The sequence below is a fragment of the Argentina silus genome (genome assembly GCF_951799395.1).
Source record: "Argentina silus genome assembly, chromosome: 7".
Lineage (NCBI taxonomy): Eukaryota > Metazoa > Chordata > Actinopteri > Argentiniformes > Argentinidae > Argentina > Argentina silus.
Genome location: NC_139661.1, coordinates 5,764,845 through 5,825,792, shown reverse-complemented (window position 1 = coordinate 5,825,792; position 60,948 = coordinate 5,764,845). Strand labels below are relative to the sequence as shown.

General features: G+C 40.5%; 3 protein-coding genes across 3 annotated transcripts in view; 1 reads left to right on the top strand and 2 right to left on the bottom strand.

Annotated features, from left to right (window-relative positions):
- Nucleotides 1-219: 219 nt before the first annotated feature.
- Nucleotides 220-14,227, bottom strand: mccc2 (methylcrotonyl-CoA carboxylase subunit 2). Its single transcript, XM_083673690.1, has 17 exons — nucleotides 13,996-14,227; nucleotides 13,115-13,181; nucleotides 11,847-11,931; nucleotides 10,818-10,919; nucleotides 10,136-10,263; nucleotides 8,710-8,822; nucleotides 7,440-7,553; nucleotides 7,081-7,145; nucleotides 6,714-6,813; nucleotides 6,127-6,222; nucleotides 4,495-4,567; nucleotides 4,330-4,406; nucleotides 3,894-3,960; nucleotides 3,235-3,391; nucleotides 2,712-2,826; nucleotides 1,414-1,499; nucleotides 220-805 (listed from the first exon to the last, which is right to left on the bottom strand). Exons 1-17 carry the CDS (start codon nucleotides 14,131-14,133, stop codon nucleotides 688-690), a joined length of 1,701 nt encoding a protein of 566 aa, XP_083529816.1. The 5' UTR covers nucleotides 14,134-14,227; the 3' UTR covers nucleotides 220-687.
- Nucleotides 14,228-14,774: 547 nt separating this feature from the next.
- Nucleotides 14,775-34,986, top strand: ppil2 (peptidylprolyl isomerase (cyclophilin)-like 2). Its single transcript, XM_083673689.1, has 20 exons — nucleotides 14,775-14,892; nucleotides 15,354-15,403; nucleotides 16,412-16,457; nucleotides 16,668-16,730; nucleotides 17,378-17,429; nucleotides 19,178-19,229; nucleotides 19,325-19,416; nucleotides 20,427-20,516; nucleotides 20,794-20,869; nucleotides 21,169-21,329; nucleotides 22,837-22,912; nucleotides 23,202-23,308; nucleotides 25,459-25,548; nucleotides 26,921-26,954; nucleotides 28,548-28,665; nucleotides 29,707-29,763; nucleotides 33,071-33,143; nucleotides 33,511-33,573; nucleotides 33,773-33,912; nucleotides 34,850-34,986. Exons 1-20 carry the CDS (start codon nucleotides 14,861-14,863, stop codon nucleotides 34,950-34,952), a joined length of 1,575 nt encoding a protein of 524 aa, XP_083529815.1. The 5' UTR covers nucleotides 14,775-14,860; the 3' UTR covers nucleotides 34,953-34,986.
- A 19,396-nt stretch (nucleotides 34,987-54,382) lies between these two features.
- Nucleotides 54,383-60,948, bottom strand: part of LOC310806673 (protein yippee-like 1) — a 19,212-nt gene continuing 12,646 nt past the window's right edge. The window contains exons 3-5 of the mRNA XM_083672863.1: nucleotides 59,431-59,474; nucleotides 58,768-58,876; nucleotides 54,383-57,936 (exon numbers count right to left, since the gene is read on the bottom strand). Coding sequence (XP_083528989.1) covers nucleotides 57,847-57,936; nucleotides 58,768-58,876; nucleotides 59,431-59,474 — 243 coding nt within the window. The 3' untranslated portion in view covers nucleotides 54,383-57,846. The remainder of the gene's footprint in view (nucleotides 57,937-58,767; nucleotides 58,877-59,430; nucleotides 59,475-60,948) is intronic.

Below are 60,948 nucleotides of genomic sequence, written 5' to 3'. Positions count from 1 at the left end.
TGTTACATACTGGACCTTTAATGTAATGTGTTTTAATGTAAGCAGGGTTCCCCCGAAAGAGAGACATTGGTCTCAGTGGGACACCCCTGTTAAAATAAAGGTTTAATAATAATTTAAAAAAAATACTGTAGCAGTAAAGCAACACCTAGCAGACACAATAAGTTATTTCCAATAAATAACATACAGTCACCAATACATTTACTTAATGTGGAATGAAGTACATTATTAGTACATAAATCATTTTGACAGTGCTGAAACATTCGCCTAAAACATCACCAAAATAAACTTGATAGCATCCCATACTTGATTTCCATGTCATTTTTATTAAACAAGTCTCATGGCAGGTTGCTGCAAATACAGACCTACTAGGTTTTGGAAATTATTAAATTCAAAGAGTGCATTTAAGTTGAGTAAATTCACTATGTATGTAACAGAAAGTTAATACAAAACAGGGATAAAACAGTACATGATGTAAAAGGTAATCTACAATAGAACATCTCTACACCAATAGAATCAATAGAAATGTATTTATTTATTTATTAATTAATAAGTGTTAGAGTTGTGTGTGAAATTATCATTAACAGCCACCAAGCTCAAGAAGGACACTTGATTAAACAGGTTGAAAGACAATATTGTTAATCCTAATGCAATACATCTCTTGGTAAACATGTCTCTGGGATTGGACCATCACATCCGGAAGACACCGAAGCGCGTCCTCTGCTTTGGGGCGTTGAGCGTGGCACTGAGGCTCAGTCCCAAAACCAAACGTGTATCAGCAGGGTCAATAATCCCGTCATCCCATAGCCTGCAGTGTCAGGGAACAAAAATGTCTTGCTTAATTAAAGATTTATTTATTGATATAGTTTCATAAAAATGTTGTCTAATGCCTAAATAATAGCTGTCGAAATGCTGTCTGCGTTGGCGTATTGAGAGTGGTGCAGAAACTCGTTTACAGAAGCACCTCACCAATGGCCTGTGCGCTTTTGGTGTGCGCCCACCCACTCAGAGGCTAACAGGGCTTGTGAATTACACCTGGAACAAACAGTGTGCCTGTGTGACAGGATGTCCCCTGGCTGGGGTCGGGGGAGCCGACCGGCTACCTGGGCCCCCATCATCCCCTGGCTAGGTGTTTGGCATGACATGAGTGATGTGGAGTCAGTGGGCTGGAACTCCCTCCAGAAGAGACCTTGACTGAGTACCTTGATCCCAAGGCGACAGAGCCCTATATATATATATATATATATATATATATATATATATAGCCAGCCCATCATTTATATGGTCTCAAAATATAATTACTTTGCGCAACAGCCTAGATATTTTAACAGAAAGCTTAGATTTACTTCCTGGAATAGTTGTGACATTTCGTGTCAAAACAACCCTCCTTTTCAAAGCATGACACTAATCATTTACCTGGCACTGGAGAAGTATGGGCTCCCCTCCTCTTCAAACCGTCTCACAATGGGCTCCTTCATGGCTGCCTCTTGCTCAGCCGTAAACTGAAAATTAAACAATGGATTTAGAGCAGGGATGGAATTCAAGTATTTATAGTGTCAAGATACAATCTAGGATTTGTGCATTTGTTTGATAGTCATTTCAATTAATAAAAATCTCCTTGATTCTAGAAGAATGACTAATACATGCTGTATATTCTTAGTACAACTGTCTTACCTTGTCATAACCCAAAATATAAGGTTGATTTACTCCATTGTTTGTAATCAATGTATTTGTAAACAGGTATATCTAGGTATATCTACCTAGACCTGATGAGTTTATGACCTCAGGCATGAGTCTATGGATCATATCATACCTCGTGATATCATATAGTTCATCAATATGATCTAGTTCATCACTGCCTGAGTTTTTCCTAGGTAACCATTCTGCTTTAAAGAAAGAGGCCTGTTATTGTACAGTATGGTACATTATGTGGCCAAGAGTCCCCTAGACAACAATCACCTCTAAATGAACTTTCAGCACCGGCAAGATATGATGGGGACTATAGAAACACCAGTCTTTTTTGTTTCAAAGAGACATGGTTGACAGACCACACCTTCTGATATAAATCTGGAGGGATATACAATCATACGTTGATAGGCATCCCCAATTAACCCAGAAAAAAAATTGAGGGACTTTGTATTGCAGTCAATGACAGATTGGAGATCAACTTGACTATCCACAAGACTGCGAGTACTAAGCACTACGAAGTCATGACAGTAACGTTCTAGCCATCCTACTCTATGTACCTGGTCCGGATTTTAATAGTGCATCAGAGCGCATCATAGAAACAACAAAGTATTAAACAGGGCAGCCGACCAACCCATGTTCCTACTTAATGACTTTAGTAAATGCGATGTCACAAGCCTGCTGCCATATAGAGCAGTATGTTTCCTGTCCCACCAGGCTGAATAGAACATTGGGCGTGTGTGGTGAGATTTTGCCTGACACGTTTATCTCGAGGTGCCGCCCACCTTTCGGGCACTATATATGGACTTGCTTACTGATTCTATCACCTGCTATGGGCAATTCTGTACAGCCTCTGTCATTCCCTCAAAAACTGTAAAACTATATCCTAACAACAAAGCATGGATCATAAAGGATGTGAAGCTGTGTCTGGTACAAAATAAATATGCCTTCCTACAAGGTGACAAACAAAGTCAACACTCCGAATAAAGAAATTCGAACTTGAACTCGAGATGGAAATACATTTTTACCTCCTTTCCCTCTCGTGCTCTCTTATCTTTTGTGACGGTGGCTAGAACAGTGGCTGCCTGCTCGCCACCCATTACAGAGATGCGGGAATTTGGCCACATGTACAGGAATCTTGGGCTGTGAAAGGTAAAAGAAAGTAATATTGTTTACTATGCCAGCACAACCAACAGTACAGTACCAGTTCCCTCCCCAATGTGAAAAGAAGAATGGATAGAATCACCGACAAACCATCCCACACAGACAGAGTAAGACGAGTATTGCATCATTTTTGTTCAGGTTAAACACACATGCAACATTTCATATGGTGACTTCTGTTTAACTTGCCGTAACAACGACACTAGCTAGACATAGATTTCTGAATACCTGAGAGTAGATCGGTCTTACCATACCCAAAACAATTGTTTTGTTGTCATAGTATACAAATGATGTATAGCAGACAGAATATACAAAGACATACAAGATGGATAATAGACAGTAAGAAGCAGATAGTCGTTACGATTTATTTCACACATCTCTGGCTGTTACCTGTAAGCTCTACCACACATGCCATAGTTCCCTGCACCATACGAGCCTCCAATAAGTACAGTGATCTTGGGTACATTGGCACAGGCAACAGCTGTCACCATTTTGGCTCCATCCTTGGCAATTCCACCTGCTTCATATTCCTTACCCACCATGAAGCCTTTGTAAACATGGGGCAGGGTAGAGCAGAATAAAAAATGACATTTAGGAAGATGGACAACATCTTATAGCTAGAACAAGATTTTAAAGTTCATGTGGATAATGAGGCAACTTGCAAGGCCATGAAGTGTATGAACCTTTGACACTATTGATTTTATCCATGAGTTTGTAGCGAGGGGCATGATGTTGGTGCTTTGGATGTTTACTCTGGGAGGGCAGGAGTGCCATCTTCCCTTTTGGACAGTATTTGACCATGCTTGTCATGTAGACAATATAATCCCTTTTGAGGAACTGTTTATATTCACTTTAAACTTTCAATAGATCATGTGCTAAACGGTAAGTTCTGGTAAAAAAAAAAAAATCGTATCCTTTAATAATGTGTTAACGTGTCAATTATTATAACTATATTTACAAATATCAGTAAGCCGTGTAAATAGCCAAATTATAGCAGTAAGATACCATACGAATAGTAATTACGTAAAAAGCATTGCTTTCGTACTTACCAGTTATGTTTTGGAGAAAAATAAGTGGAATGTTTCTTTGACAGCATAATTCAATAAAATGAGTCGCCTGTAATAAAACGAGAGAAAAGTTAATACAAATTGGGAAGTTAGCAGCTTAGCACATTTTCTGTGCTAAATTAATCAACTGAGGATCAACTATAGTACCAATAATTTCTTGTTGGCAGACACATTTTGATTTGGAGAGAACATTGCATTTTCAGTCAGTCTGCCTCAGGCTATTTTCAACGTATCAACAGGCTATGGCAGAGCCATGTAGAGACTAGGTTGACATATGGACTTCATTAAAAGAGTTTTGATCATCGGGCGTTCAAATTAATTTGATTGTGCTGAGAACATTTCCTGACTTTAGAACCAGGGAAGAAAATGACAATACATGCAAAACATAAATAGAAAATATAGTCAATTTAATACTTACTTTTTTTGCAGATTCTGAAAACAGGACTCCATTGTTGCCAATGATTCCAACAGGGTACCCAAATATTCTTGAGAATCCTGCAGAAAAACAACAACAACTTGTTTGAAACTGAAATATTGGAAGAAATTTGGGGACGCAAACCGCTACTGTATTGTTACTACACACCTGTGACAAGAGTGTCTCCGTAGAGTGCCTTGAACTCGTCAAATCTACTTCCATCAACAATCCTGGCAATGACCTGCAATCAAGCATGTACAGATAATAGGTAAACAAACACACTAACACACACACACACACACACACACACACACACACACACACACACACACACACACGTCTCTGTCACACCATAGCCATGAAGTCTGGTAGCCAATCACAATCCTAAGCCTATGACTTTAATGTCAGTATCACAACAGATAGATTAAATGTTGGTCTATTCACCTAGGACCATTCGATAACTTTTATTTACGTTATTATTTTTTGCTTTTTCCTTTGCTGGGGAGGGTTGTATGTTTTTTTGTATTGGGCACAGGGGAGGGTTGTGTGTTCTTTTCCCCAGTTTACATTTGCAGTTTTTTCGAAATAATTTATTTAATCCTCGCCAACTTTCCCCATAGTGTGTAGAAAGAGATGCAGGTCTCTGCAAAACTCCAAAGAGAACCAACTTTTTTCATTTTGTTGAGATAAATGTTCGCTGATTTGCAAAAGAGTTGCTGTTAATGTACAATCGGAAGATAAATGTTTAGTTTTACGATGATAGCCACCACTGCAAGCAGGGTGTAATGAGGCTGGTGAGGTGCACTTATTTTATGGATGATGAACGGAGCTCATATCTTTGCACAATTCCCATTAATAGTTTTTAAATGACAGACCATAATGTACAGATCAAATACAATTAATGATGCATCTCCGTCATCTCAGACACAGCCACATCCACCCTGAGAGCGTCTCTCCCTACCCTTGATTCGGGGAAAACGGGATCAGCAGCCTGGGCCAAAAGGCTCAACCATCCGTGCACTCCCGCAATAAACGTGTTCAGAGATTGAATGACACTGGTGGGAAACACATTCCATGTGAGCCGAGACCCTTGACGAACTGCACCCAAGGTACCTATACGCTCAATGAGGCACATTGAAACAATTTATCACTTGCTCTGTGGGTGTGACACTGACTCTCTGCTCTCTCAAAGGGAAATATTTATATATAGCCTACTAAATTGACACAGGATAGCAGGGGTTTTCCCAGTGTTATAGTTTGGTAGAAAGCAAGCTGTAAACCATGTAGAATTGCATTAAATGTGCTTACAGAAGACTGTAAGCAAATTTTTTTACAGAAAGCTCCCAGACCCCCTGTCCAAATTATGATTATGAATTTTAGCGCCAATATTTCTGCCAGCTGAAAGTCACCACTGAGTGACATCCCTGTGCTGTTCCCCTGATCGTAATGAGATAGGCCACTTTGTCACTGTTACTGTGGTCATAATCATATATTTGAGTTAATTCAATGAAGGGGGAGGGTAATGTTTATTTTTTTTTATTTTTTTTTCAAGAACAAGGCGAGGGTCATGCAAAATTATGTAACATTGGGGAGGGGGGAATTTTTTTCATTTTCTTTTCATGACACCTCAAGGTTTTTATTCTAACAATTTTATTGGTCGGCTCAGATTATTTTTATCTACAAAAAACACAGACAAACAGAAACCCTGTTGATAACAATAAATGTACTGAAAAACAAATCCAGGCTTTTGTTAAGTCATGGACAAGTGTGATCAAAGTGCATGAGTAATGGGAGAAATACCTCTCTGACATCAAAATTACGTTTCAAGTTCGCTCCAACAATGCCATATAGTTCATCTGCTGGGAAGAGGGGGGCCTCTGGAGGTTCCGTGGTGACCTGTCCAAAAAAAACAAACAGTTTCAATAATACCAGGTCAAAAGAGAAATGGGAACCATATTACTGCCCCCTATCGTTTCCACTAGGATTGCTAACCGAGAGTACTTTGCTTAACTACCTCCCAGTGGATTGCAAAACTGTCTGGATGAACACTTTAGGTAAGTCACCAACAAGGTACATTTTCAAATAGAGTGACAGTCTTCAATGTCATGTGGGTAGTGTGCTTATTATTGAGTTCATGAATAGTGACATGTCACACCGCTACTGCAGAACTGATCATTTGCAAACCTTTAAAAGCATTTGTAAACATTAACAAAGTATAGACGGTCCTCACTTTACAATAAGTACTGCAAAATACTTCAATACTGATTTGTAAAAGGTATTACTGACCATGAATGTATCATGTTGAACAAATATTCTGTGGAGGTCATTATTCATCTTGTAATAAATACTTTAAGAACGGTGTTAGGAATGTTTTTCATTTGTTTTACCTCAATTTTCTTGGTGTAGTTCAGGTTGCGAACTGCCTTTCGTGCCAAATGGAGGGCGTGGTGATCATCGAGAGCATAGTGGTCTGTTACACCAGACTTCCTGTGGAACAGGTCACACACATTTCTCAATATTGAATGAAATAGTGCTGTCTCACTCTAAATTATATTTACAGACTGCATCCTAACACACAACTGTAAATAAAACACTCCCATTGTAGAGCCCTGTGCACTGTAATAACAAAGTATCTACATACAGAATGTAATTAGGATGTAAAGACCAATAGTACAAACAATTCAAGAATCTCTCAAACCCAATCTCATGTTAATATTGTACAGAAAAACCCAACAGTGAGACTTCAGGTCATACCTGCAGTGAAGATCGGCACCTCCGAGGTCCTCAGCAGACACCTCCTCACCAGTTGCCGCTTTTACCTATAAAACACAAACATATACAGTGCCTTGCAGAAGTATTCACTCCCCCTACACAATTATCATATTTTGTTGCCTCAGAGTCTGAAATGGAAATACATTAAATTCATATTTTCCCCCCTCTGATCATTCTGAATTCAGAAATGTATGTTTTCTTCTCTGTTTTTACTGAGAAGACCTCAATCAACATTTCACATGTTAACCGGATGAGAGTTTTTGGAGTTACAAAAATCTTAACAGTTTGATCATCTAATAATAAGTATGTTGAAGAAGAATAGCAAGCCCACTAATTCTCACCAGAGGGGGTCCACCAAGGAAAATGGTTCCTTGCTTCTGCACAATGATGCTCTCATCTGCCATGGCAGGTACATATGCTCCCCCTGCTGTACAGGAGCCCATGACAACAGCAATCTGGGAAAAACATTTTAAAAAACATTTCAGTCTAGTGGCAAGATGCCCCCCCTTCTTTTTATCCCTTCCTTTTTTCTTCATGTGTGGGTCCAGCTGTGGTCTGTGAGTATGCTAGCCATGTGTTCTGATTGTTCTCCCTCTCTGCTCTTTCTCTCATTGAGGAGATAGTAGCATGTAACATTTCTTTGATGTATTTGCCTTGTAATAGATGTATTTGTTTATTTTTATTATATATGTTATTAAAGCTTCATTTGATTTATTCTCACTTGTTGACAGCAGTTCTCACTGTTGACAGCAGCAGAAGAATGTATTCTGAAGTGTACAGAAACATCTTGTCTGCTCGAGTACAAGCAAATGCCTCCAAATTCATTGGAAGGCGCTTCATCATACAGTAAGACAATGATATTATCACATACTGCCATAGCAACTAAAGTTTTTCAGGGCCAAAAAGTGTAAAGTTATTGACTGCCAAGTCAATCTTCAGATTTAAATCCAATTGAACATGCATTGAATTTCCTAGTAATTTCCAGCCAAAAAGACCTCAAAACAAACAACAACTGAAAATGGCTGGAGTACAGGCCTGGCAGAGCATGTTTAAAAAATGTTGTACTTTCTAAATGGTGAACCCAATCTGAGAAAAAAAAAACCATTGAATTAAAGCTGAGAATCTCTGCTTTGACCCCATAGTAATTGTTTGACTCCAAACGGAGGGCACTAATTGAATGCACACTGCTTGCCTGTGAAATTATGGCTTTGAAAACCTCTTCAGCTAACTCCATGTTTTAATTTTTTGCAATGCGTGCAAATCAAGCACAGGCAGAAGAGGGTCACCGCAAGAGAGGGAGGTGTGGACTTGCTGATAACTTCCATCCCCACTTTTGACTTCCTTCGCCCCCAGAATCTCAGTCGAGAGAGATGAGATTCTGGAATCCGAGATAATGATTTCCCAAGAAATTCCTCTTTGAGCGGGTATAATATTGCAAGTGAACAACAGTACTGAGGAGAGTCCTACTTTTTTGTTTTAATGTTCCTTTTCAGTTCGAAATGTAAATGCTATTCCAATTTTTCATCCAAACCCAACAGCATCAAAAGACCTGTATGAGGTCTATGGTAAAGCATACAATTCAGTATTACAGTATTAATACAAACGTTTCACCTGTGATATTCCATCAGAAGACAGCCGTGCCTGGTTGAAGAAAATGCGTCCAAAGTGTTCCCTATCAGGGAATACATCCGCCTGTCTGGGAAGATTGGCCCCTCCAGAATCCACTATAGGACTCAAAAGCAGGGATAGATTCAATATGTCTGTAGATCACACTGAAAGATGTTCTTGAATTTTCACTCAGCAAGATTCTCATCATTTTCTTTGACTTTCTTAGCAGACAACACAAGCTGCAAGACATTATACAGGATTCTCCTGAAGATAGTGACTTACTACTTATTACTAACTAAATTTTCCCTCACTTTAATAGATTGCAATTGGCTTACAACGGTTTACTTGTATAATACAATATGAAAGTGTCACACCCTCCACTTCTATCTAGCCTGCAGTACCCCTCCTCTCCTGCTCTCGCTCTGTCACCCTCTCCCTGATGGTCAGAAGTGGAGTCAGGTGTGCGGGAGTCAGGTTACCAGCTGTCTGTCATCTTCCCATCATTAGCCCTGCCATAAAGACCCAGTCCAGACTTCACCACATTGCCAGATGTTTCAGTTTCTGTTAAGTCGCGCTTCCAGCCTTTCTAAATACTGTCCCGCCAGTATTCTGATATATTGATTAATACCTGTTTTCCTGTTCCTGCAGTCCCCCAGCCTGACTCCTGCCTCCTGTTACCTGCCCTGTCTATCTGCCTGTCTACCTGCCCTGTCTACCTGCCTGTCTACCTACCTGTCTACCTGCCCTGTCAGCTCTGCCTGCCTGCCCTGCCCACCTCTTCCCTGCTTGCCATTCCTCCCTGCTACTCCGTTCTCCCCAACTCCCTCATCCTCCCTCCTTGCTATTTGTTTTTTATGCCCATGCACCAACCTCACCAAGTCAATTTCCTGTATGTGCAAATATACTTGGCCAAATAAAAGAATTCTGATTCTGATTCAAGCACACCCCTGCCTCTACAATAAACACACCCATCTATTGGGTTCAACCATCATTTGCCTGTGTTCTGCATTTGGGCTCATTAGCCTGACCTTCACAGAAAGTTAATGCATCACAAACTGCTGAATGTTTACAAAACCACAAAAAGACACTCATCATTTTTGGAGCCAGGGGTCAGCGTTATGATTCCTAGCAAAACAGAGTCAGCACGGTACCTAATCAACAGTAAATTATTCCCTGCAAACTGAGTACATTGGGCCAAATCCGAACATTTAACCTTCCTTAGCTACCGCCCAGATTAACTTTTGCCAGCAATCATAACGGTGTCTCCAAATCTGTCTCCAAAAAAAGACAAGTTATGTTTACATTATGCTTTACAAAAAGTCAAGCTTTCAGTTATGTTTACAAAAGGTTTTTGACGTACAGACATTCATGGTGTATTGGTCTGGTTTTCAAAACAAACTGTGGTTTGAAACTCAAACAAGTCACTCACCAAGGTAGACACATGGCAGGTTGTTTTGCTGGGCTATTTCTTGTGCGCGGAGGTGCTTCTTCACTGTAACTGGGTAGTAAGTGCCCCCTTTGACTGTGGCATCATTTGCAACAATGACACACTCCACCCTACAGGGAATGGCAAAAGTTTATTCAGATCAAAAATGCGTGAGGTCACACGTCCACAAGAAATGGCCGCACCCTGGCAAAGTTCCTCAGGTGGTTGAAAGCTGTTTTGGTCAGATTCCTAACGTGAAATAAATTTAAAGGGGCAATCTAGGATTCAATGAATTACTCACTTTGATCACATTATGTACATATACTTTTGTTATATAATAATCTCACACAGTATGCTGAGAACTTCTAAAACAATGTTAAATACTTCAATGCGCGGGTGTAGTGGTACTGTAGAGAGTAAGCCTATCCATTCGAATTGCACAAAGACAGCCCCTGGTGGTTGTTTTACTGAGGTGTAATACTCCCCACCAAGAAAAAGGCAAATAGACTCATAGTCGTGGTTAAAGCTCTCATGTCAACAGACTGTTAGTCCTTGCATCCAGAGTTTGAAGAGTGGTAACATTTCTCCAACCCCCTCCCTCTGGTTTATGCGGCGGGGCTGAAGTTTTTTAGCTGTAACTGGAGAAGGTTTAGATATAACAGGATGCAGTACCCATTGCACTCACCCTGAAACCCGCCCAATTCCAGTGATTATGCCTCCTGCTGGAACTTCCTCCTTTCCATACAACTGATATGCAGCAAACTGGGAGAATTCCAAGAACGGGGATCTACAAGAAAAAAAAAAAGGTCATTCGTGCTGCTAGTGTGTGCCAAGGTTTACCAGCGACCAGCTACTGCTGGGCGAATTCCAAACACAAGCCTGTTTGATATTTCCACAGTTGAGGTTTCTAGTCCAGAGATATTATTGTATAATAATAATAATTATTATTATTATTATTGAATAATGTGTTTGTTTGATAAGTTGAAGTAATGACTGATATGTATATTATGTTTTACACAAAAAAAAATAATAATAATCAACCATTGGCAATTTGGGATGCTGTAAACTGGCAATGTGCAAGTTGTGTTTGGGAACAAACTTAAAATAATAGCTACATAATACATTGTTATTCTCAGTTTAGAACCATACAATTAAAGAATAACTTGTAGAGTTCTGGCAGGACCAAAGCTGCCTTTTTATTTCTAAAGAATAGCCAGCCCCTGTTGTCCACGCCCGGTTATCGTGTCCAAATTCTCCTTGTGTTTTTGGGGTTTTCTCGATGCATAAGAAGACTAACGTTACAGCCAAAGAGGGTACTTTGCTGCAGCTGAAATGTCTTCATATTTTGTGCCATTTCTGCCATTGTCCTGGCAATGAACAAACACTGAAGGGGAGGGTGAGAGGGGGCTCGGTGGTATCGCCCAGTGTGAAAGCTACCATCAGGTCTGCATCAAGACAGTGTGACACAGAGAATTTGTCTTGCAGTATGAGACGCTCTCATCGGTTGGAATCATCTGCGTTTTTGAAAACGTCAAGTGTCTGCCTGGCTTAAGTTGAATTGAGTCTGAGTGCATTCATAATAGTTCAGTAAGTTCACTTGATTTCAGAACACTCTTGTCTTGGTCCCTCAGTTGAACAAAAATCAATGACACACTGTGTTGATCGGGCTGTCACGAGGAGTTGGGCCTGGCAATAGAGAGAAATGGATGTTTACCCTGGATCCAGAAGTTTGTCAATGCGTTCTCGTGGCAAGAGCTTCCCTCTGGATGTGTGCAATTTTCTGGCCTTTTCTCCTCCCCCTGTGTCAACACATTATGAAACAGTATGTTAAAAAACAAATGAAGTTTGTTTAATAGTGACTTATTCCATGAAAAGCTATGATTACAATTTTAGAATAGTAAATGCGCTTAAAGATGTCATGCCTACAATTTGACGTCATACAGCACATGCAGCCTTACTTTTCATTTAGATGAAATGTGCAAGAAAGGGTAACATGATTAAAAGAAAATGGAGAAACGGAAAGCAACCTATGCTGCACATACACTACTGCTCAATCGGCAATCGATGCACTGTGGTAGGAGCGTGAAGGAATCATGGAAGCGTTCATATCACTGAATTATTCCTGGCAGTAGGCACAACATCTTTATGCAAAGTAAAACTTTAGCACACCTTTTTATTTTTTTCAGGGGAAAGTGCATATTCATTTTGCTTTTACATTTACATTTATGGCATTTAGCAGACACCTTTATCCAAAGCGACGTACAACAAATACATTTGTTTAAGTAAGTGAATCATCTATCCAACAGTCATCATAAGACAAAATAATCAATGCTCACACCAGGGGCCATTGGCAGTCGTAATGCCAGTAGTTTTTGTGCAATTACAACATAAAAGTGTTACTACAAAAGCGAAAATGTATTAATTGTTTTTTTTTTTTCAATATGACATAATTGTATCACGTGGAACCTTGAAAATGAACCTTGAATGACTTTGCTTTATCTTTTTGGATTTCCACATTTCATGGAAATGATCATGGAAACAGGACTTTTCTTTTTTTATATATATAATAAATGTGTGTAGACACATTTGGTAAATTAAATTGAAAATGTATTACTGATTTATCATTTGCCAAATAGCAATATCATTTGATTAATGGCTGCTATATGTTTCCATAAACATTAACACCCAGATTTACATCTTTAACAACACCCTAAAAATGTTCAAGGAATGTGTCATGGAAAAGCCAGTCATTTCAAAGGCAAATTCTTTAGTCTTTTTTAAATATTACCCTGTACCCAATTCGTACCCAGCTTCCAGAACTAACAAACAAGATTTCTGCTTTTACCAGAAAAGAAGTGCTGCTTTTACCAGACAAGGTGTGAAAACAGATGGAATGAAGGTGTGCTGAACAAAATGTGCATAGTACTTGAATCTTGCCAGTCACCTTGGCATCACTTTTTCAAGTACAAACTCGGCACTTACCCAATTTAATTTTCTCCGCTCTCTCTTTCAGCTCTCCTACAAGACTTTGCATTTGTTCATAGTTTTCCTGAGGAAAAAAGAGGCAGCATAACACAAGGGATCCTGTTATCTTTGCTGTGTTTTGTGCTCAACTAGCACACTCTTTAGGGCAGTTTCCTGGAGAGAGTTTCATTTAGTCAGGACTAGGCCTAATTCTAAATAACCCTTAAATAGACATTTTATTTATTTGTTAAACAGACATTTAATTTCTGAAACATCACAAGTATATTTGCTCCATTGTTGTCAGTGATCCAGTGGGCAAAATGTAGTGGTCCAGTGATTTATGCATGCTGGGTCACTAACAAAAGGTAAACAATGGGGGGATATGCATTTCAACATGCAAATAGCACTAGATGTATATGGCCTATCTGTTGTCTTCAAGAAATTCCATAAGAGCAGCATTACGTTTTCAAAACATGTTTTCTATCATTTGTTTACAGTAGGCCTACATAACTATACAGTTATGATTGATTTGCTTATAATGAGGTTTACGCTCAGGTATTTAGGAGTAATCATCAAGGCCTATATTTAATTTCTGAAAATATTACAAAATCACTGGTACCTGCTTTGAGTGAAATGTATTTGACATGCGTTTGATAAGGGTCCCATTCCATTCCAACATAATTAGAGACTGACCTCTGACGCTGTAACATGACTTTAGCAACCTAGCTTGCTCCTCAACTTCACACTGACCCGACATTCATGGCGATGGAACTAAAGCCTGTAACATCGCAGCAGGTTTATTAAGCTTTCATACATTCCTAAGTGATCAGAAAGTCCCCACTACTAGAACAAACTAATACCTTCACGGCTAGTTAGCTAACTTTTATTCGCCCACCTACCTGAAACTCCGGGGAATGTGTGTCAGGCTGTGAACCCAGTGTAGCCACTGTATCACCATTGTAGAGTCTTGTATTAGCTAAAGTTAGACCTCTGCACCGAAGTAGATGGAGCCAAGGTCTGACAGTCTGCAAAAGCATGTTTCTCTGTGTACTAGATCAATTCGAAAGCCGATACTGTACCAAAAAGCAAATAGTGTTTTTAACCTCTCTGCTAAGAGCAGGTACTCTGAAATCTTCTTCTTCTGCCGTTTATTGGTGCTTTCCGCCATCTACTGGACTGGAGGGAGAGACAGAGGTTGGGTTCCAATATTCCAAATCAAATCAAATGCATTTGGATAGCGCTTGTTACAAAAACAATTGTCTCAGCTCGTTTTACAACAAGAACAATACTAAACAGTATAAACAATATATACAATACAACAATATGAAGTAACACCGAACCATAGGGTTAGCAAATCATATTTTACATGAGCAAATCATACTAGACATGGTTACATAGATAGCAAGCAACCAACCCTCAGCAACCAACCCCTAACTGTGAAGGTAAATTGATGATTTACCTTCACAGTTAGGGGTTGGTTGCTGAGGGTTAGGTATGTAGTAGTGATTAAGCTTATTTTCCCTGGATATTTTCACGTTGTGCCACACTTTTTAATGCCCTTCCAGTTGGTGGCGTTAATGAACCATTACATTGGGTTGACAACCGCTATAAAACCCCACTAAAGAAGAAGAAATACAACAACAACAAATCGTGCCCCGGAAGTTGATTCGTTAACGTTACTCGAGCTTTACACACACAGCTAGTAGTCTGTGCAGAACAACATACATAGACATTGTAATTAAGTTAGTTTTCACCGGTATCAAAATGGGGAAGCGACAACATCAAAAGGATAAAATGTAAGTGTCAAATATTTTTTTATTTACTAGAGCAAAACTCTTGATCGAGATCAACGCTATAAACCCCATGGCCAAGTTGTATAGTTAGCTAGTAGCTAGCTAGTCCAGCAAAGCTAGCGCGGTCTTGTCCACATTTGTTATTCATCCAAGTTTCATAAACATTGTCCCAGTGGTGTCGGAGACAAACCGTGTGACATATGAACGGCCATCATTTTGTGACATACGAACAGACAGACCGAATGATAGATTTCATTGTGGGGGACAACAAACACTGTAGCTACAAAACATGGTTAAAACTATCATTTTGAGCTCATGGATGGTGAGTTCTTGCATCTATAGCTCCGTCTAAGCTATCATGATGCAGGTCAAGGTTACCAAGGTGTTAGCTAATTACTTTGATATAATCTCCATTATTTTCCTTGTTTCTAAATATCAATGACTAATGTTTTATTTTATAACAGGTACATCACATGTGCTGAGTACACCCATTTATATGGAGGGCACAAAGGAGGTAGGATGCACTTCTCCCTCTTCCATTTTCAAATTATTTCTTCCAAATAAAATGTTAGGTACCTTGAAATACTCTGCCCTAAGCAGTAACTACTGTACATGTATTACTGAGAAGAGCTGGTGTTAATTATTTGTCTTCTCAGTTATACCCTACTTTTTCCAAATTAAATTATTAAATGCTTACCGTGTACTGTACCTATGTTTGTCCTGTTGATTGTCCTATTAGAACTCTCAAAGTTCTAGGTTTTATTGGTTCTGTCTGTAGTGTTTGGAACTGTACCTCTTTGGTGAACAGGCTCCTGGTGTCCCTCTCAGTGTTCTGGGTACATGGTTCTCCTCTGGCTGGAGATCGGTCCTAGACATGGAGATACACCAGAGCCAGAACGTCTCTTATAACAATCAAAGCTACATGCACGCCATATGCACACAGTGTATGTACGTCATTGGACATCACTGACAGCCTTTGGATTGCTCAATCTGCATGACCAGGGACTGAATTGCTCAATCTGCATGACCAGGGACTGAAACATTTTGTCTGCATGCCTGAACTTAATGAGGCAATTCTGTAAATCGTCTGTAATCCATCTTGCACAATGCAACAACAATTTGAGACTGTTGATGCAATTACTGCATAAACCAGAAGGAAAATCAGGCCCTATCCCTTCTTTCTGTTGTGAGTGCACATAGATCTGCATGCTACACACAGTAGTGTTTCCCATATAATGCCCCTATGGATACAATTTAGATTGTGTTATTATCTGATGATTACATTTGGATTCAGTTTACTCTTCTCTGTAAGTAAGATGCCACTGATTTGCCTCATCTCTCATATCAAGCAGTGGTAGGTCCTGGTATAGCATTAATTCCTCAAACCCCTGTTCTTTGGGGGTACTCCTAGATTTTTTTGTTGGTGGGATGGGATCACTTGTGTTTTCAAGCCCAGCTCCTATCACACTTGAATACCTTTCTGAATCCAATGTGACCAATTCCATTGTTTTATCAATTTCAGAAATCCCCAAGGCAAATTTTCGACGCCTATCATTCGATCACTGCAGGTAAGGAAAGGCAGCCTTTTCACTTAAGACTGAATTCCTACGGAAATTCCACCAATGTATTCCAATGGGAGAAATAGACTTACAACCTGATTTAAAATTCATGCAAGGAGGGGTTTCATTTGCAGCGGTGTTTTGTTTGAATGTGTGTATTGCTATTCATTTAAGTCTATTTTGACTACCTCCCATACTGTCTCCCCTCTCCTATTTCAGCCTGTCTCTCCAGCCATTTGAGTACCCTATGTGCACTCCTGATGGGATCGTCTTTGACTTGCTGTAAGTAGAGCCCGACAGATGTATCAGAGCACCAATGTTATCGGATGATGTTGACCTTTTACAGAAATATCTGTATCGGCACATATTCTGCTCATATTCTGTATTGGACCCAAAAATCCACTATCTGTTGGGCTCTAGCTGTAAGTATTTTACAGAGGCGTTTCAGTAGGATGTCTGTGGGCCTCCTGGACCATACAGGTTGGCCAAGATGATATCAGATATTCCATTAGTGTGCAAATGTAGGAGATGTTTATCAGCTAGTGAGTGAAAGCTGTCCATTGTGCAATGATGTCACTCAGTGGGGACTTATACACACTTACAAACTGGCTTTTTACTCTACCAAGTTGGTTTGGTGAGTGGGAGACCAGACTCTGTTCAAAGCTGGTCGGTTGCTCAAACACAAATCAAACATGTTTATAGAAGATGGATGTGAATTACATCCTGTCTATTCACCACAAGGATTCTGTTTTTTATTATCTATGAAATTGTGGCATACCACATTCATGGTGGTCTGTTAAAATGGTCAGTTTTAATTTGACTTTTGTCTGGGAGATTTCAGAGGTAGGAGGGTGAGTCTGTAAATCTGCTGTCATGTAGATTTTATAAGAAAATACTGAAATCAAACTCCCCCTTGTCCTGTGCTTTAGGAGCATAGTTCCATGGATCAAGAAGTTTGGCACCAATCCCATTTCTGGAGAGGTAAGGAATCAACCAAACAAACATGCTGTACCCTAAACACTGTTCTTGGATCAGCTTTTCCCATCATCACAAACGTTCAACTCCACATCCTGGTGGTTGTAGTATTGCTATTGTTAGTTGTACAGTATTATTATGTGGCAGAGGCAGCCAGGAGAGACTGAAAAGCACACTTCGCAAACTTTGTCAATAAACCTGGACAGTTTTTTATCAGCCGGACCACTATTGGCATACCTCTCTCAACCACTAGAGGGAGTCAAATTCCACAGCAAGTTGTGAACAGGTTAGGGAAATAGTGCCTAATAGACTATTGCTACATCACAATTCTTGACCATTTTCCCTATGGTGTGGGAATATTGTGTACATCATTGGTTGCACCATTTAGAAATGAAAATACTTTTTATGCATAGTCCTCCTGTTTCAGGGTATCCCAAAAGGGACAGATGTATCAAAGTCGAAAATCCTTTGCATGCAATGCCTGAAGTCTGCAACACATTGACCCCACCAGCTGTCTTCTCTGATGCTCTACCAGGCCTATACTGCAGGCATCTTCAGTTGTTTATTTTGAGGTATTTTCTGCCTAAAATCATCAGGAAATTAAATGCATGTGAAATTGGATTTAAATCTGAAGATTGGCATGGCCAGTCAAGAACTTTATACTTTTTGGCCCTGAAAAACTCCCTAGTTGCTATGGCAGTATGTTTTTGGGTACTTTTTTTATTAAACTGTAAGTGACCATCCTTTTTGAGGATAACTAGTGGTTTGCACCTTGCAGTGAAGCCTCTGTAGTTCAGCTGTGGATGGTAGTATCTGACACATTAACGCCTACCTCCTGGAGAGTGTTCCTGATCAGTGGGACAGTTGTTTGGGGGGTTTTCTTATGGTGAGCATTCTTCGGTCATCCACCATAGAAGTTTGCCTTGGCTTACCAGCCTGTTTGCAATTGTTGAGCTCACCAGTGCTTTTCTTTCTTCTTTTTAATGATGTTCCAAACTTTAGATATTGGCAAGCCTAAGGTTTTGGCTATGTTTCAGATTTTTTTTTCAGATTTTTCAGCCAAAGAAAGGTCTCCTTGACTTTCATTGACACCACTTTGGTCCTCATGTTGACAGACACCAATAGCAGACTCCAAAGACAAACACAAAGCCTAGAATCAATACTAGACATTGACGGCTCTCTTATGCCTGCACAAATGATGTGACGGAACACACCTGACTTACCAGAAACACTTGTCAAGCTAATTGTCCCATTACTTTTGGGTACCCTGAAATGGGGGGACTGTGCATAAAAAGTGGTGTGATTTCTGAATGGTGAAACCAATATGTACACAAATACCATCAAATAAAAGCTGGGAATCTCTACTTTATTATTTTTAGTAACAATAGTCATTGAAATCCAAACTTTAAGAGTGTGAGCCAAAAGAAGAAAAAATGCTTCACTGTCCCATTACTTAAGCAGAGCACTGTATTTATATGTAAAAATTCCATCCACTCTTTTGCAAAAACATACCTAAAAAGCTAAAGTTAAATCCTATTATCCCATTTGTATGACTCAGAAATATATATATGTATTTGACGTTTATCACGCATCACTGGACACAGCCTAGCGGACGGACACTTTTGTGGTGAAAGTATTTTGTAACCAATTTAAAGCTCAATGCAAACATGTCTTCACAATTGCAGGGCGTTGCACACATGGTGCTCACTGGGGTCTAGTTGTCAATTTTTAATGTCCTTCTTTGTTGCCCACAGAAACTTGAAGCAAAGTCCCTCATCAAGCTCAACTTCAGCAAGAACAATGATGGTAAGTGTGGGCTGTGTTAAACAGGTGAACCTCAAATGATACTTGCAAGCATTTCGATTTTAATTTAATTGTTCCTATTTTGTTTTATTTCACAGGAAAATATCATTGTCCTGTCTTGTACACTGTCTTCACAAACAATTCCCATATCGTAACCAACAAGGTTACTGGAAATGTGTTCTCCAATGAGGTGAGGTCAATCATAAACACTCTCACACACAAACTCACACACAGGTTGAACAGTATACAGTCTTTCACAGCAGACACTTATGCAACCCAGAGTTTCTGTTGTCAGTAAAGGCCAGCTGTAGGCTGAGAGATCCATTCAATAGAACAGAAATACCCAAATAACAGGACTGACCTTATTTTACGAAAAATCACATACATTTCAGTTAATTGTAATTTGTTAATTATGAATTAACCTGGTAGTTATAACAGTATTTGGCCTGATATTGATTTATTATTAATTTTAAGATATAATCAATGCAAATAAAATGTTATCAATTAACTATATATTAAACAAGGAGCACTCTATCTACATGAGTCCCTATTTCATAACTCCGAGACAGTCACTTTCTTTCAGAAGTTAACATTTTTGTAATTGGAGACAGCTATTGCACGATTTAAAAACCCGTCAATTTCATTCAGCTGATATAACCGAGTTGAATTGGTAAACTAACTCCTCAGATGATATGCCGCCTACCTGCACCATCAAATTACTAGCTTTTCGGTGGCACATCTGGTTAAAGCGGTGATTTAGGAGGGAGGTCACATGGTTTGCAATTCAAAGGGCCCAAGATTGCTACCAGTTTGAGAGGGAGGAAGCTATACTGTTGAGCAGAAGCGTGACGCTCATTACGCTGGCACCATCTCAAGCTGGTCATTTAACCAAGCGTTCTTTTTTTTTTTACATTTTCAGGGCAATTAACATACACACGGCAATTAAAGCACATGCATGGCATGCCCTCATCAATGATGCCGTTTTCATCAAAAATAGAGAACCGACCTCATCCTTTAATGTGCTGCGTGTAACAGATTGAGATTGTTGCCCACTTCAATTTGCGATTTCAGTTACTTCAAGTAGAAACCCTGGATGCTCCACACATCCTTCTGACATGCATATAGAAACACAGATATTGATGTGCAGTCTTCCAGACAAAGACACATACACATGTAAACTTGTTTTGTTTTTCTTCTCAGGCTGTTGAACAGCTCAACATCAAGACCAAGAGTTACAGAGACCTCCTATCTGACGAACCATTCACTCGACAGGACATAATCATCCTGCAGGTGTGTGCGGTGTGCAGCGCACTGTTTTTGTTAACACTTAGGGCAAAGATGGTTTTAATGTGGCTTACAATGCCAGCAACTGTATCTGCCTACAAAGGTATTGTGCAACTTCATTTGAATTTGATCAGCAAATTGCCTGCAGGGCCTGCGATGGAGAGATTCGCAGGCAATACACTGGGAAAGAGAAGTCGTCATTTGCTAGTTAGTTCTCTCCTCTCTAGTTCCTTTGCAGGGTGCTTTCATTAGGTCATTGGTGTTGGTTTGTTTTTGATTACAGGACCCCACAAACCTGGACAAGTTCAATGTTTCCAACTTTTTCCATGTGAAGAACAACCTGAAAGTGCTTGATCCAGGTATGGCTGTGGAGAAATGACCGGTTCATAACTCATCTCATATATAAAACAGTTCCTCTTTTGTCAAACGTGACATTTCTCTGTTTTGTATTCACATTTAACAGAAATTCCACCAACAATTTATATATATATATATAGAATTCCTCACCGGAAATGTTTTAAGAATGAGTTATATTAACATACTACAGCCTCTACTGAGACTAGAAGCAGTATGCATGATGGTTCTTGCTCACGCACGTTCACATAATGTTTGCATTAAATGTCACATTATTGATGTTGCCTGCATCTCCTATATGCAGATGAGGAGAAAGCGAAGCTGGACCCAGCGTACCATCTAAAAAGCACCAACCTGGAAACCCGGGAGACACTGGCTGAGCTCTATAAGGACTACAAGGGTGACAAGCTACTGGCATCCACCATGATTGAGCCGGAAGCCAAGAAGACAGACAAGCTGAATGCAGTAAGGAAAGCATCACCCCCCCCCCCCCCCCCCCAAATCAGTGTTTGCTCATAGGTATAGGAATTTGGTAGTGTTTTTCCAGTGTTTTTCCTGACCCTTTCACAAAGTGTTCGGTCAACTACACCATGGAACGTTCATGTTTAGTTACCCTAACAGCGAATGTCATTAGCCATTTAGTTAGTACACAATCATGTTTATTTATCTTTATTTAAAATGCCAAACATGTTGGACAGAATCATGCTAACTTGTGCAGCCTGCACTTGTTGACATCTCATTGATTGACAGTTCAACTATCAGTCGCACAGCAACAGACTTGAGTCCCACTCACAGCTGAGGCTTGGCTTTCAGATAGAGAAAAAGGGGCAGCCGTAGTGCTACAAAACTATACCCGAGTAGGTTTTGTTGCTGCTCTTAAAAGCCGTAGCGTTCCCTTTCAGACAGAACCAAGAGACTGAAGCTCTACAGTCGCACAATTTCCCTTCTGTCTGAAAGGGGTATAAGTGCTTCAGTGTCACTTTTTCTTTTTGTGGAATTACTGTTTCTGGTAAATACTCAATATCTACTCAGAAATAATGCGGTAACAATGGTAACTTTCAAGTATTTACTTTAAAGTAGCTAGGCCTACCTGGTACCAAATGCTACTTGCAGTAACAGCGCTTGTCATAATAAATGCCTAAAAAACGAAGAAGTAATTAAAGGGTTGTTATTGTGTAATTACCAATTTGCCATGTACTTTCTAAGTAAATACCTGGTAATTTATGTACAGTCCCCTGCGTAAGTAATGGGACAGTGAAGCACTATGAGGTTAAAGTAGAGATTCACAGATTTTATTTGATGGTATTTTTTGTACATATTGGTTTCACCAACGGACTTGTTTTTTAGTAAGACTCCAGGAGATTATTCAGAAGGCTGGTGACAGTAAATGTTATGCATGCAGCTCACTTGAATATTCTGTGACTACGAATAATGTCTATTGTGCAGCATATACCTCCATCTGTTCAACTTTAAAGTGTTGTTTTATCGGAGTACACAATCCGATGTTCTACATGGCCTCCTCTCTAAATACGTTTAAGCACTACTCGTAATACTGTGACGACCCTAACCTTAGCAGTCATGAGCACTGCTGGGTCAGTCAACTCCATTAGCACTGTGGATTGTGCATTCGCTTCGTAAGCGGGAGACCCAGGGTTGATCCCCCCCCCCCCCCGCTAGAGTCACACGCTATGCGCTTGTTTGCTACACAGGTGTTAAAAGTGTGATGTCGGCTCTGTGGCCATCTGAGGGACTTGAGATAGGGAAGCATGAGGACACGAGACGTCCTCCGAAACGACCCTAGCCTAAGCAATGCACTACGATCACTGCCATGTGAGACAATTGTTTTAGCACTGTGGATAGTGCACTCGTTTTTTGAGTGGGAGAATAATATTCCTCGTACCTTACATGTATAACTATAAAAAATGGTGTGAACTATCTGTTTTTAAAAGCTTCTCTCTCTCGTTCTTCCAAGGCTCACTATTCCACAGGCAGGGTGTCTGGCTCTTTCACCTCCACGGCCATGACCCCGACCACCACCCACCAAGCAGGTGAGCTTTTCTCAAACTTTCAGGGAACGTTGCACCTTAAACATGGAATGCGTCCTTGACAAAAAACAGCAAGAGCATTCTAAAGCGTGTATGTTTGTGCTCATCCAAGATGTAGTTAAAATGAACCTATGAGCAAAGTTGCATGGATACAAAGTTGCCTGGATACTGCAGATCTGAAGAAGATCTAAAACCAATACATATCCCTATTCCCATCTACAGATGTGCTACATACTAGGCTCCAGAGGTTAAAGACATGAACTGATTATTGTGTTTTGCTGTTGTTGTACAGATGCCATTGCAGACGACATTGTTCGCTACCAGTATGTGAAAAAGAAGGGCTATGTCCGCCTGCACACCAACAAAGGAGACATCAACGTTGAGTTGCACTGTGATAAGGTAATTCTATTGGGAGATACACATACACTATACACTGAAGTGCCAAATCCTGTGTTTTGCACAGAGCAGCTCCATGTTAAAATCTTGAATGTATACTGCAATATTATAACTGGGGCTAACATTGCCTTTTACTTTTAAAATCTATTGTAATGTTGTTGCTGTTAAGAGTTTTTGCTATTTGTGAATGATCATGGAAAAGGAGATGTGCAGTTTTGTTGATTTTCAAAATGTAGTTGTTTTAAGTACAGATGAAGAGCTTTGAAACCATGTAATTTATTGCAATTGGCAACTTTTGGGGTGGATGAAGCCTCACATCCTCCCCTCCTTCTGCCATTGCCGCTAGCTCCATTTAACATTAGCCACAGTACTGTAGTAGCAGGCTTCTGGCGTGAGATGCTGATGCATCATAATATGCCCCTGCATTGCCTACCTGGCTGTTTGTTTACACAATTGAATGTTGGGAATAGTTGTTTTAGCAGCACATTGAGCTGTACCACAGGTAAATTGATTACCATACAGGACATCAATTATTTCGGTGTGATAACTGCAGTTTGAAGGCATGCAAGTGCTGATTGTCCTATAGCAAGTTCAATTCAGTTAACTATATGCTGAACAAGGTATAAATGGTTAATTAATCATTCCCTGTTCTAGGGTAACAGACTGACATGTTTGTGTTTAATGAATTGTCTTAATTGTGCAAGGCTGTTGTTTAGTTCAGACCTCTGATGGAACGTTCACAAATGCCTGCCTCATCTGTCAACATTTTATAAAAATATAAAAATTAGCATCATTTGCGACCACTTGTCAAACAATGTTAAAACATGTCACATCATTAATGACGGCATATATCAAACAATTTAAATAACATTTGATGGTGAAAAAAATCGTGTCAGTATTTCAGAGATCTTGTCTTCTATGAATTTTGCAGCTGATAAACTGCTTGATCTGCTGATAACATATTTTGAGCTGTGCTCACCATTGAATGGCCTATGTGCTGTGGGAGGTGTCACCGAATTTAAGTGCTCCCTGGACAGCTCCCTGCCCTGTGTATAATACATGAAGATGGAGACAAGCCTCTTCTACATAACAGCAAGAGAGACCTTACCCATGCTCATGACCTAGATAGATCAGCCGTCTCCTCTTCACTCTCCCTCTATGTTCTCTTTTTGAACTGTGTCCCTCTTCCATCTTCCTGCCCAGTCGAATCCACACAATGGATTTCTGTGCAAATCAGAGACCTTATAAAATCAAAGATTTCACATGAATTATTGTCCTTGCGCTCAGATGGACTCAATTCAACTTATTGAGTAACTTGTTGGAGACTTTTTTTGCATTTGAGCTAATATTAGGAGTGTCATAGCAAAGGGGGTGAATATGTATTGACTCAAGACATTTCAGGTTTCAATTGGTAAAATTTAAATAAAAAAATAAAAAATAAAAGCTAGTTTATAAATAGGTTTGAAAGTGTGTGTGTGTGAGGTGAGTTGAGTTAAAGACTGCCTTCCAGGCTTGTAGTTGCAATTCTTTGCCCTGGTAACTAGGGGCTATTTCTGCTCCGTTTTCATTGGCTTCTTGATCGTCAAATCAGGATAAAGAGGAGAAATTTAAGTGGTTAGAAGCCTCCTCCCCAACCTTCCCCCAGCTGACCCACTCAGAGAGCTGCTCTATTTCTAGCCTGCTGTTTATTAATTAATGAGTGTTATTTCACTGTCACATACACTTTCACTCACACACTGCATGGCCTCCCCCCTCGTAAACTTACCATTTGCTCACTCTTATCTGAGTTGACACATCACTTTTTGTAGAAGCTTTGTCTCAAGACACAGTTGGAGAGGGCCAAAACTCCATACAGAATGGCAACTTCCATAAATAACCCCAAAAACGTTCCAAAAGTGTTCTCATGTTTTTTCTTGTGGAGTTCCACATAACTCAGTGCCCAAGATGCAGATATTCTTTATTATTCTGCTTTAAATGCATTGTATGTTCAACTATCTGTTTTGACTGTCATGTCATATGTTTTATATTGTTGTCACATTTTAAAATCAAATTCATTTTAATATTTCTTTGGACATGCTACAGCGACGTTGTGGGCTAACCAAACGGTGATATGTATTGATGTTCCTTGTGATATTTACGCTCCCTCTTCCAAGGTACCCAAAGCTGGAGAAAACTTCATCCGGTTGTGCAAGAAGGGCTACTATGATGGGACAGTCTTCCATAGGTCAATCCGGAATTTCATGGTAAGGACTGATTATCTCTCAGTGCTGCATGAAATGTCAACAATGGAACACCATGGCAAAGAGGGACATATTTTTAAACACTAAAACTGGGACAGACATTAAATGCACCAAGACGACACTGACAGTGTCCAGCATAATTATTGGAACAATGAAGAATTGTTTCTTCTTTTGGCTGTCTACTGCACAAGTTTGGATTTTACATTTTTAGGTTAAAGTAGAGATTCTCAGCCTTTATTTTAGGATATTTGTATACATATTGGTTTCACCATTCACTTTTTTGTCACAAAAGTATTGGGATAGATTAATATAATGTCCAAATGAAGGACTCATGTTTAGTATTTGTGAAGTCTCACTTTATAGATGTCATAAGGAATGTGGAGCTTAGTTTTTCGCCATTTACACTCAGCTTTCGGGCACTCTTTTTGGGGGATTTTTACAGATGCAGCGTTTCTCCATGGTGCTTTTTGCTTACCTGAAGTTGATTTCACCCTAACAGGTGAAATGACATCAATATACGATAGAGGTTACACTTAGAACAGTTTGATGGCCACTCTTTGTGGTAACTCTCTTAAGTTGACAGTGTTCTTGACAGTGATGGGGGTAGACATGGAGTTCTGACTACTGGGCGAGGTGGAGCTGCCATGCAGCTCGAGGGGGAGGTGGGGGGGGTGGGGGTGGAGAAGATGGAGGAGGTTTTGGGGAGTGTAGATGGGGACTGGCTAGGACTGATGGGGGAGTAAGTCGAGGGGGTATTAGGGGTGGTAGCTGAGGGCTAGCTAGGATGGAGTGGGGGAAGGATTGGGGTGTTATTTTGAGAGAAGCATTCACCAGTGTAGACGTTTTTTTCTATTGTTTTTGTTAAGCCTCAGGTTTTGGCTGTTTCAGATTTTTCAGCCTCATAATGGCTTCCTTGTCTTTCATTGACACCTCTTTGGTCCTCATGTGGACAGACACCAATAGCAAACTCCAAAGGCAAACACAAAGCCTAGAACCAATACAAATGACGTGACAGAACGCACCTGACTAACCAGAAACACCTGTCAAGCCAATTGTCCCAATACTTTTGGCATGAAATAGGACTATGTATACAAAGAAGTGTTGTTTCTAAATGGTGAAACCAATATGTACACAAATACCTCTACTTTAACCTCATAGTAATTGCCTGATTTAAAATCCAAACTTTTGGAGTATAGAGCCAAAAGACTAAAATGCCTCACTGTCCCAATAATAATTGATTTTTTTTTAATGTCGAGTATATCTGTAGGATAAATCCAGTCCTAACCCGTTCAGAACAAGGTCAGAATGCAGCAACCGTTCTCGTTCCACCGTTGTTAGATTGTAAGGAATTAAAGATGACTCCTTTTCCTTTCAGATACAAGGAGGGGATCCAACTGGCACGGGAACGGGTAAGGCCAGACCAGGACCACAGCCCTATTCGGAATTACATAACTCAATGTCTTTGAAATATTCGTAAAACAGACACTGTTTGTACTATTATGTCACAGCTTGGTTGAATAAGAGATTTTGATTGGCTAAAGGGGCATTCTAGAGTATAAATTATTTTTCGATAAATGTACAGTTGCAAAAGATAAACAATCACCTATGATGTAGTTCCAGTAATATTAATGCACTCTACATTAAAGGCACTATATGCAGGATTGCCTCCTCTTCACTGCAATGGGAATTCCAATGACAATTCAGATTAGTGTCTCCTCATCTCTCCCTCCACTTGCTCAATGCAAAGTACCTCTAACTTATAAAAAGACAGTTTGTGCACTTCTGGGTACCTCGGCCACAGTGTCTATAAGGGATTGTGGTTACCGCTGGTGTCGGTAAATTCCTGAAAAACGTTACGTGAATGGTACAGTGTATACCCACTATGGAAATGTTCTGATGCAGGAGAGGTCACCTTGGCCGAGCATCTGCTAGCTGAGAAGGAAGGTCGCTCTCTCCCCTGCCCAGCAAACCTTCACCACTGACATCAAACCCCTCCCCAAACACAGCTTGTGCTTTTTCATTGTGCTTTAATATGCTTTATAAAGGTTACTTAATGACTGAAACATTTGTTTTTTGCTAGATTGATCTGATTTATGGCAAATCATTTGAGGGGGAGAGAAGAACTGGAAATAATGACAAATATTGGAAAATTGAAACTCACCCTGCGACCCAATTCTCAATCTTTTTCCTCTCTGTGCAGTTGTGATTGGTATCAGAGCCCATGCTGCCTGAAATGACTGTTGTTGCTCTGAGATAACAGATGCATAACACAAAAGTTGCACAAACTCACGTTTTGACATGTACTGTAAGTACAAATACAGGAACCCTTCACCCTTCACTGATTGTTTTACCTCAAAGTTGTTGTACAGATCACCTTACGAACGTGTGGGCATGTGAAAACAGCTTCCAGATGCACTCTGTAGATCAAAAGCTAGGTATTGCTAGTTTGGTACCCTGAAATAAAAATGTAGACACTGTATCGTGCTGGAGTTAATGAATATGAGGATAAAAAAAAGTTGTCCCTTTGTCACAAGGCAAGAATGGGCCTCCTATGGCTGCAGTCTGAACTGATACAAGTTTCTAGCTCTCTCCTTCTCTCTTTCACACTAACATGGCTATGTTGCTTCTGAGAGGAGCTCTAAGTCATGGACTTAGACATGTTCATGGTTGCTTTTCCCAGTTGGCAAGATTAGCAGTTTGTATATTTTATAGGGAATTATAGGAAAAATTTCAGCAAGGTGATAAATTATGCAGAAATGTCACCCATGGAAATTCTATAGTTGCGTGAAGGCTCTAAAGCTCAGATTGGCCCGCAGTAAAATTCAACCCTGTGTGTGTGTGTGTGTGTGTGTGTGTGTGTGTGTGTGTGTGTGTGTGTGTGTGTGTGTGTGTGTGTGTGTGTGTGTGTGTGTGTGTGTGTGTGTGTGTGTGTGTGTGTGTGTACGTGTACACACACAGAAGAGGCAATATCACTATGCTGACCTCTCTGTCTGTCTGTCTAGGAGGTGAATCTTTTTGGGGTAAGCCCTTCAAAGACGAGTTTCGTCCCAACCTGTCCCACACAGGTCGAGGGGTGCTCAGCATGGCCAATTCCGGACCCAACACCAACAAGTCCCAGTTGTGAGTTACTTTTGTTAACTTGTTGAATGTTCTGTCATAGGCCTACATAACTCCATTGTGATATATAAATAACATCTACAGTATATAACAGTTTTATGACTGAGATAACAAGCTGTTTTTAGGTGTCAGTAGTCTGGCATTAGTCATTAGCATACCATGCCTCAGTAATGACTTATGTCATGATGTCAGTATTATATTAAGTAAGCATTAAACCACGATAGGATGTGGATTAACATCCGATATTCTCACACTTCCGGATATCGGCTGTTACCCTGGAGTGCAGTAATGTGTTTATCATATGGATCCCATATTTTTTGGCGAGGATTGCCCCTGAAACTTGCTATTTTAGCCATTCAATGTTGAGTCCTCAAACGGCCGGAAGAGTACGGATAATGTACGGATAACCTTGTTAATGCACATATCCAGTGTTTTGCACACCCTGCAACACCTTAGAATTCTGCAGTTTGAATACGCCACATTCTTATAGTTCCCCTAATTAGAAGGTGTTTGGAGTTGTTTGAGGAAAGTTTGCACACCTTGGTTTTCCCCAGGTGTTCAGACTGAAAATAAAATAAAAAATGAGCACACTGGCTTTCTTGCTACTTCACATTCACTGTGACCAAAACGTTTATCTTTCACACATAAATGTGAAATAGCAAGTAAGCCTGTATGTATGAGTTTTGTCATTTTCGAAGTGTCTGGAGTTGAAATCACAAGGATAATATGCCAGCATACGGATACTGTTACTGTTTCCCATTTAGCTAACAGTCTGGCACTCCTTTCTCAGGTTGTCAAAGATTAATCCTTAGCTTGGAAAACAGTTTAAGCCAATCAGGTCACACATTTCTCTAAACCTATTAGCTTGTGTCAGCCTACGACAACAATTGTGTGTCGCTCACGACGTAGGCCTACGCTAGAACTTTGTTAACTGTTATTATTTGATAAGAAACAAGGTTGTCCACCCTAATGATATGTCAGGTAAGCAGTAATTACATCATGTCGCCTTATTCATTTGTTCTGTTGTTTGGCTTCCTCCCACAGCTTCATCACCTTCCGCTCATGCACCTACCTAGACAGGAAGCATTCAGTGTTTGGAAGGTAAGACGTGCACATGTGTACACACACACACACACACACACACACACACCACATAAAAAAGCAATGACTGTGATAATTGGTGCTGTTTCCTGTACTGTTATCCTACCAATGTGACACTCTTAATTACAGAGGTGATGGAAAACTGAGGACCAAGTGATTGACGGGAGTGATTGACTGTTTCGTTTAGGAAATGTAGACAAGGGGGACCCGATACCTGGGTTGCAATCGGTAGCAAATGTTTTGCAAAGGAGGTAGCCCTTTAACTCTCTTTCAATTTCCATTTGAGCAAATTTGCAATTCCCCAATTAATTAGGCATTATTAAGTCTTGTCACCATGAATACGGCAGTGCTGCAGGAGGTTAAACATCAGCGATAACCCTGACTGGGAGGGGAAGAACACTGTTAGTTCTACCCTCTCTGGGCAAGAGCTTGGCTCAGAAAGAACACATGCTGTAGCCAGAACATTCCAGAGCCTTGCAAGAGGGCACCATACAGTCATAACCACACACACACACACACACACACACACATACAGTGCCCTCCATAAGTATTGGAAAGAGGAAGCATTCTAAGAGTTTGGATTTATTTATTTTTATTAATATGGGGTCAAAGTAGTAGTAGCAAAGTAATCTCAGCTTTAATTCAATGTTGTAGTTTTTTTTCAGATTGGGTTCACCATTTAGAAAGTATAACATTTTTAAACATACTCCCCCTAGGCAAAAGTATTGGAAAAAATAATATAATGTCCAAATAAAGTGCTCATGTAGTATTTGGTCGACAATCCTGCAATACCATTGGTATATTCTCTGGTGATGCTCTGCCAGGCCGGCAGCCATCTTCAGTTGTTGTTTGTTTTGAGGTATTTTTGCCTAAAATCTTATTAGGAAATGAAATGCATGTTCAGTTGGATTTAAATCTGAAGATTGACTTGGTCAGTCAAGAATGTTCTGCTTTTTGGCCCTGAAAAACTCCCTAGTTGCTATGACAGTATGTTTGGGTTCATTGTCTTACTGTATGATGAAGTACCATACAATGAATTTGGAGGCATTTAGTTGTACTCAAGCAGACAAGATGTTTCTGTACACTGTTAGCAGTAATATCATCAATTGAGACAAGGTTCGCAAGGTTCCTGGTTCGATTCCGACCCTTGACATATCCTGCATGTCATCCCTCCTCTCTCTCACCCATCCTTTCCTGTCAATCTCTACTGTCTATCCCAATAAAGCAGAAATGCCCTAAAAACATATTAAAAAAATAAAATAAAAAGTTAGCCAGTTGTTGTGATAGCTATACATGTCCAAGCCATAGCACCCTCTCCACCATGTTTCACAGATGAGGTGGTATGCTGTAAACCTCGGGCAGATCCAAACTTTCCTCTTGTAATCACTCTGGTAAATGATAATATTCATCTTATCTGTCCACAAGACAGTTTTTCCAGACCTCTGCAGGCTTTTTAGCTACTTTTTAGCAAATTGTAACCTGACCATGCTTTTTGGGGATAAGTGTGGTTTGCCTACTAACTAGTGGTTTGCCTCTGTAGCTCTGTTAGACAGGTGTAATTTCTTCCACAGAAACACAATAGTTTTCAGGTTTGCAATGAGATGAAATAAAGAGATCTGAAGGTTGACGTCTTTTGGAGAGGGTACTTTATTCAATGTTACAAATAAGTAATGTTTCAGGCTAGCAGGTTATCTTTCTCTCTCTCTGGGACTCATCTCCCAGAGAAACTATATAGACTAGCAATGGAATTTGGCCTTGGAGGCCACAGGTCCTTATCCCTCCCCTTCTCCAGCACCAGGTGTTATTTAGTCTCTGCATTGTTGTATTTGATGGGTTGCTACTAGGCCAGAGGTGAGGGGCACATAGAATACTTGAAAATAGAATACAGAAATCATTGGACAATTCTAACAGGCTGTTGATGTATTCTGCTGATGGTAGTCTCTGGCACAGTCATGCCTACCTCCTGGAGAGTGTTCCTGATCAGTGGGACAGTTGTTTGGGGGGGGGTTTCTTAATTATGGTGAGCATTTTTCGGTCATCTACTGTAGAAGTCTTTGTTGGCCTACCCGCCTGTTTGGGATTGCTGAGCTCACCAATGCTTTCTTTCTTTTTAAATGATGTTACAAACTTTTGATTTTGTTATGTCTAAGGGTTATGGTTACTTTTGGATATGTTTCTGATAGATTTTTCTGATAATTTCAGCCTCATAATGGCTTCCTTGACTGTCATTGACATCTCTTTGGTCCTCATGTTGACAGACACCAATAGCAGACTCCAAAGGCAAATGCAAATCTTAGAATCAGTCCTAGACATTGACAGCTCTGTTATGCCTGCACAAATGATGTGATGGAACACACCTGTCAAGCCAATTCTCCAATATTGTTAGTACCCTGAAATTGGGGGACTATGTATAAAAAGGGTTGACATTTCTAAATGTTTTTTGAATGAAAGCTGAGAATCTCTACTTTAACTTCATAGTAATTGGTTGATTTCAAATCCAAGCTGTTGGAGTATAGAGCCAAAAGAAGACAAAATGCTTCCTCTTTCCAATACTTATGGAGGGCACTGTAGATACACATCCATAGAGAGTTTACTTAGCTGTGAGCCTTGGTCGCACTCTGGGGAATTCAAGACCTTGTTGGTATGAGCCCCTGCTCATGCTTCAATTCAACTTCCTTCTCTCCTCCTCTCCCTGAATTCCCCCCCCCCCCCCCCCCATCATTTGGGTGTACAGTAACATACAGTTAGGCCCCAAGCTGCTGTGAGCTCAGGATATATACCATTTGTTACAGAACACCCAACAACAACTGCATTGCTTTATTTTACAGTCGTATTACCACAAGTATTTATTGTACAATGTAAGTAAGAATTTAGAAACTTTCTGGTAACAATTTGGTTCTTTCTGGTGTCCAGGTCAATCGCTGAGAAATGATTATTGTGTTAGCTGTAACCATCTAGTTTGTAATTGATAGGTAATTCTTGGGGGATAATTCAATGACCTGACTCGGATAGATGTCTGTGTTTCATATCAGATGAATATACAAGTTCAAAGCAGACCAAAGAGTTTGTCATCGATGCGTCTTCTAATCTTCTCAATTTGGCCTAGAGTGGAACAATGGTTGTGTCATGACTCTTTGTAGTAGAGGCACATACTTTACATAGCAAGATCAAAGGTATGTATTTGAAAGAGGAATATTTCAAAAGCAATTCATACAGCAGCTCTTTCCATTAGATGTCTAGACGTCTAGTCATTGAAGTGTGTGACTATGATGACTAACATGCTACGGACCTTTTTGTCCTTCTGCAGAGTTGTGGGCGGCTTCGAGGCACTCACAGCTATGGAGAATGTGGAGAGTGATGTAAAAACAGACAAACCCAAGGTAGGGGGCAATTCCTCACCCAACTAGGGTTTGCTTATCGGCATGCTTCAGTATAGTGCACACATTTATGACAGTCTCAAGCTGTTGCCTGCACCAAGAGTTTACTGCATTGAGTTCTTCATTGCAAAGTTAAAGAATGTTCAAACATTTTCATCAAACTTGTCTTTGCATACAATTACAGGCTTTAATCAAATGTTGTTCTTTGTTTGTAAGAGTGTCTTTTCTCTTATGACATTTAGCTGGTCTGCTCCCCTGTGCGTGTCACTTTTTCTCTCTCTCTCTTTCTCTGGACACATTGTTTGTTTGAAGATGTTGCTATTGGATAATGGTGTTGTTGTTGGTCTGTCTGTCTTGCTCCAACCTCTAGTCTGAGATTAAGCTCCTGACTGCCACCGTGTTTGTGGATCCTTACGAAGAAGCCGATGCCCAGGTTAGTGTGTGTGCGTTTTAGAGGTAGTGTGTCTGATGTTTGAAGACTGTGTTTATTGCTTGTAAAATTTTGCCTGCGTGCAGCCAGCTGTTTGCCAGTTGTATTCCCAGAACAGAACCCCCATCTGCTGAGGAACAGATAGGAACCAGTGATAGAATAGGTTGGCTAACAATACCCCTGTTTGTGTGTGTGTGAGCAGATTGCAGCGGAGCGGGAGAAGGAGATACAGAAGCAGGAAGCGGAGAAGGCACAGGCCACTGCCTCCCTGACAAAAGCCAAGGCAGATCAGCTCCCTAAGACCTTCAGACCTGGAGTGGGGAAATACATTAACCCTGCAACGTAAGAAGATACACACACACACACACACACACACACACACACACTCAAAAGGATGGAATTTAAGGATTTTGGGCACTGGCCAGCCGGGTTAGTAGACTTTCTACTAGCCCTGGTTAAATTCTTCAAGCCCGAGTCCAAAACCTATAGGCTAGGATGGGAATGCCCATCAGTGTTGCCTATATGACAGTGTTGCCACTAATGACATTGAAGCAAATATGCGCCTGTCCCTAATAAATGCCGGGTCAAAATACATTTTTCACCGATATGTATTTTCCGTTGATGATAGCAGATGATTAAAGCAACGCATTTTATGCTCAGCGACCATTGCTGATGTTTTCAAGTCTGTTTCACAGTCTGACAGATGTTTTGTTAAATTGCGATCCATGGTACTATTGGGAGGGGATAATTATAGGCTTATCTTACAATGTTAATCTACTCTAATTGCCCCCACTGATGACTTGTGCGCATATGCGCTTCTGAATGATTTAATCTCCTGACTTCATCCCCAGTTTCCAAATGGTTTTTTTTCTTTTGTATTCGGTTGAATATTATCCAATACTGCCAGCGACCCTATGTTATAACCACACATACACAATAGCATTTCTCCTTTACTGAGAGGAAGCAAAAGGTGAACAAAACAATATGAAATTAAATGAATGTAGGCTACTACTTAACTGAAGAAACCAAAGTGGCAGTTCAATGTGGTTATTACCGGGCGTGGCCAGTAATAAGCCTAGTTGATACTCTAAAGGAAGAATCCTAACTGGGAATCTGTGCGCATAACTTGAATCATGGGATGACCCAATTCTGATGTCACCCCATTGAAGTTGAGATGTAAAACTGTTTAGGGTAGGGTTCCCACTTAGCATCAACCAATGAGAATATGTTTGATGTTTGTTGTGACTCTCTCCCATTCTGGTTTTGTTTCTTTCTTCAGGAAGCGCCCAGCTACTGGAGAGGAGAGTGGACCCTCCACTAGCGGAGTGTTAGCCAAGAAGTCTAAAAGCAAAACCGGTTTTGGGGACTTCAGCTCTTGGTAGCATATGGACACCTCACCCCTGCATACCCCAATACTTTTCCCAAAAAAAGTTCTAAACCACCCTCCCCACGCTTCAACCCGTGCCACTTTTCTCATGGAGCTTTCACTATTTCTTGTGGCAAGAATGGAGATTAGAATTGTGAAATGTACAGTATCTTCTCTTTTCATGGTATATACAAGATTATTGACATTATCAATAATGTCCGCTTTCAATTGATACATTCATTGCAGCATAAAACTATGTTCTTATATTAGGTATTTTTCTGATCAATAGTTACAATATCATTTTACTGCCAGGTTGGTGGAATATGTTTTCAGTACAACTTGGTGGGGAGCTCCACTTTCCCCAAGCTGTACTAAAAATCAACCTTACAGTGGTATGGTATCTGTCTACTCCATCAACCTTACAGTGGTATGGTATCTGTACTCCATTAACTGGGCTGAGATTCTGCCTCTAATTACATGGGATTCAAGTAGAAGACCATTTAAAGGGAAGATTCATGGTGGATGCTGAAGCCAGGAATCTACAATAACACTTTATTTGAAGGTAGCATACATACTGTAGGCATTCATGACACCTGACATGACTGTTTTATAACATCTTTGAGTGTTGCCGCATCATTCATAACAAGCTGCGTAGCACAATGTCACCTCTGACATTATTTATTTCAAAATGAAAGTTCCCTTTTGTTATGGTTGTCCACAGCAATTCGTAAATAAAATAGAGACAAAATGGTTCTGCATGAATGAAAGAAGGTATGTTTTTTTTTATTATCAAGGTGTATATGTTTTGTTTCTAACAGTCCTGTTCAATACTTTTACTGATTTGCAGTTAGTGTCCCATATTGTATGGTACTATATAAGATTTTCCTACACAAGCCACTCAATGGAATGATTCATTAAAGGTATCTTTTTTTAATCAAGTTGTGTTGATTCATTACCTGTCTCCTTCATAGATATGTTATAATGTATGTATACATGTTACAATGATAGTCACTTTCCATCACAGGTTTGAAGTTTCTCTGACGAGATTTTGGCATGTAATTCAGACAATGAGAATTTGGGTAGGCTACCTTGGAATCCTATCTATGGGAGAGGGCACTGCTAACAGTTAGCCTATGCTGGGGGTAGCAAGGCAGAGGATGTAATACTGGAGAGGATTTCACTGCTGGCCTATGAGGACAACTCAGGCCAGGATAAGATATTTCACCTAAACATGAAAATGAACCGTCCCTTTAAGAGGTTTCACGTTCATTAGCGAGACCTGCTCATGTAATACTCCAATAAGATGCTTGTTCTGGGTAGTACAACTCAAAATAGCTAGAGCTGGCCCTGGGGACAATTATCCATGCATTCCATGTTCAATAATTACCAGTAGGCTCAAACAGACACTTATTTGATCATAACGGGCACAGCAGCAAAACTACAGAGGCTACGCTGCAAGGTGCAAACCACTAGAAACAGGATGGCGAGGTTACAGTTTCCTAAAAGGTACCTAAAAGAGCCTGCAGCATTCTGAAGCATCTTGTAAAAGCTGTCAATGTCTAGTATTGATTCTAGCCTTTACGTTTGCCTTTGGAGTCTGCTGTTGGTGTCTGACAACATTAAGATCAAAGAGATGTCATTGGAAGTTAAGGAAGCCATTATGAGGCAGTAATATCACAAAAATCAATCAGAAATATAGCCAAAACCAACAGTTTGTAAAATTGTTAAAAAAAAGCCACAAAGACAATCGTAAAGGCTAGAATCAATACTAGACATTGACAGCTTTTATGCCAGCACAAATTATGTGACAGAACACACCTGACTAACCAGAAATACCTGTACTATGTATAAAAAGGGTTGTAATTTCTAAATGGTGATACCAATCTGAAAAAAGTAAACATATACTTAAAGCTGAAATTCTCGACTTTAACCTCATAGTAATTGTTTGATTGCAACTATTAGCAAGGAAGACTTCAACAGTGGATGGCTGAAGAACGCTCACCATAATGAAAAAAAAGGGTGACACCAGGAGGTAGGTGTTAATGTGTCAGAGACTACAATCCACAGAATATGTCACCAGCCGAACAACAGGGGCTTCACTGCAAAGTGCAAGCCACTAGTTATCCTCAAAAAGGATGGTCAGGTTACAGTTTGCTAAGAAGAACCTAAAAAGCCTGCATAGGTCTGGAAAACGGTCTTGTGGACAGATAAGACGAATATGATCATGTACTAGAGTGATTGCAATAGGAAAGTTTGGCTATGAGCTGTTATGCAGTACATGGTTTCAGTATTTGGTCTCAGACAAATGGTTATGGGTTTGGAGGAATGGCAACCAGATATAGATAGATAATAACTATACTAATCACCAAGGGGAAATTAGTTCAATACTATATAGTATCTAGTGCTCAAGAATACAGTGGTGGCCTAGAACTGACCTTTCCTCTCGATGGAGGCAAAGATGAAGCCAGTGCTCTCATGGACATGGTAGGTCTTCTTCACGAACTGCAGAGTGGGCTCGTCGTCCGTGTTGTTGATGTTGTCGTTGACACACATCACCAGGGCGTAGACCGTCAGGCTCAGCTCCACCTGGAAACTTTTCACGCCCTCAAACACCTTGTCATCGTTAATCACGATGGTGCACACCTTGGTGTCCTCCCTCTCATCAAACTGGACCTGGGGGGTGGGGGGTGTGGGAGAGAGGTGTTAGGTACTGTAGTGTGTGTGGTGTAGCAGGAAGCATCGATGTCTTGTACCCAGGATGTTCAAACCAAATGTTTACACAGTGTATGTACTGTAGGTATGATGTGCCTAGTTTAATTTATTCTGTAAAACATCTCTCATATTTCTAATAATTGCCTTGTAAATAATAAGTAGTGGAACAGTGGTGTAGTGATGTGTTGTAGCCTTTCATTTCAATTCCAGTTGTAAAATGTTTGGTAACCACTGGTTTAGAGTAAAATATAATACAGATATTGAGAAAATTGTAGTCCTGTTCACTTTAAGAACACAGTTTTACTAAATCGCAGATATATCTTGAGGCCAAATTTTTTTTCTGAAGTTTTGAGGAGTAGTGTCAGCTTACTCCACTCCATGTGCCCCCAGTCCCTAGTGAAATATACATCCATGTGGTTGCCTGCTACACAACAGTGGGTAGGTAAACTGGCAAGCTAGTTTAGTTCAGAGGCATGTCACAAATCTCATTGTTGGATTTCACAAAATGTCTAGTTTATGGAATTAACCACTACATCCAAAACTATATCAGTCATTCTCATCAATTCCTGATCAAATGTTTTTGTTGCATGCGTCATGATTTCATTCAATGCTCCACTGACTCTAGGCATATTGAAAACATTGTTAAGCTTTAGAAAGAGTGAATTCTCCTTGTAATAGTTTGTGAACTAATCAATAGTGCAGGCTAAACTAGTATTTCTTATGCATTTGTCATTTTCCATCCTATTAGAGCAGGTGAGGGGGGAAATGGAAACTCAAAATGGGAACATCTATGGTTGCTCATAGGTCAAGAAGTCAATTCATTTTAAAACATTAATTATTGTTGCTTGAATGCAAAACCCATTTGAAGCCCAGGCAAGAAGTTTCTTTTCATGATATCATTGCATAATTGTGTCATTTAGAATGATGGAATGTATAGAAGTTATGATGCTGTTAAACAATTATGAGGCAAGAATCAAGACCTTGACAACGGATTTAAAACATTCCAAACTCATTTCAACTCACTGTAGTGCAGTATTCCACATTCATTAGCAAACATGGACAAAGCGAGAGAAGACATTGAGAGACAGTGGGAGGCCCTAAAGAGTGCTATGGAGGCCATGGAGAAAGAGAAGGAGGAGATGGAAGGAGTGAAGGCGGCACTCTCTGAGGGAATAAAGCAGCTTAACAGAGACAATAAGGTGTTGAGGAGGGAGCAACAGCAGGTGAAAATCAAGGTAGAGTGGTTGAAAGAGAAGACAGACGCCTTCTTGGAGGCCAGGGAGCAGTTGAGGGCAGAGGCGGAGGCCGTTTGAAAGAAGGCAGAGGAGATTGAGAAGAGGAGTGAGGAGATGGAGAGAGACAGGAAACCCAACAACAGCATTTGAAGAACAAAAGAGAGGAGGACCTTGTGAGGAGGGAGAAAGAGGAAACGGCTAAGAAGGGAGAGAGGCTGGAGCAAGAGTGGGCCGATCTGAAGAGAGCTGGACAGGAGCACATGCTAAAAACATGGAGAGAGAGTGATGCCCTGATTCATCAGGAAAGAATGTTGGAAATAGAGCTGAAAAAGATGCAGGAGAGGGAGAGCAGGATGAACATGAGAGAGAGTGAGGAAATGGAGAGGATGGAAAGAGAGAGAGAAAAAAACAAGCAGCAGAATTTGAAGAACAGGAAAGAGGAGGAACTTGTGAGGAGGGTGTGGTGGAAGTCTTGGATTTACCACTCTGTACTTCAGCTCTTCGGAGGTAAGAATCAAGAAACAAGTCCTGAGTAGCCACAATATCTGAGTCCGGTATTTATTGCTTGCAAACAAGAGACAAGAGCGTAACAGCAGCCCAGCATAGATCCGGGGGTCTGTTCAGCACAAGTCTGAAGAGGCGATTATCAGGGTTGTCTTTTATACAGTTTAAACATAATGGTAGGCGCCGCCAAGGCTATCGGCTGATGGGCTTGTGCTTACGTGAGAGAGGGCGGGAGAGAATGAACAATAGGGAGACGTTCTTACTGATCAATCGGCGCTTTCTTACTGATCAATCGGCGTTCAACATTTCACACCTATCGGCAGGATACGTCTGTTGTCTGTTTCTAACTACAAAACGATTTCAGAACAATCTGAGATGGTGGGTGTCAAAATCCTCTTTTGTCCATTGATTTGACGTGGAATGACCCTTCTGAAATCATAGACATGTCAGCTAAATTTGTTGCCTACAACTGTATCTATGTAACTGTATTTGATCAAAATCGAATTTATTTAATATAATTATCGGAGGCACGATCAATGTACACAGAGTCACACTATCTGACGTGAGACAATCGTGAAATCCTGATTGGCAAGGATATCTTAATCTCATATTCAATTGCGTAAAATGCATCAGGCACCAGTGACAAATCCCAAGAGCTGCTTGGAGTGTGTCCCTCATTGGCAATTGACGTACAGACCTGGCTAGGACATGATGTCCCTGTAGGAATGGACAAAAGTGCCTGAGGGCTAGTAACACGGTGTAGAGCTTTGTGAACTACCCCCCATCCCTGTAGTTATGCATCTGTCGTCACTATCAGCAACTCCTTAGCCTGCTCCGTTTGGTAGATAGAGAGGAGGGCTGTGGCCTGTGCAGAGGCTTTGTAGATGTTGTCAAAAGTGGCTGCGTTAAAACGCTTAGGCTTGAGTGCAGTCATCATGGAGGAGGAAGCAGTCATTGCCTTGGGATCGAGGTACTCAGCCAATGACACCTCCTCGGGCAGCAGGGAGTTCCAGCCCACTGCCTCAGCATTAGCCATATCCAGGCTGCCAGAAGTCTGATGATGCCGGTGGTGAGGGGCTTATCCTGCGTAGACTGAATCAGGGATAAGGCATGTGCGTGGATGGGGCTTCACCTGCTGAGGTGAGATCTTTGATCAACCAGGAAGATGAGGAGACAAAAGAGTAGTAGTAGAGTAGAGTAGTAGTAGTAGAGTAGTAGTGGTTTATAGTAATTACCTAGTGTGAATGTATTACTAGACAACTACCCTGTCATTAGCTAGCTAACGTAGCTTTACGTAGTGTGGAGAATGCTGAACCAGGCTAATAACAGTAAAGTGGGGAAAGCTAACGGTTGTTTCTAGCTAGCCAAGCAATGCTGCAACCAAGTGTTAAATAGTGTGGAAAACAGTTGAGTTTTGTCATCATGACCATATTCTGCTTATGTCTCAAACCTTTAAAATAAACATTTGAAAAACTCATTTATATATCAATCACTGGCATAACCTCATGGGAGTTGTGTAGGGTATTAAATCAATCATGTAAACAAATGTTACAAACACTGCTAGGAAAGTCTACTCGATGAGTACTATGGTTTGTGCCCTTGCTTTAGGGGTGGGAGGCCTGGGTTAATTTTAAGCCAGAGTTGTGTGCTACAACCCCTGTTTGCTACAATATCTTTATTCCAGGGTCTTGAAAGATTTTTAGCCCAGCTGATGAGTTACCTGGGAACACATCTGACCATAGTCCTATTGATAAAAAAAAAATTCTAGTCCCTTGTTGTGCACCACATGTACACCATACATCAATGTTCCTGTATATTTACATTATATTACTAGTAAGATCTGTTTAGCGAAAATTATGCTGTTCTATTAGTTAAACAACACAAATGATAAACGTACATATAAATATGAGTGGGTGCTGTGATCATCTTACTTATAAATAAAGTTGGTGATGTTATGATACGTGTATGTAACTTAACCACTCACACACACACACACACACACACACACACACACACACACACACACACACACACACACACACCGCAACCTACTGCTTAAGCTTAGGCTATTAAACCATTTGGAGCACAGAGAGCCACCGCTGTATCATTGGAACTAGTAACCTAAGACATACTGTAGAAGCCACCCTGCACCCAAGGTAACTTGAGAGGAACATACTTACACACACCGTCAGCCATCAAACCCATGTGGATTCGGGGCTTTACGCCTGGCAACACACGTGATGAGAGAAACCAGGGTTTACTGTTTGTGCGGCCGGCATGGATAATGTGTACGTGGAGAGTCCTGTGCTCTTGTGTAATCAGGGTGGAACCTCCATTGCGGATGCTTTGTGATCTCTGGTGTCCTGTATTCCGAGAGCAATTATGCCATACTGCCATAGAACTGTCACATGAGTGTGGTACAGTTCAGTTTCAACCTGGCAAAGCACGTTTTGCTGTGTCACTGGCACGGAGTACCTTACAAAGGTCCCACTCGTCCCAATTAAAATGAATGACCACATTTAAGGCATAATGAAGGCTTTATAAACCCAATGTAAGGCCTACATAGATTATTCATAAGCAAATGTGTACTATATAAAGGGTGTTATAAAAGGATGTCTGCTATTGTTGCTGGTGACAATATCAAGGGGTTAGTATCATTCAGCATAGAGGTAAACCAGTGCGTTGGTAATGTATTGTTTAAGATCAAGGTTCTGTTGAGTGAGTTGCAGAATATTAACACTTAAAGGTGGAATGAATATTTAGCTTTGCTGTGCGTCAGTTTAAAAGGTACAAAGAACAGCCATCACAGTGGTTTCAGTGTCTGTGTGTTAGTGGCACAGCTTGTCTGAGTTGAGCTGATTCAGGCACAGGCCAATGAGCCACTTTGTTAATTTTGCTGACCGCTCAGGTAACAATGGGCTGGTCTACTGCTGACACAGAGGGAACTTTCCAGCCCCAGTATCATTGGTCAGTCCTCATCTACTTAGCTGTCTGTGTCTGTGTCTGTGTCTGTGTCTGTGACTGTGTCTGTGTCTGTGTCTGTGTCTGTGTCTGTGTCTGTGTCTATGTCTGTGTCTGTGTGTCATTTTCTTTACCCGCTGTAGACATCTTCTATTTTGACGAAATAGGACATTGCCTAGACGTTGTATAAGGACATTTTCCAATGATACCGTGTTGTTTAAATGTTAAGAAAGAGCTTATCGTTGAGGAAAATTGAGCATTAGTAGCCTAGAGTTTGAGAGGAAGGGATCTAACAGAGGGACATGGTGTGTGACAGTGGGCTGTAAGGGACTGATTGTTATTTATGATGAGGGGTGCATAGAGAAAGTCTGATCTCTAAAATATGAAAATGTATGACCCTCCCTCAAGCAAAGTTTTCATATAACCCTCCCTGCAGGCTTGAAAAAAAAAACTTTGACAAAAAATACTGATTTTAACAAGTATATAGCAGAGCGCCTCTGGTCTCACTCCTAGGATGAGATGACCTTTTCCTTGAAATTTCCTGCAATTCTGCACATTTTGTGTGTTGAGTATCTTACAATAATTATATCCCATTGATTCAGCTCGGATCTGACGGGGCTCCAGGGGATGGGTCTTGCTCGAATTTATACAGACCGAAACGTTGGTGCAGCCGTCTGGCCGAGAATGGCAGGTGCTTCATTTGGGTATGCACAGTATTTTAGAAACTTTTAACTTAATTTGTGTTAGTGAATTTACTCTTTTGGTTGTTGGTCCCACTACGGTTATGGGCCTGAAGTATGCCACCCATTGACCCCACCAAACGCTGGGTGATGGTGATGCTTCTCTTGTGATGCTCTGCCCTTGCCATGCCTGTACTGCAGCCACCTTCAGTTGGTATTTGTTTTGAGGCATTTTTGCCTAAAAATGAAATGCATGTTCAATTGGATTTAAATCAGAATATTGATTTGGCCAGTCAGGAACTTTCCACTTTTTGGCCCTGAAAAAAACTCCCTAGATGCTATGGCAGTATGTTTTGGGTCACTGTCTTACTCTATGATGACGCACCATCCAATTAATTTGGAGGCATTTGCTCGTACTTAAGCAGACAAGATGTTTCTGTACACTTCATAATACATTCTGCTGCTGCCATCATCAATTAAGACAAGTTAGCCAGTTCTAGTGGCAGCTATACATGCCCAAACCATAACACCCCCTCCACAATGTTTCACAGATGAGGTGGTATGCTGTAAACCTCAGGCAGATCCCTTTGTATTGATAATATTCGTCTTATCTGTCCTCAAGACCGTTTTCCAGACCTCTGTAGACTTTTTAGGTACTTCTTAGCAAACTGTAACTTGACCATCCTTTTTGAGGATAACTAGTGGTTTGCAACTTGCAGTAAAGCCTCTGTAGTTCAGCTAGCTATTTTGAGGATGGTAGTCTCTGACACATTCACGCCTACCTCCTGGAGAGTGTTCCTGATCTGTGGGACAGTTGTTTTGGGGTTTTAATTATTATTTTTATTATTATTATTGATGATTGAATTACGGTGAACATTCTTCAGTCATTCACAGTCTTCCTCTATTTGTGATTGCTGAGCTCACCAGTGCTTTTCTTTCTTTTCAATTATGCATGTGCAGTCTCCCCCTGGGTCTTATGCACAGTGGAAAAGGGATATAGACTGCAGTTTGTGAATCGTCCTCCGCATTTCGCAGGTATCATGTCAGTCTACTATGCAAGGGGACGAGGACCGAGTCCTCAGCGAAGAAATACAGTCGGTTGGACAAGGGAGCGGTTCATGAGCGGCTTGAGGGTCTCACTTACATCAGATGAGAGAGGAGAGGGAGGCAGGGTGTGTGAGTGCACATAACTGGGGGAGACCGACCAAAGAGAGAACAAAGTGGAGGAAGAAGGAGATGAAGGCAGATCAATAGAAGCAGTATGGTACTGAGAGGTAATGAGAGATTTACAGAGATGAAAAAACTGAGACAAGTAGAGGACATGAAAGAGAGGGAGGTTGAGAGAAGGAGAAGGAGAAATACGGAGAAGGAGAGATGGGGAGAAGAGGAAAGCAAAGGGAAGAATATTGAAAAGGTAATGGGTGAATGAAACACAGAGAGGCAGAGAGTAAAGAGAGTCAAGAAGATTTTACAGAGAAAAGAGGGGAAAGACAATGAATAATGGAGGGAGGCAGAGATAAAGAGAGGGGTGTGACACAAATGGGAAGACGGAACAAATGCTACCCGCTTCATAGGGAAATCATTTCTCAAATGCATTTAGTTTGACATATAATCTTTTTGATTAATTTGAATGAGATGAATGACCAAACCAGCCCATTTAAAATTAGCTCCACGTAGATGTGGCCTGACCCAGCAGAGGTAATTGCTATTATGTTAGCGGAGATGAACGATTTCCTGTTGTTTACGCCGTACGTCATCACCAGATCTCCCTTGGTGACTCTTTTGTATCCACACCTGCCTTTTGGTTCCCTCTTGCCAATGACATCACCCATTTCAATTCCCATAGGGCAGAGCACCTGTCAGTCAATCGGCCTGCGAATGGCTCCTCGCCGATGAGGGGAGCATGTCAGAGCTGTTGCCATGGCGACAGCGGATGCTGAGTGCTGCCACGTCTTTGTGTGGGCAGACTCTGGACTGGTATGACATCATTGCAAGAGACAGATTTTTTTGCAAAAAAACAAGTTATCTGTAAACACTTAAAGATTTGATTGAAAAGAAGTTACGAAGAAAGTAAAAACTGAAGTGTGTGTTTGTGACATAGAATGTGTATGCTAGACCCATTTCCCTTCACATCAACAACGATTGTTTCTTTTAAATAAAACTCACAGCACTAAAATACAGCGGAGATGGGGATAACATTAAAGCCTTAATAATGTCTACAAGCATTACATAACAGCTGACATGAACATCGCACTCAATCCCTTAATTTCCCTTTAAACAAAAACGTACTCTGTGAAATGATTTAGACAGGGTTAGGGCATTTGAGTACATTGCAATATATTACACTACACATGGTCTTTGGATGTGCTCCGATTCCTGATCCTGTCTTGTCTGGCAGCATTAGCCCAGCAGCATGTACTGCTGAGTGGCTGAGAGGCTCATCGGTCTGTTGTTGTTTTGTTGCTCCAGCTCAGCCACTGTATATGGAGCCTGTGGCCGTTGCCCATGTGATTGCGCGGGGGGGGGACATTGTGGGAACATTACAGCCGCATTTAGTGGATGTTCATTCTGTTGCTCTTCCTTCCTGCAGCTCTCCCTCCCTCGCCCTCTCTCTCTCTCCCTGTGAGTCACTGCTCAGGGGATAGGGTGGCCCCTCCCTCTGATGACATCACAGTGCTGTAAATAGCTTTAAGTAATGGGAGCCTGCTGAGAGGCTGCACTCGACACAGCCACCTCCAGCTGTTTGAGCCAGGCGAAAAACAGTGTGAGAGAGAGAAAGGGCGAAAGGGAGGGGAGAGAGAGGGCGAGAGAAGAGGAGGTAATGAAGTGACAGACAGGAACAACAAGAGAGAAGAGGAGGGGTTCACTTCGCCGATGATATCCATGAAAAACAAATGGTCCGTCACACAAAGAGAGAGCACTGAAGACAAATTCAAAAGAAGAGAATGGGACTCAATTCAATAGAGCAGAGATATGCTGTGGAATGGAGGTTATTGGAGGTGCTGTGGAATGGAGGTTATTGGAACAATTGAATTCAGCAGATTAGAATTCATTGTTTTCACCAGACATTAGAAATGTACAAGTTCATGGTAGCACTTTCTATTACAGCACAGAATAAAGTGGTGATAGTGCTTCATGAGTCATGTTTTATCAGCAGGTGGCACACCTGTGGCGTACCTCACTGTGCTGAGGGAGCTGAATTTTATGTCTCTTTGTTGACATTTGTGACAAATTATGACAGCTGAGGCCTCCAGTTCATTCCTATGTAAACCAGGACATGGTCCTTACCCCCTCCCTCTTCTCTCTCTGTCTATCTCTCCCTCTTTCTCCCTTTATTTGTCTGCTCTGAGATGTCTGTGTTTACGTACTACTGACCTGCTTTGTGGGGAAAGAGGAGGAAGTGTCAGTTTGACATCGTGGGGAGAAAGAAGGACGTGACAGTTTGACATTTACTCCCCCCAGCAGACCTGGAAATGTGTGGCTATGACGCCATTCTGTTTTGTTTTTTGTTTTTTTCTTATGCCGTGGAACAACTTCAAACAAAAGTAGGTCAGGAGATATGACACATATGACCCATCGTCACCGCTGCGTCCCTTCTCTATAGTTTCTACAACACGACCGGACCCCTCCCTATCTCTCTCTTCTCCTACCTCCCTCTCTCTCGGGCTCAGTGTTATTAATAGAAACGCAGGCTGACCATTCATGTTTCTCTGCATGAAGGTCATCTGGGAAATATTCCATGAAAAGAGAATGAGAGGGAGAGTGTGGCTCAAACTAAAAGAAGGACAGGCCACTGGCTGAATTATCACAGGGTGTTTTAATGACAGCCTGGACCCCCACGGGCATGTTCACATATCCAAAACATGAGAATGAGTATCAGCTGGTGGCAGCACCGGATAGGATGATGGGGGATGGGAGGGCTGTAAACCAGATGAAGATTTTATAAGAATCCTCTCCTCAGCATAGTTCTAGCCATTCTGATCTTAAGAAGAAACAATTTTCCTGTCCTTATTTCACCCATATTAATTATAATTAACTATAACTATAGTTATAATTATTTCACCCTTGCTCTTGTTTCATATCGGGTGTGTTTATTCAGTAGATAGTCAAATGCAGCCTATTGATCCTCATTCACTTGTTTACATGTTGGACCACCTCTTACACCATGCACTAAAATCAAGGGAGAGGACAGAAAAAGAGTTAGTCATCTTTACAATGGGTTAACTGTGGACGTCATACATAAGTATGGATACTCACAAGGGACACCCCACAACAGTCAGCACAGGAGAAATCTACAGATAAATAATGAGATCTACACATAAAAGGTTTGTACTCCCCAGTACACTGCTCTCCAACCCCCTTATCTCTCCTCTAGTTTATCAAATGTCTGTCTGACTGTTTCCTGTAAATGGGTCCAGCACTCATCCATGGATGAATTAAGATCTTTATCAGCACTCATCCATGGAGGAATTAAGATCTTTATCAGCACTCATCCATGGATGAATTAAGATCTTTATTTGCATTTTAGTGATCGGTCCCTCTGTTTTTATTTATTCTCCCTTCAAAGCGCATTGTATTGCATTTGTGTATGAAATGTGCCATATAAATAAAGTGTTGATTGATTGATGTCTGTACACTGGGGTCACTGATTTGGGAGTACATGAGTACATTTGGGAGGACCTGTTGTGGAAATTTGACTTGCCTATTGTGACCACTGAAGTTATTTTCACGGGTACCTAAAAGAAACCTGTGGCCCATTGGGATTAGAGTATGAGATTATCACTGCTGAGAGGAGAGTGCAGCCTGGTCAGCATAATATTTTACATGACATTTTTGGCATTTAGCAGACACCTTTATTCAAACACTTTACTGTATGATTTAAGGCTAGGCACCACCCCCTAATAGGCTTTTTTTCCCTTTACTAATATCATAACCTCGTTGAGACAGTCCTTTGCAGAAAGTAGCTACAAAGAGGTGGAAACCCGTTTGAAATTAGTGATGCCTTGCAACACATTAAACCAATCAAATACCTTGCTTGTTTAATTTAAGATAATTAAAAAAAACACTTACCGCTGCTAATGTGACGGACCACACTTGACTTACCAGAAACACCTGTCAAGCCAATTGTCCCATTATGTTTGGTGCCCTGAAATAGAGGACTGTGTATACAAATTGTTGTCATTTCTGAATGGTGAAACCAATATGTAATCAAATACCATTTTGATTTCAAATACAAACTTTTGGAGTATAGAGCCAAAAGAAGAAAAAATGCTTCACTGCCTCATTATTTACGCAGGGCACTGTAAATCCAATTGAACAAATGAACAGTCAATTCCTGATGATAAGGGAAGGATTTAAGGCAAAAAGAAGTAAAAACGAACAACAACTGAAGATGGCTGCAGTACAGGCCTGGCAGAGCATCACCAGAGAAGATACCCATTTCTGGTGGGTTCAATGGGTCACAACTTCAGGCAGTTATTGCATGCAAAGGATTGTTGACCAAATACTAAACATGACTGTTTAATTTGGACATTATATGAATCTGTTCTATTATTTAAATAAAAGCTTAGAATCTATACTTTAACCTCATAATAATTGTTTGATTTAAAATCCAAACTTTTGGAGCATAGAGCCAAAAAGAAAAACACAGAATACTCCTTTTCCGGCATTGCATTGGCGAGTTAACAACTATAAGAACAGATCATTTTGGTGACATCAATGTAAACACATCAAGAGTTTTACACCTGAACTGACCTTTGCTCCATTTAGTCTGAATGCCCTGATGTTAGAATCCCAGTGTGTGCCTCAATGAGACATAGGAGAAAGGTCATTGATTATTTTATGATCAATACATATTCCTCTCCACTTTTATGGTGAACTTATAAGGTCCCAGCCAGCAAGCAATTATCGACCTGCTAGTGGCAATAGAGCAGCTCATCACCCAATATCAGACCCATAACGGTAAAATTGTGGCATCTGTCATGGCATTATGCCGCTACATCGTACCACTAATGATGGGCTAACAGTCGGCATGTTTGTGGTGTCAGTTTGCCACTGTTGGGCCATCGTAAAGTTGATGAGAAAAATTCTGCCATGCAGCTTTTGCCAATATGGGTCACCACAAGCTTGCTGGCTGGAGTGGTTTGGGAAAAACTCCACCAAACTGCTTTGCACATTACTCACGTCCTTCATGAGATAGCTTGTCAATCTGAAGGACCAATGATTATCTTTAAACTTATCCCAGGTATACGCAGTCAAAGCTGCAGTTAAACTACTTTTTTGCCTTCATTGTACGCAGATAGTTTAATGGCAGGTAGTTACTCTGGGAGTAGGTAGAGACTATCTTGTGTCTGGCCCTGGCAGTAATGGGATTGTTTTGATTGCTGTACCCAACTCCACCACACATCCTCTGCTCCCCCTCCCTCAGTCTCATATTCTCTCAACCAAAGTCACATCTTGCGCTTTAGCCAAGCTGTCGTCGCTAGGATACCATGTTATGTTCTTAGAACAAAAACTGGGGGGGTAAGAGAAAGAAAACAAAAGCAAAAATAACCTTTTATCTGGGAGACTCAGAAGCCTTTTCCAGTCAGCCATCATTGGCTTTTTTTTTTTTTTTTTTGACCTGGGGTTGAGCCAAGTGCCACAGACTAGAGTCCTGCATCGGGCCCTGACAGTGGGTTGCAGTTTGCAGCAGAATTGTTGCAAGCATGGTGTGGTGAGTGGGAGCTCGAACTAGGTGGTTTGGGGTGCACTACACTTTGTCATTGAAATAACTGACTGGCTGCCTCTAAATGTCCAAAAAACTGTTTCAATAACAACAAGCATGTGTGACTAACCAGTGTTGCTGTGGTTTGTCCACAGATTTTATTTTACCCCAAAGTGGCGTTTCCTGGTTAAATTAACGGCAAGCCCTAAATGTTTATTGAGTGCTTTAAATACTACTGATACCTTTCTACATATTGATGTGGGAGTGCCCTATAGTCAAAGCCTTTTGGGGCCAGATTACCAGTTTACCATGCTAAATAATATAATTCCATGCTCGCCAACTATTATGTTACTAAATTAAATAATAGTTTAAATCTCACTTGTAACCAGAAACATCTCAAGCTCGCTGGCAGCACTGCCGCAAAAAAGATGATCGCCCTCCGATGGCAACCTCCTCACTCTCTCCCCATACACCAGTGGTTTCAGTTATTGTCACAGGTTTTGTCGTTGGAACTCTCCATTGTGAGAATGAATGGTGCTGGTCAAGAGACAATTGAGTCCTGGACTGATCTATTACATACAGTTAAGACTTCTGGATCTGGTACTTGGGACAGTTGTCGAGCTCATCCATTGCTTGGGGCATATATACAAGTATATTGAGTAGTTGTCATCGTAACGGTGGGCTACCTCAGTACTGCTGCTGCGGCAGATAGTAGTTTTGAGAACTGCTGCGGAAAGTCACCACAAGGAGGAAGGAGCTGTGAAGGATGTTTGAAGAGATCCATCCTTCTGTGGAATAAATAATGGCGTATCCAGAGTAATAGGTAGGCCAATAGGCAATAATGCTTGCAAATGGGCTATACTGTATGTGGTTAATATTGAAATCCATGAGTGCCTGACGTGGATTTGTTTTATGACACACAACCACCATATTGTGGATAACTGCTCATGTTCATAATTCGTATAGGCCTTATTGGATGATAAAAAAAACTGAAACCACTGTCAATTTCAAGCTCAATGACGATTAATCTCAGATGTTTGAAATGTCACATGTGGCTGTATTTTCAAAGCCTATGTCCACATTTGCTCTGTTGCCTCAAATGTACATGATCGGCTAAGTGCTATTGTGTGATTTACAAAAATGAACATTGATTGATTTCTTTCAAATGATAATTTGGGCTGCTGATGAATCAACAAAAAATGGGCCAAGAAGCAACAACCCTTGTGCACACCAATTGTTTTAAATTTCAGGGTGCTTTGCAACATTTTCTTCTGCACTATAGTAGGCTAGTATTAGACTTCCTGTCTATGTTCCTGTCTATATTTGATCTGATTAATTAAATGTAATTAAATACAGTAGCATTCAATTCGTCACATCTTTCACTATTGCTTTATCGTGTGTTTTTATTGTGTGTGAGACATTTAGAATCTAACTTGACACTCTTGTCATCTTCTCTTCTCAACATCTCAGAATGGATCATCAGTAATCTAGATGACACTTTCGCTCAGAAACACAATCACACCTTCCCCCCACCATTGCCCCACATTATAACATAGATCGTTGCCCATTATAGATGATTCCACAGAGGGAATTTGAGGGGTTTGTAGAAATTACTGCTTTACATTCCTAGTCTTCCTAGTTTTTTTATATCCTGCTAAATGTTTTTATTTGTTCTATGTTTTAACTAAAAAGTGATAGGCCTAGTTGTTGCTATAGCAAACAATAATATCAAACTCATGTATACTTTGTTTTCTTTAATTGCATATCAGTGAACTTTAAGCAACACATTTGACTTGTGCACACTCCCTTCTCCCCACATCTGATAATGGTATATCTAATATGTCACAGACACATACAGTAACAAGACTGGATTGAAAACAATAGCTTACTCTGAAGCGGCGATAATGGGTGAGGGAAAAAAAAGGTAATTCTTCCTTCTTCTAGCATTGTGACTGCCAATGGCCCCTGGTCCTAGCATAGATTACTTTTTCTTATGATGACTGATGGATAGATGATTCCCTTACCTAGATAACCGTATTTGTTGTAAGTCGCTTTGGATAAAGGCGTCTGCTTAATGGCATAAATGTAAAATGTAAATAGGAAAGAGGAACAATATTCATAATGAATGGGTTGTTGATGCGTGCCAATCTTATTGGAGATAAGGCCTAAATAGGCCTAAATCTTTGTTCATTTAAACATAAGGTTATAGGCTAACCATAAAACTTAAACCAATCCACAACTTTTTACACAATAAATGTAGGTTAATTCGGATTCCGACATCCATTAATCTCTAAAATTGTAATTCTTGCAATTTGGCTTGCTGATAGTGACCGATATGAATACTTGGCTAACTGATGCCAATGTGACAACGGACCACTGTTTGTAGTGTTGGCTTGCCACTGTTGGGCCATCATGAAGTCGATAGAGAGTCGCTGACTCTGCCGACAACAGGTCACTCATTGGCCACAACAAGTTTGCTAGCTGGGATTAGTAACACAAGTTTCTTTTTTTGGTTTCAAAGCTTTCTCTGAGCAAAGGTGTACTGAGAATTCCATGTTTTTCCTGGTCTAGTTCAGTGTAGCTTCCCAAAATCAAATAGTATTTTCAGCCATATACAGGCAGATATCCAAAACTGCCTCTGCTAATCTATTGTCAACTACAATTGTCATGATCATGCCCATTACCCTTACCTTCAATGTATATACTACAATGTAGTCTAGCTTCCATGATTTATTATAATATAATATAATATAATATAATATAATATATGGTATAAGTATTGTACCATTGTCAAATTATGCCAAGAAAATGAGTGAATGCAGCTGTAAGTCATCAACTGAAAACAGCTCTTCTTTTGTTCTTAAACCCTTGGTGGGAAAACAACTGGCTATGGTTCAGAATCAACGTTATAAAACAGCACTATATCGTCCAATGTGATCAGGACTTTATTCGGGGTGGGGTGAGGGGAGGGGAGGGGACGCAAGTGACCATCATTTAGGTTGAAGCCTGGTTTCAATGGAAGTTTGAAGTGTTTGGGATTTGTGGGGTCAGTCAAATGTTACACAGTTTGCCCAGTAAATCTGTACTAACAACTACAAACTAGCAGACACACCTAGAGGTGACACAAAGATACCAAAGCAGTGTTAGAAATTATTTTTATAAAAACAGTTTATTATTGCTATAATAAAAATACATTACTGCAGTGTGCTAAATTTACTAATGTGATGGCCTGTTGATAAATGAGATGAATCAAGCATTAGTCCCATAGTGCGTTGGATTAATACATGGAGAGGTTGAGCCAGGTCATCAGGAAAGATGTCACAACACACGCTTACACAAAGAGCTATAGTGGAAAGTACCAGACTAGGGAGGACATACCAGAGTAGGTTTCTTATCTCTTACAGGGTGCTGTCTCTGCAGATGGGACTTATGGTGTGACCAGCCCGTGAACAACAAGGGATGCCAAGTCTAAACCACGGTTCCTCCCCAACCAAATAGCCAATCACAATCATTTTGTTTACTGTAAATGCTTTGTTTGACTGTTTGAATGCATCCATTTTTGGAAGGTTGGTTACAGATTAACAGCTTGCTGACTGTGATTTTCTTTGCCAAAAGTGGTCCTTGTACAAGCCTAGAATTTTGACATATAAATAAATAGCTAAAAGTAAGAAGTAGTTTGTCTTCTCCTTCAAATAAAGAACACGTTTTCACAGCAGTCTGCGCACCTGTTTTTTGCACTGCCTGTGAAAGATTTTTCAATTGGCAGTGCTCTTGAGACAAAAGGTGTCACCTAAATAGCCAGAAATAATGTCCTGAAATTACCTCATTGGACAGAAAGGGCCACACCTCCCCATGTCAATGAGCATCATCTTAGTTTGTAGAAAACTAAGGATTATCTGGTTTAACGAGGCAAGTAATTGATTAATGGTAGCATAAGAGGACTGTATGGTATCCATAGTCAACACACTCAAACTTCCATAGTGTGTCTTCAAGTTGTACTTTTATGTTGCGTTTTGTGGTAATTCTTTTTTGCAACATTGTGTTTTTGGTTTTATAATTTGTGTGAAAACATTTTGTGACAATTTGCCAAATCTATTCAGGAATGAATACCCGGTGTTGTAGCCTCTTCTCACAGCCACTGTATCTCTGACACCATGCCTGTTATACCCCAAATGTGATTGGTTCCAATTTGAAACACTATGGACTAAATTCTGTTGAGCCTGAGGAAGCTCTTACCTCACCCCTAAAATCCCTCCTCCTACTCCACGCTATAGTTTTCAATTTTCGTCAAGTTGTTTATGGAAGTTAGCTAGGCGTTAGGAATGGAGATGTCTGACAGTCTCCTTGAGTCAGTGACCCTGTAGGCATGCCATCTTGTTTAATTTCAAAACAGGATTTGCTGGGGATATCTGATTGGTGCTACAACCTGTCAGTCATTTCATTTTGAACATCAACAGCCATTAAACAAGCTGTGTTTGACAGACTGGACTGTGGAGTGTGCAGAGTGCACCGAGTCTGTCGAGAGAGACTAGGTGTCGACAAGCCCATCATCGAGGTTATAACCCTAATACACCTGCATCACTATATCAATACCCCAAATTTAATGAGATAATTCAAGTCACACAATCCACAATCGAATGCCATTTAAAGTTTATTGTGATATCTGATAGTTTACAATACAGTGAAAACAGACAAATGTGACATGTTTTACTAAGACAAAATGCAAAGCAATGTAGTCAAGTAAAAAGAAAAAAGCATATATAATTTTTTGCTTTGAATAAAAGAAAAAACAGGCACGACTCAATATAGCCATTATAAATACAACATGCTTTAGACCTTATATTTCAACAGTCCTAAGAAAAGAACTTCAAAACTTACAATCTTTTCCTTTGTATACCTATCTTACCCTTGACTAATGTCCTCTCAGTGACATCTATACTGTACATAAACAGATCTAAAGAAGGTTGTAGCCAGTGTCAAAATAATAGCTGAGTAAACAATCGTCTTCAGCAGCAAATATTTAACAATATCTTTTGTAGGCTGTCTTTGAAATATGTAAAAGTCCAGAATACAGAACAATTCAAAACCTTTTACACAATTACTGAAATGTCATACTTGACAGGGCATGGATTGATTTTTGGTTTTTCCCCCCCAAGAGGTTGATCTCAAGGAGACAGAAACTTGTAGCAAACAGCATCTCTGGAGCCCGTCTGATTGACCAATGACATTGATTCTGTAGAACCTGGTACTTATTTGGTATGTACTGACAGTGACACTGGCAATTGTTTTTTGTGAGAGTGTACAGGAGATTGACTGTGATTGGGAAACGGTCCTGATCACCACTCTCCCGTATTGGTGGGAGAATCCAGCTCACCCTACCCCTACATGACTCAGCAGAGTCCCAACAATTGGCCCTCAAATGGGCTCGATCCACAGAAACAAAACAATACACAGGGTAAAATCATCTTAAAAGAAAAACATTTAGAAATATTTTTTTCCAAAAGAAGCTTTTACTCGGCCATCAAGCTCACAGATCACTGGAAGAGACAGCAAAAGAAACTGAGGGAAAAAAACCAGTTAAACTAAAATGCAACATAATGAGGAGAAGTAACAAAAACAGACGCTCCCACACACATACACACACTCACACGCAAAGCCAGAGGTACAGTTAACAAAAGTGCTTCAAGTCGGGGAAGTAAAGAAACTAACCCAGTAGAAATATGTATAAAACCTTAAATATGTTATTTTATGTACAAAAAACGGTAACAGGGACAACGTCGCAACTGTATTTGTTTTTATCTTCAAGTAAGATATTTCTAACTAATTAGGGTTTGCATTGTCATTGTCTTACAGATTAAAAGGTCATGTGACCTGACTGACCTTGTCGGCAATGTAAGCAAACACTGCTGATTCTAAATCTCTCCCGCCCCACCCAACCCTTCCTGCTACTCCTCCAATATATATCAGGGTCTGATTATTTGTAATTAAAAGCTACATCACAAGCCCCTCCCCCACCATATCCATCCCTCCTTTTGCCAACTAACTTTTTGAAACTCTTTTCCAATAGCCACCCATATATGTATGTATACATGTATGTAAATAACAACGGCAACTCTTTCGGTTTTCACCGTTATAATTCAGACAGAAAATATATTGATAGATTTGGGTTTGGGTAGTCTCTCGTCCAAACAAAGGCAGAGCTCTATGAGGCTTTGGTGAAGAGTGTGTTTTGAAGGTATACTCGATTGGAGGGGGTGAGTCTATCATTTCACGCATGGCTTCGAAGTTATGCACTGCACAACAGAGGAGAAGAGTTTCATTTATTTTTTTGAAGAGGCACAAGATTCATGCTGCTTAGAGGCAAAGAACAAGGAGAACATTACAAAGAAAGCGACCATTCTCAGGCTCTCGGACTGGAATTAGGTGCAAAACATCTAACTATAAGACTAGGGATGCGAACAAGAATTGCATTTCTCAAATAGCAGCAAAGTATTGCAAATATATACTATAATATAATGTTCATGCTTTGATGAGTGCTACAGAAAAAATAAGCAAAGTGATCGCCTTAGTGCCGATTTACAGCGAATCAGATTGAGGGGCAAACCCTACGGTACCCTTGATATAGGATTGCAGATTTGTGAAACTTAAATAAACAAGCAGCAGAATTTTGATAACTGTAGGGAGATGATCAAGCCCAACACAAACACCCAACCCCGAATTTCATTCAAAGCATCTTATACAATCTTTCAATCGTCAATGAAAAGGCCTTAAAAGACAGACAAATAGACAGACACATGGGGAAACACAGCAGACAGACTTTTGCCTCTAAACTCATGAACCAAAGGCCTCTGCAAAGTGCAAACAAAGTAACTGCATTCGAGTATGCCATTACGTAATGCACAAACACACACAGGCAGACATGCATATATACATAGAGTATATGTATATATGTATGCATGAGAGTTGATGTCCATACATATGTATATATTTCATACTCACATATCTATAAATATATATACATGTACATGGTTTGTTTCTCATTGTTACACATGATGACGCATCGGTGTAATCGGCCAAAACATTAATAGGATTTATTTCACGTGGACACTGGCGTCGGGTTCCCCTCCTGTCCAGCGCATTCAATCTGCTATCGTTTTTTTTATAATATTTTTTTTTAGCTATAGTACTGCCGCAAAATGGGACCAGCCACAAATGCTATTTCATAAAACACTACAGTTGTATATATATCTGACAAAGCACCAGGTGCTGCTGTTGATGCTTTTTGGGCGCAGTACGGTACCGGGATGTCCCATAGATTGCACAGTGAAGTCATCAGAAGAACGGAAAAAAAACAAAGAAAGATTTACGATAAAACAGATAACATAGGGAGAACATAGTAGGTACTAAGAACCCCACGTCACTGTAATCCCACCCATTCCCCTCCCTGCCTTTAAAAAGCGAGGCGCTGCTACATAAATCTATATCTTACCACCTCCCCCCACCCCCAACCTTCGGCGATTACCCATTTGGACACTGCAAAGAAAAGCATGCTCAGCCACAGGCAGAGACAGACCAAACAAACAAAAAAGGGAAGAAATGCTAACCAGTAACATCCATCTGCCAGCCAATAGAAGTCTCTCGCTAAACCCAAAAGATGAAATAAAATAAAAAAAACAACAAAAAAAACGCAACACCTCAACTCATCTTCCCCGGCTCATGGGAGAAAGAGAGGGTCAAAAGAAACACGTCTTCTGGGTAATGTCTCTCTTTCTCCTTTTACATAGTGGTTGCTATGTCAACACGGACACTTGTAAGCCTGTACGACGGAAGAGAAAAGTCAAACCAAGCTTTCCAGAGCTGGTAAAAATAACTCATGATCTTCACTGAAGGTAATGAGAGGATCTCTGTGACACAAACGCTGAGCTGTTCGTCTTTTCAGATATTTTTTTCATCATTCTGTTCAATTTCACAATAAGCGGGGAGTGCGTGTGTGTGTGTTTCTGTGTTAGGAGAGTAGGGAGGGGGGGGCACAGCGGCTGATGGTGGTAGTTGCTCTGTGAAGTCCGATACAGAGCGCTCAAAGGTCACGAAAAGGCAAGCAGGTCCTGAAGGTCACTCCCATCCGTTGTCCTTGATCATGTGTGCCAGTTCAATGATGAACTTGCCCTCTTTGTACTTTTGACTGCTCTCAAATGCATGCTCCTGCAACAGGGGACAAAGCAGAACACCATGACATTAATACTTGTGCTTCTCCAACTCATGTGACCTTGTGCATAATGGCTTTAGAGTTCCTCATTCAATTCCTTCAATTTCTCATTCACTCAATTTTGTACCCATTCATACAAACCCAATCTTTGTTTATGTTCCAAGCAAATTAGCCATGTAGATTTTAGTATTTTTTATACTTTAATAACGTGAGTTCAGTTTTTTGACAGAAAAATGGGTTCTCATTAAAGAATACTAAAACTAACATGAGAGGGATCTAGGTCACAAACACACCATAATTCAACTTATGCTTGTAATGCCATTGTTGAGTTGACACTTTCCCCAAATATTTAAGTTAAATGCCTCAAAATGAATGAGCTAGTGTTGTATGATGTAATCTATGCCTGCTTGACCTTGTGTTCATCACAACAGTCATTTTAAAAGGAATACAATCTCCCAGTCATGTCAGACAATTACCAGGACAAGCCTCTCCACAACGACATGACATTTAATCACTGTGGATTCTCAGAGGTACTAGACTGGCTGTCTGGAGCAAACCTCTCACACTTTAATTACTTCACTTGCTTCTAAAAGTTCTAGACAAAATACAACCCTAATTTAGCCACAAGAGCTATCAGCACAGCTGAAACAACTACAGACATAATAAATACCACAGTGACCTTTTTATTCCTAACAAATACTGCTGTGTACTAGCCACAGCAACAAATAACCACTACACACAAAGCTCAAAAGTGAAGTTCTGAGCATCAGCCACAACAGCAGGACTTTGGCTAGTATAGTGCAAAGTAAGTTTGAGTAGCAACTTACATATTTCCAGCCTAGAGTGGTTTTACAGTTTTCACAGTAGATGTCCGCTACAGCATGTAAACCCGTAAGGAGGACCCGCTCCTCAGCCGGCCCACAGCCTACGTTCACTCTGAGGGAGCAAGACAGAGAGACCACAAACATCAGACCACAACACATTTCTGATTTGGTGGTTCATGTTTGATATTGGTATTGATATGGATTGGATATGACATCACTGTTGTAAATTGTGTCATTGCTAATGTGATATACCAGTGGTGGGCAAGCTGGGATCAGAATCGGTATACCCTTCTACATGTACACACGATACCATTAAATGCCCCATGCTGTCTAATCTTTATCTCTGTAGTTTCATTTTGGCATTTTTCATAACGCTCTTGAGAATTCAGTGAAAAGATATTGTTATGGGGAATTATCATAATATTGTAGCTAGATAACATTTGGCGTGTTTGCAGCATTGCATTAAGTGTGTCAATGCATGTGCCGCCAACAAGCAGAGTTTATAGCACTATGAACCTTGTGAAAATCCTACTGTATCGTTATTTTTACTCAAATGTATAACCCCTATTTGTGTGGGGTTTCAAAATCTACTCAATTTTCAAGTAAGATATTTAAATACCTGAGCAAGACTATCAAGACTATCAAACCTCAGGGGCTCATACTTACACTGAGTTAAAGAGGTAGGCTCTCCCCTGGCTGCCTTGAAATGACTGGAAAGAGAGAGAGAAAAGAATGCACGTCAAATGACAATAAGGAGCCACGTGAAGCCAAGGGGATCCACACAGTGTGGTACAATGTGAGCACTCAAGCCCTAGGGCAGTCCCCTCCCAGTAGGAGACTGATATACATTTTCCTGCTGTTTAAGGTTCCCACACAGAAGCTTGCCTGGGCGGTAGGTAACCTTCAGGGGAGAGGTGGGGGGTGCTGAAAGCATGTACAAAGTCCCTTCCTACTAGACTGGTTAAAGGATTTTGGCCACAGGCCAATATGTCTGTACTGTATTTGTGTCTGTTTGTCTGCTAGCTAGTTAAGACCATCAAACAACATGTCATCATCACCAATCAAAAGTATCAGACAGGTACACGTTCCCAGTCTACTATATAACATAAAACAAGTCAAATCAAGGAAATAAATTGAGAAGGTGTGGGCTGGCAGGAGTAACAGGTATGAAAAGTAGCAATAAGTATCAATGTACACAATGAGTTTCAATTGACCACACCTGACACTAAACTTTTGGTTTGAGCATCTTCTCTCTGTGATTTGAGCTAACATTAATTAGACCAGGAGGAGTTTGTACTCTACTCAATGAAGTGCAAAGTGCAAGTGCAAATAAGATGTCAAATTGATATTATGATCTGAAAGCAAAAGGTCAAACTTGTTCAGGGAAAGTTGGCAATTTTCACTAAGAGACAGGTGTTCCAAGGCTACTTAACTGATCCAGGGCTACACCTCATTGTGTCCATACACCCTGACAAAGATGTAAGCCGATAGGAGTTGGTGTTTTTTAAATATTCTAAACCCACTAAATAAAGGCTTATTAAGTTGCAATTCACACGAGTGCCTGAATGTGGATTTATGTCTGAATGTATTACACACAACTACCCTGTTGTCTGAACTCCCCATCCTTGCCCAGTGACAATAACTTGTGGAGTGTCAGTTTCAATTTATCTGTTTATCAAGAGAGTGGGCAAAAATGTGGGCAGTTTGTTTTAAGACAAGGTTGGTTCCAAGTTACCACAACATTAAATACTCATCAACAGGTCGTATTGGATTGCTGTATTACCCGCCTGCCCTTCCTAGACAGGTAATTTGACCCACTGCTTTTAAAAGCACTCTGATAGCATTAGCCTCCTTTGCTGTCCAATACTCTGCATTAGTAATAGTGCAGACCTTAAGCATGAGAAGAGAGTAGTAGCCTTTGGACATAGCATGTGTGTGGAGGGGAGACAAACAAAAACTAGAGATTGTACCTCTCTTACTCCCAGCTAAACAACCTGGTCAATAATTTCTCTGGACCTCATTTATATATTGTGTATTGTGTATTTATGAATGTATATGTCCGTGTAAAGAAGCAGTCCCACACAGGGGCCTTGGACATAAGCCTGTCAGCCTGTATCTCTAGCTCTGTCAACCTCAGCCAAAACTGTGAGACAGACAGTCCCCAATCGGCTTTGCTTTTTCCAT

Coding starts and splice junctions, on each gene's coding strand:
- ppil2 (XM_083673689.1), top strand. CDS start 14,861: ATGGGGAAGCGACAACATCAAAAGGATAAAAT. Junction 28,666..29,706: donor AACACCAACAAGTCCCAGTT/GTGAGTTACTTT, acceptor TTCCTCCCACAG/CTTCATCACCTTCCGCTCAT. Junction 33,913..34,849: donor AAATACATTAACCCTGCAAC/GTAAGAAGATAC, acceptor TTCTTTCTTCAG/GAAGCGCCCAGCTACTGGAG.
- mccc2 (XM_083673690.1), bottom strand. CDS start 14,133: ATGCTTTTGCAGACTGTCAGACCTTGGCTCCATCTACTTCGGTGCAGA. Junction 6,814..7,080: donor GGTGCCGATCTTCACTGCAG/GTATGACCTGAA, acceptor CCTGTTCCACAG/GAAGTCTGGTGTAACAGACC. Junction 806..1,413: donor CCATACTTCTCCAGTGCCAG/GTAAATGATTAG, acceptor CTGACACTGCAG/GCTATGGGATGACGGGATTA.